Source organism: Macaca nemestrina, chromosome 6 (assembly GCF_043159975.1).
Source record: "Macaca nemestrina isolate mMacNem1 chromosome 6, mMacNem.hap1, whole genome shotgun sequence".
NCBI classification, from domain to species: domain Eukaryota; kingdom Metazoa; phylum Chordata; class Mammalia; order Primates; family Cercopithecidae; genus Macaca; species Macaca nemestrina.
Genome location: NC_092130.1, coordinates 7,726,457 through 7,797,279, shown reverse-complemented (window position 1 = coordinate 7,797,279; position 70,823 = coordinate 7,726,457). Strand labels below are relative to the sequence as shown.

Genomic DNA, 70,823 nt, shown 5'->3' with positions numbered 1-70,823 from the left:
AATTTTTTTGTATTTTTAGTAGCGACGGGGTTTCACCAAGTTGGCCAGGCTGGTCTCGAACTCCTGAACTCAGGTGATCCACCCTCCTCAGCCTCCCAAAGTGCTGAGATTACAGGCATGAGCCACTGCGCCCGGCCACAAACTTCGACTCTAAGGCTTAGAGCAGCACTTTGCAGCATTCCCGACAACGGAATCACAGGATGGGGTTGTCAAAATGCAGATTCCAGGGCCTTGCCCACACCTACAGAATCAGGATCTCTAGGGCAGGGCCAGGGAGTCTGCATTTCAAATGCACGGCCTCTCGTGACTCTTATGCCCACTGGGGCCTGAGAGGCCCTGACACAGGAAGAAACCCTCAGGGTGATTCTATCTGTAACACCACAGACAGACAGGGGGATTCTATCTATGTTGCTGCAGACGGACTCATTTGCTCTCCTTGGAGAACTTATTAACCCCTTTCTGGGTCACGCTGCAAACAAGAGTTCCTCCTACTGAGAACTGAAGCTGGGAGAGCCACAGAGGCGGCTGTGTCTGGGCTGGGTCGGGGAAGGCGGACTGTGATTCACCAGGCTGAAGTGGAGCGGATGACCAGAAAGGGCACTCCGGGCAGAAGAACAGCCTGCACAGAGGCTGGAGGCTGAAAGCACCACGGAGAGGAGACGGAGCTATATATACTAAGCGGTCTGGAGGACCGCTGTTGGGGGTCATCACTGGTCCACTCTAAGCAGGATCATCTTTGTGAGATGAGAACACACTTTTGTTTTGTCAATTCTACAAGACACATGGGTTTGCATTTCGACCTGTGTGAGATCAGAATGCCCTTTACAACAAAGAGCATCTTGGGTTGTGCAGTGCCGTGACCATACCTGCCTCCCATGGCCACTGGGAGGATCTGAGGGGAATGGAAGGAAAGCACCTCAGTGGCGTTTGGCAGCGCAGGAGCCCCATCAGTGGAGCTCCACTCTCTCTGAGCTGGTGAGAGCCTTTGGGAGTTGGCTTAGAAATTTCTTAAAGGGCTCCTCTCCTCCCACTTTCATTCCAATGCCCTTTATGGCCCCAGCGGTGCCCTGTAATAACTTGACTTTATGACAACAAGCTCAGGTGAGCTGCTAGTCACAGCTGCTGGCCTGAATGGCACAATCATCTGTGTGGGTGGAGTTCTTGTCCCATCACCCGTGGGCTGGGATCAAAGTCCTGTCCTTGCTGCCTGGCAACCCCCGCACTAGTTAATTAGGAGAACATTCAGCCTTTCCTTCCCTGTCCCACCAGGGTTTATTACTGAGGAGCAAAGGAGGGTGTGGGCTCAGTGCGGGGTTCTCAGCCCCAGCCCCACGCTGGGGCCTCATGGGACCAGGCAGGATGCCTAAGACTGGGCTGTTGTGACCTTGGGCAAGTCACTGAACCTCTGAGCCTGTTTCTTCTCTCTAAAATCGGAGAAAGAGCAAAGCTTTGGTGAGAGTTGCTGTGAGGAACCATTCATTTGTATATTGAACAGATATTTATTGAGCGCCCACTGTGTGCACTTAGGCTCCAAAGATACATCTGTGAACAAGGCAGATGAGATGCCTGTCATGTTGCTGACTTTCCAGTGGGAAGGAAGACAATACATGGGTAACCCTATCAATATAGTTTCAGAGTCTTTGAAGAAAATAAAGCAGAGGGCTGAGATAACCCCATGCTGGAGGGAGAAGGAGCAGGAAGCTTAAATCTATCTAGTCTGAGAGGCCCCTCGAAAAAGGTCACACTTGAGCTGAGCCCCTAGTGGTAAGATGAAGCTGCTTTGGAGATCTGAGGAAAACACTCAGGCAGGGGGACGGCAGGTGCAAAGGGCCTGAGGCTGGGTGAAGCTCGGTGTTGCTTAAAGAGCAGAAAAAGGCTGGTGTGGCAGGACCGAAGTGAACACAGGCCAGGGTGGTGGGAGACAGGCAAGAGGTCCGCAGGGGCCAGGTCACACGGGGCCTTGTGGGCAGGTCAGAAAGTGGACTTCTATCCACAGAGCAAGGGGACACCACTGGGGGGACTCGACCAGGGCCATGCCATGGAATGAGGACTCTGGCCCTGAGAGTATGGATCCAGGAAGCGCGGTCCGGTGGTGTAGATCTCACTATGACTGCTATCTCTTCCCTAGGGGATCAGGAGAGCTGGGATCCCTCACACAGACCACTAGGATTAAGCACAGTCCTCCCACACCCACTGAGCTCGCGGATCTGTTCCCCTTATCCTGACGCCCCAAATGGTGATTCACGTAATGCGACAGTCAATAGCTGATGCACTCAGGTTAAATTTATGCAGACCTTGTGTGATATTAAAAATCCAGGGAGCATATATTTTGAGCACAGGGGATGCCAAAATGTATCTGCTTTTATTTCAGGAATTTATTTAAGGAATTATTGGGCTGGTGTGAGCGGATGTTTATCTGAGCTTTTGCTCCCAGTCGGGAAGAAACAGGTATGCACAGCTTGTTTGCTAAAAATAGGGGGATCCTCAGTCTGCTTTCATGTAATGGGTCCTGAAATATCACCCCCCACGTTTCCCACCCCCACCTCGGGCTGAGCAGCAGAGCAGATCCACGGAGATCTGGCTGTGGAAGAGCTTTGCCTGGGAGAGGATTTGAGGCCACAGGGCCTCGCTTCAGGGTCAGCAGCTGCTGAATAAATTCACACACTCAGTGCACGCCTATAATCAGGTCCCTCTGCAAGGCAGGTCATTGGAGTCCCAATCCCCTGCTTGACTCTGACTCTGTTCCCCTGTGTAACCTTGTGCTAGGACGCTGGGTCCAGGTGGTTGCTTCTACTCCTAGAAGACAGGGACAGTGAGGCCCACCTTGCAGGCTGCTGAGAGGCTGGAAGTGGTGATGCTCAGAAGTGAGATCTGTGCTATTAGCAGATCCGCTCATCCCAGGGTCTTCCCTGGTTCTAGTGGGGGCAGGGCCTTCAGAGCCTGACTGCCTTTGGCCAGTGGCCAGAAGAGAGCCAGAAGGAGGGTGAGGTGCTCACTGCTCGGAGAGTCCCAGATGAGTCCATTTTACAGATGGCACAGAGGCCTGGGAGGTGAGGCTGAAGGTGGCCTAGCTGAGCCTGGCCCCGGCCTTCGTCCCCCTCTGACCTTCTCCCCTGAGCCTCCTGCCAGCCTGCACTCTCCACGCTAGCTGTCTGCCTGGGCATTCCTTGCATTCATTCAGTTACTCCATCATTCATTCATTCATTCATTCAGTTACTCCTTCTTTCTTGCATTCATTCACTCACTAATATGCAGCAACTGTTCTTGGGCCATTTCACAGCCCTGGTTCAAGGCCTTAACTGGGGCATCTGAGGCCAGGAAATTTAGACTTCGGAGGGCTTTGCCCCCCAGCTGGGCTGGGCAGGAGCTCCACTCTCTGACAGCGGCTCAGAGTGGCCAGGGTGGGCCAGAGGAGCATTCGTTCTAGAGCCCCTTCCCCAGGGGCCAGCTCAGGGGAGGCTGGGGGACTGGACAGATAGGGAAACGGAGGGAGCTGGGGAGGCCCCCAGGACGGGGCTGGGCAAGACTCCTTCTGAGCTCACTTTTCCCTCTTTCCCACAGTCTTCCAGGGAGGGAGGAGCGCTTCGGCCTCTAGTTATGGTGAGGCTGGCAGTCAGCTTCAGCTGGGGACACTTCCGGGTCAAGGCCTTTGGGTGCAGAAAGATCTGGGTGAAATGTCTCAGCTTGGCCACCACCCTTCCCTCAGGTAATACCAAGGTCACTTGAGAAGACACCTCGCAGCTCATACAGTCCCCTCTGCCTGGTGTACCCTTCCTCACACACCCACCCGGCTCTGCCTGGTGTACCCTTCGTCACACACCCACCCGGCTTCCTTCCCGCCCCCTCACGGATCCCCTCACAGGTCCCCTTTGCAAAGAGGCCTTCTCTGACCACCCTGGCTGGAGGGGCCGCCCCCACCCACACATCATGCTGAGTCGTTTGTCTCACTCCACGTAGCACCCTTACTTAGGGCAGGGACCCCAGCTCCCCTCTGAGTGGGGGAGGACAGTGGTCAGTGGTCAACTTTTCTCCCTGTGGGACACACCCACTGGCTTCCACTTTGGTGAGGGAGGAGTGGGGAAAGGGGATTCACAGTGTGGAATGTTCTGAGATCGGTGCTATTCCTAGCCCCATTTAGCAGGTGAGGAAATGAGGCTCAGAGAGGTAAAGCACTTGCCTGAGGTCACACAGCAGGAGGACAGAAGGGTAGACACCCAGGTTGGTTGACTGAAGCCCTGGCTATTTTCTCCTGGGGAGGTTTGTGAAGAGGTAAGGGGATGACTAGAACCCACAGCAAACTGGCTGCCGTAGAGACTGACTGAGCGCGCAACATCACTTCAATCTGTCTTCCACCTGGGCATTATTAGAATTTTTTAAAAATTTAACTATTATCTTTTGTATTGGCAGTTTGCTGAAAAGAGATATAAAGGACGGAGTGGCCCAGGGCCTGCTGTGTGAAGTCTCCTACTCGGTCTCTGTCCCCAGGCTGGGTGGCACGGTGGCTTTCCCCTCCCCAACCCCCATCTGGCGAGGACAGGGCTTGTGTTGCTGGGAGACCCTGGCGGTCACAGGGGATGGGGTGGAGGATGGTGGCAGATGGGTGGGCACAAGGCCCTTTCAAGGCAGCTGCTAGGATAGGAGCCTGCTTTGTGGGGTCTTTTCAAGAGCTGCAGCCACACACAACAGGGGACCAGAGAAGGCCCTTTCTTTGCTTTCTTCTTCCACACCTGCTCAGCCACCTGTTCCTCCAAAGGCTCCGGCCTCTCTCCTTCTCCTCTTGCTGACTCCACTGCGCTCGTCCTCCCTCTCCTGAGCCTCTTCCTGCTCCCCCACTGAGGCCCTCAGGGCTCCCTGCACACCGGACACCTGCTCTTCTTCCTCCCCAAATCCTCAGCACAGTGCACAGCTTGGCTCCCAGGCCTTTGCCTGTGCTGTTCCTCCCCCATGAGTGCCCGTCCTGCTTGTCTTCGCTTGTCAGAGTCTACTCACACCCCCGTTAAGAAAGAGCTCTTCTGGCCTGGCGCGGTGGCTCACACCTGTAATCCCAGCACTTTGGGAGGCCGAGGAGGGTGGGTCACCTGAGGTCAGGAGTTTGAGACCAGCCTGGGCAAAATGGCAAAAACCTTGTCTCTGTTAATAATACAAAAATTAGCTGTGCATAGTGATGAGCGCCTGTAGTCCCAGCTACTCAGGAGGCTGAGGCAAGAGAATCTCTGGAACCTGGGAGGCGGAGGTTGCAGTGAGCCAAGAGCGTGCCACTGCACTCCAGCCTGGTTGACAGTGTAAGACTCTGTCTCAAACAAATGGACAAACAAACAAAAAGAAAGCGCTCTTCGTATTTGGGGTTCACATAGACCCTAAGAGAATTTTGAAAACCACGTCCCCCACACAAACGCTTTTAGTTGGCATCTGAATGTTTTATCCTAAGTGTAAATAGTTGCAAAGGTAATTTCTAGCATGCTGTATGCTTACCATGTGCTTTAAATAAAATCTCATCAAAACTTTGGAGCGTAGGTTCTGCTCACTTCTTTGCCTGAAAACTCTTCCATGCACACTGAGTGGCAAAGCCACACCATGCAGCCAGGTCAGGCTGACTTTCAGGCAGAAAACTATATGAGTTCATTTTCTAATCTACAAACATGCTAATGTGTGTGTCTGCATCAACCCTGTCTTCTGAATTTTATTTCTAAGTCTAAGATGTACAGGGCGTTTGGCACCTGGATGGAATGAGGCTTCATCCTTCTGGCTTTCTTATGATGCTATCTCACTCTCCTGCCTGGGGATGCTTCCTTAGCACCTGGATGCAAATTTCCTTCCATTTAGTGCCCTGCAAGATGTTCTTTTAAACTTCCTATTGTGAAATTCCACACACAGAGAGGGCCCATTGCGTATGGATAAAATTCACATGAAAACTAAAATGCGCAGTTCAATAATTTATCAAAAAGCAATCATCAAGTGAAGAAATAGAACATTTCTAGCTCCCCAGAACCCCGCCTTGGGCCACTGCTAATCACTACTCCTCCCTCCTGTTCAAAGGCAATCACTGTCCTGCATTTTATGATAGCCATTTCTTGCTTTTCTTTTGAGTTTTATCACCTACACATGCTGGGCTTTGAACATCATATAAATGGAGTCACGTAATATGCATTCTTCTGTGTCTGGCTTCTTTCACAGAACATTATGTGTGTGAATTACTCAGGTCGCTGTGTGTAGCTGTATTTGTTTTTTTCTCATTATGGCATAGTATTCCACTTTGTAAGTATCTCCTAACTTATCGATCCATTCTACAGTGGATGGACATTTGGGTTGTTCTCAGTTTGGGGCCGTTTTGAATAGCATTTGATGAATGCTATGATGCATTCATCAGCAGGTCTTTAGGTTCATATAAGTAAGTATTTATGTTGGGCATACGCCTAGGAGAGGAATTGCTGGATCATGGGGGTAGAAGTATGTTTAACTATGATAGACACTGCCAAATACTTTTCTAAAGTGGTTGTACCATTTTATACTCCTATCAGCCAGGTAGAAGAATTCCTGTCAACTCTTGGTATTGTCAAAATTTCTTCACATTTCTGTCAACTCTTGGTATTGTCAAAATTTTAAACTTCAGCCAGTCTAGTTGGGGTGCTGTGGTTATTTCATTGTAACTTTAATTTTTATTTTCCTGATTATTGATAAGATTCAGCATCTTTTATATATTTATTGGCTGTTGGAACATTGTTGTTGTGAAGTACCTGGCTTTGCTCATTTTATATTGAGTTGTTAGTTTTTATCATATTTTTAGTTGTGTTTATTCTGGGGGGAAAAAGTAGGCTCTCTTGTAGTTGTATGTGGGCAAAGTATCTTTCCCCACTCTATAACCTGCCTTTTCACTCTCCTATGAATGTCTTTTGACAGAAAGAATTTAAATTTCAATGGAGTTTATTTCATCAATCCTTTTGGTATGGCCACCACTTCCTGTGCCATGTTGAAGAATCTGTCTACTGCTCTGAAGGCATGAAGCTATTCTCTACTTTCTAGAAGTTTTACATTTTGTCTTTAACATGTATGTCTTCAACTCCCCTGAAATTGATGTTGTGAATGGTGTGAGGTTGGGATCAAGCTTCATTTTTTTTTCCATATGGATGGCCAATTGACCCAGCACCAGTCACTGAAAAGCTTGGCCTCTCTCCCACTACTTGGCAGTGTCACATTTGTCATAAAACATGCATCCATTTATGTCTGACTTTTTCATCTATCCCATAAATAGATCTATTTATCTATCCTTGTGCCAACACTGCACTTATTTACCATTGCTTTATAATAGATGTTGATAGCCAGAAAAGCTATCAACTCTTCTGGCTAAAAGTTCTTCCTTTTCAAAAATTGGCTATCCTTTACCGTTTGTGTTTCTACATACATTTTTTTTGAAAACTAGAATTTGTTTTCCAAGTCACACACACAGAGATGCACACACACAGACACAGACACACACACACACACACCTGTTAGGATTTTGATTAGAGGTGTGTGTGTTGAATCTATAAATCAGTTTGCAGAGAATTGACTTATTTAAAATATTGAGTGGTCCCACCATGAAAATTATATATCTATTCATTTATTTTAGCATTTTTTGCTTCCTCTTAATAATATTCTATAGTTTTCTGAGTATTTTTTAGGTGAACCAATTTTTTAAAACCTATTAAGTGAGTGATAGTACTGGCAACATTTGGGTATAGCAAAATCATGAAGACAGCTTCTATCCAGCAATGTTTCCAGAATATTTTCTCTGTACCTCCAGCTGGCCTGGTATCATAGGGACTTCAAACTGTACCCATGTCTGGGCCCTGTCACTGGCCCCTCTTCCCCGGCCCACTCAAAGGCTAGCCTAGAGTTGGGGCCCTAATAAACACGTACTGAAGTGAACACTGCCTGTCGCAGGCTCAGCCCCCAGTGTTCAACTCATTACTAGAAAACTGACAATCCAATCCATGCCAACATGCTAAGGACAGGTCTGTTTCAGCTCACTGTATAAAACTGTATCATTTCAAAAGTAGTCTATTGAGTTCTCTCCCATTAGAAAAGTTTTGGTCAGGTGTTGTGGCTCACACCTGTAATCCCAGGACTGTGGGAGGATCACTTGAGCTCAGGAGTTTGAGACCAGCCAAGGTAACATAGTGAGACTTCGTCTCTTAAAAAAAAAAAAAAAATTTAGCTGGGCATGGTGATGCATGCCTGTGGTCCCAGCTACTTGGGAGGCTGAGATAGGAGGATTGCTTGAGCCTGAGAGCTCAAGGCTGCTGTAAGCCATGATTGCACCACTGCACCCCAGCTTAGGTGACACAGTGAGACTCTGCCTATCTCCAAAAAGAAAAAAAAAGTTTTATACATACTCATTACAGAATATTTAGAAATTGGCCAATAGGTAGACAAAGGTGGAAAAAAATCACCCATATTCCTGTTCCTCAGATATCATCACTGGCCAAGTTTTGCTGTATTGCCTTTCATCTGGTTTCTATACACATTTTGTGTTTGCTTATTTTCTTTTTACAAGCTTGAAATCACCCTGAGTTTAGAGTTCTGTGTTCAGCCTTTCTCACTTAACATTAAAACCCAAGCCTTCTCCCCGTGACTCTAAACGCTTTGGGAATATCACAGCCAGGAGCTTTGTGATTGTATTGAGTGGCTAGCCTGTTTACTAAGCCACTGCGGTAGGAGGTGTTTGTGACTTTATGTGGGTGTACGTGGTGTACAGTGAGCGTCTCTGGCCGTCAATTAGCTTTGTCCCTATCTATCTGGGATTACATCCTCAGGACAGGTTCCTAGAAGTGGATTCCAGACTTGAAGAATGTGAACCAAAGCCTGTGAGGAGTTTAATAGCAGGAGTTCGAACCTGCAACCGTGGCTGTCATGGGGCACGTGTTCCTTGAGGATTTACTATTGCCAGACACTTGTGTAAATCCTGAAGCCTTATTAACTCATCTAATGCTCATGGCCCCCTCAGCTAGTTTCTGTTATTTGACTCATTCTACAGATACAGAACCTGTGGCACGGACAGGTCACGTGACCAGCCCAAGGTCACACCCAGTAAGTGCCCAAGCTGGGACTTAACCCTGGACCCTCAGGCTTCAGGACCCTGCCCTGACACCCCAAGCAAATGGAGGATCCCGCTGGCTCTTGAGACACTCGCACCTCCTCCCGTGGGCTTCTTCCTCTTGGCCTAAGGAATCTCCTCCTTCTGCAGGCGAGGAGTCAGTGAGGTGGAGGACAGGCCTGAGTCCCGTGTCCCAGCTGTGTAGCCAAAGGGCAAATCCTTCACCTCTCTGAGCTGCGGTTTCTTCATCAGTGAAACGGGCAAAGAGGGTCCCATAAGGATGAAAAGAGGCCACGAAAGGGAAACGGCTCTGTGAACTTGAAAGTGCTCCCACAGATGGGCTGTCAGCATGAACGTGCTTGGGGGAGGAAGAAGTTTCTGTCCCTGTCACCCACTCCCAGCTGGCCCAGGCCTGCAGCTCTTTCCACTTCACCTTAACTGACTGGTTCTCTCAGAGCAGCATCCTGACACCAGCTGGGCTGTGATGGGCAGTCCTTGCTGGTGGCTGAGCGGGAGTGGCTACTCATCCCGTGGTCCCCAGGGTCTGAAGCTAGGTGCTGCACAGAACAGGTGCTCCAGCAGCAGTCATGGGATGGAGTTTCAGAGAGCCCCCCTGGGATGTCACCCAGTTAAGGGACCAGTGGTAGCAAACAGGAGTGGCAGGGGGCCAGAGATTATCTTTTTACACCTCTGATGACATTAATGACTCTCCTTTATACAGTGTCCTTGTGTCCCAAGAGTTTGGCCTGTCACTGAGACCCCATTGCTCTGAGCAAGCTAAGGTCACTTGCCCAGGTCACACGGCAAGTAAGAAGGAGAGTTGGGATTTAAATCAGGGTCTGTGTGACCAAATGCTGGATTCCCTTATATAGGTGGGCCCTATATATCCCACCTCAGGACTGTGATGCCCACAGCCTCAATGTCACAGTCTCATTAGAATCCCATCTGATCCCCACAACAACCTTGCAGCCCTGATCTTTTCATGGCCATTTTACAGATGAGGACACTGAGGCCTGCCTGAGGTCCCCCTAGATGGGTAAACGCTGCAGCCTCAGCTGGTCCTGGGCTTTCTGAGTCCCAGCCAATGCCCGAACTCCTCCAGCCTCCCAAGACAGATATGTCCTCTTGAGAAGAGCAGACAAAGTGATGAAGAACAGGCCTGACACAGTGGCTCACGCCTGTAATCTCAGCACTGTGGGAGGCTGAGGCGGGCGGATCACCTGAGGTCAGGAGTTCGAGACCAACCTGGCCAACATGGCGAAACCCCATCTCTTCTAAAAATACAAAAATTAGCCAGGTGTGGTGGCATGCACCTGTAGTCTCAGCTACTCAGGAGGCTGAGGCAGGAGAATCAGGTTGAAACCAGGAGGCAGAGGTTGCAGTGAGCTGAGATTGTGCCACTACACTCCAGCCTGGGTGACTGGGTGAGACCCTGTCTCAAAAAAAAAAGATGAAGAACAAAGACTTGGAGCCTGAGCCAGATTGTGGTAGGAAGGCTCCAGTATGGGCCAGGGTGGCTCCTTGGGTCCCTTAATAATGACTCCTTGGGTCCCTTGTCACAGAGCGCAGTCAGGGTTCCACCGTCTCTCCTGAGATAGTAATGGTGGTTCCCAGAGATGAAGAGTGTGGTCTCTACGCTGGGCCATGGGGCAACAGAAGGGACACACACCTGGTTTCATTTATTCTCCCAGTGACCTGCGAGACAAAACCTGCCACCCTCTTCATTCTTCAGAGGAAGAAACTGAGGCTCCGTGAAGGAGGCTGCTTGCCAGAGGCCACGTGGCTGGGAAATACAGAACAGTGCTTTTGAGCCCACGCCAGCCTGGCCCCAGAGTCCAAGCTGTGCCCTGCTGCACTTTCCTTTCTTTTTTGAGACAAAATCTCGCTCCATCGTCCAGGCTGGAGTGCAATGGTGCGATCTCAGCTCACTGCAACCTCTGCCTCCTCCCAGATTCAAGCAATGCTCTTGCCTCAGCCTCCCGTGTAGCTGGGATTACAGGTGCCCGCCACCATGCCCAGCTAATTTTTTGTATTTTTAGTAGAGACGGGATTTCACCAGTTGGCCAGGATGGTCTTGAACTCCTGACCTCAGGTGGTCCACCCACCTCAGCCTCCCAGAGTGCTGGGATTACAGTCGTGAACCCCGTGCCTGGCCCCTTGTGCACTTTCTGAGGCCTGCTGGGTTGCACCCTCCTGATCGTCCACTTGTCCCACCAAGGTCTGCCTTTGCTCTCCTGCCTTTTCCAACCCCACCAGCCTCCTAGCAATACCTCACAAGATGCAGCTGAATCTCGCTTTACACGACAGATGTGCTTTAGAGAAAAAGTGTGCACTACGCTGGATCCTATTGTAAACATGACGGAATTTTAACCTCAGTCTTGACACAGCCTTCACTCTGCACCAGCTCCTTCCCAGGCTTCTTCTCATTTCATTCCCACTCTAGGTGTTTCTGTTCTCACTCTACAGATGAGGAGCCCGAGGCTCAGAGCAGGAACATGACATGGTCAATATCCTCCCAGCTGGGTAGAAGGGGGCTGGTTGCATACCCAAGCCAGGGGCCCAGAGCTGGCCTCTGGCCTCTGTGGCATCTGTGCCAGAGCCAGAGGAAGGCCTGCATCTACTTCCCAGGGAGCCCAACTGAGTCCATGGGTGGCACACGAGGGTTGGTCTCCTGGACAAACAGGGCCCAGCACACCAAGGTTTGGTTCAGGAGGACACACATGTCCTTGCTGTCCAGGACCCCGGTTCTGCCCTAAATCCCTCCCAACTTGGGATCCCCCTACTCAGGTTCCTGCTGCAGCTTATGTCACCCTGGGTGCTTCTGTGACTCCCCTGATGCTCTGAGCCCAAATGACCCCAGCTCAAGGCAGCTGAGAAGGCCCGAAAGACCACAGAGCAACAGAGGCACCCAAGGGTTCAAGGCCCATCAGTCATGATTCACTTGCACAGTTCAGTGTGGCATCATCAAGCCCCTGGCTGGCCAACCCCTCTGGTTCCCTGCTTGGGTTCCCAATCACTTGGCTGCTCCTGACCCCGCCCAGCACCAAGACATGAAGACACCATAGTGGTCAGGGCCAAGAGAGGCAACTTCACCTACTGGGCCCGCCCTGTGTCCCCACTCTGTTCTTTTCCTCTAGGAGAAATGTGCCTCCACCCAAGCAACTGACCCCAGGAATAATAATAATTAATAATAGTGGTGACTTCCTTTTATTAAACACTTGCCATGTGCCAAGCACTATTCTAAATACTTGATACATATTATCTAATTTAATCCTCAGAACAATCCTATAGGGCTAGTACAGTTATTAGCTGATTTTACATACGAGAGAAGTAAGCACAGAGAAGTTGAATAACAAGCTCAAGGTCACACAGCTAGATAGGCGGGAAGCCAGATTATGAGCCCAGATGGTCTGGTTCCAGAATCTGACCCCTTAATGAATACCCCATAACATGTGAATGAACCCAGCCCCTGCCACTGGGTTCATCCATCCACTCATTCATTCAGTAAACATTTATTGAGCACCTACTCTGCTCTGTGCTGAGGACTTTCCATGCTTTGCCTCATTGCAAGTTTGCATCACCTATGAGGTAGATACTACTGTCATTCCCACTTTACAGATGAGGCAACTGATGTTCAGAGAGGTTAAATACATGCACAAAGATACACAGCCAGCAAATTGTTCAGCAGAGCAGGAGGATGCAAGTGCTCAGCCTTCAGAAGGTGACATGAGCCAGAATATAGTAGACCTGGTGTGCCCAGCCAGGAGGCTTGGGTTCTGCCCTGCTCACGGATGATCTCTCTATGTGGCAGAGGAGGCGGAGTGGCCGCAGAGGACTGAAATAACTTGCCCAGAGTCACCCAGCCAGAGAGTGGCAGAACCAGGACTCAGACCCAGGCTGCTGGGCCCCATCTAAGCCCTCTCTGCAGGGGAAGGGAGTTTTAGCAGAGAAGGGCTGCAGTCAGCTTATGGGCATGTAGGGGTGGGTTCGGGGGGGAGATCCTGAGAAGGATAAGGCCTTCCCAAGCTCACATCTACTGACTGTTCACTGTGTGCCAGCCCCTTTTGATCCCTGCATCTATTTCTCCAAATGCCATATGACATAGACTCTCAGCAGCTCCATTTTACAAGTGTAGACACTGAGGCACAGAGAGGACATGTAACCCTTAAGGTCACTCAGTGAGTAGCCAAGCCAGGATTTTAGCCTGGGTTCGTAAGAGTCACACAATCCAATATTCCAGTTTTTCTTCGAAAGTCCACGTCCCCCTGGGTGGGTTCTCTGCTGCTCCAGGAAGTCAGGAGGGGACAGCGGTTTACCCCAGGGCCAGGCCAGGGCTGGGTACAGGACTCAGATGAATTAGCACAGCCCTGCCCTCAAGTTGCTGCAGGTAGGATGAGCCAGGCCCTCTGCAAACTCTCAGCCATCTGAAGGGCCAAGAGGAGGAAAGCACAGACTCTGGGGTCAGAGTGGACTGGGTTCTAGTCCCGATCCTGTCGCTTTTGGCTGTGTGGCCTTGGACAAGTTGCTTCACCTCTCTGAGCCTCCCAGCATGCACTGTAGAATGGAGATGATAACAGCCCCTACCTTGCAGGAGGAGGTGAGGATTAAATGAGGAGACAAATACAAAAGTCTGAGAAGCAGCTCCTTAACCCTTAACTTCCTTTCCTGCTAATAGGGTTATTATGAGGATGAAAGAAATCAGAACCTAAGATGTTCAGCTAAACTGTTCTCTGCCTACGTGACTGTGGCCAAGCTATGTACACTCTCTGGGCTTCAGTTTCCCCATCTGTAAAATGGGCATGTTGACAGTACTATCTCATAGGGTAACTGTGAGGTTGATACATCTATTGTGAGGCTTAGAACATACCTGGCACTCAATAAATGTTAGCTATGAGGTATAGTCATTATCATTGTAATCATACAGTGGATGCTAATTATTGGGATGATAGATTGATTTCAGTTCAATTCAGCCCCTGCTGCAGGCTTCTATCCCATGCCCATGACACGCATTTCAGAGCATCTAAGCTCTGTCCCTGTGTTGTGAGAAAGTTCACTGTGGAGCACCCATGACCCCAGCTCCCAGCAGGGCTGGCTGCCTCCCTTGGGTTTCAGGAAAATGTCAGTCCTTGGCCTTTTTAGATGTCTAGCATGGGACTATCCATCTAAATGCTGTTGATGTGTCTTTGGCTAGACTCAGGAAGAAGTTCTGTCTACTACTGTGTACCACAGATGAGCTTCCTTTGGAGCTGGCCCCAGGACCAAGCCTGTGTCTGCATGCACAGGACAAGGAAAACCAAAGGATGAGCCTTCTTTCCTTTTTTACCTTGGCTGCTAGGTACATGCTGCCAGACTCTACTACATAAAAGTGACTTGCTCAGCCTGTAATCCCAGGTGAGCAGTGGCTCACGCCTGTAATCCCAGCACTTTGGGAGGCCGAGGCAGGCGGATCACGAGGTCAGGAGATTGAGACCCTCCTGGCTAACACGGTGAAACCCCGTCTCTACTAAAAACACAAAAAAATTAGCCCGGTGTGATGGTGGGCACCTATAGTCCCAGTTACTCAGGAGGCTGAGGTAGGAGAATGGCGTGAACCCCGGAGGCAGAGCTTGCAGTGAGCCGAGATTGCGCCACTGCACTCGAGCCTGGGCGACAGAGCGAGACTATGTCTCAAAAAAAAAAAAGTGACTTGCTCATTGGGGATAGTGCAGTGAGAGTACCAGGGTTTTTTGGTTTGTTTTTACTTTTTCTTTTTAAATTTAAGATTCATGTACAGGGGGTACGTATGCAGGTCTGTTACATGGTTATATTAAGATTCGGGGGTTTAAGATTCGGGGGTACATGTGCAGGTCTGTTACATGGTTATATTGTGTTTAAGATTCGGGGGTACATGTGCAGGTCTGTTACATGGTTATATTGTGTTTAAGATTCGGGGGTACATGTGCAGGTCTGTTACATGGTTATATTGTGTAATGGGGAGGTTTGCGCTTCTAGTGCACCTGTCACCCAAATTGTGACCATTGTGCTCAATAGGTAATTTTCAGCCCTCACTCCCCTCTCATTATAAAGTAAGAACATGCAGTGTTTGATTTTCTCGTTTGTGTTTGTTTGACCTGGAGTCTCGTTCTGTCTCCCAGGTTGGAGTGCAATGGCACGATCTCTGCTTACTGCAACCTCCACCCCCTGTACTCAAGTGATTCTCCTGCCTCGGCCTCCCGAGTAGCTGGGATTACAGGCAACCGCCACCATGCCTGGCAATTTTTGTATTTTTGTATTTTTTTTTTTTTTTTGTAAAGATGGGGATTCACCATGTTGGCCAGGTTGATCTCCAACTTCTGACCTCAAATGATACGCCCACCTTGGCCTCCAAAAGTGCTGGAATTACAGGCATAAGCCACTGCGTCTGGCCAGTGTTTGATTTTCTGTTTCTTAGTTATTTCACTTAGGATAATGGCCTCCAGCCCCATCCATGTTGCTGCAAAAGACATGATTTCATCCTTTTACATGGCTGCATGGTATTCCATAGTGTATATGTACCACATTTTCCTTATCAAATCATCGGTTGATAGACACTTAGTTTGGTTCAATGACTTTGCTATTGGAGCGCTGGTATTGAAGCCCGAGGGATGCGGGCTCCTGGCTCCTCTGCTCACTGCTGTGCCACGTCAAGCATGTGGCCTCATCACCTGAGCTTGTTTCCTTTGTAGAGAGGACTAAGAACCCTCTGAGTTCTGCCTCCTTCTAGCTGTGTGACCTGAGCAGCTCTTTTCCATCTCTGAGCTTCAGCTTCCTCTCCTGCAAAATGGGAATCGACTTGTGTTAATGACCATGCTGCCAGGCTGTGACAAGGATCACTTGGAGGGTGCAACGTGGGGCCCACTATGCGGTTGGCACTTCGTAACCAGCAACTGAAAAATGATGCTTTTTCAGGTAAAGGCCTGTTGGAAATGGAAGGTTTCATAGTCAGGGTTTGCAGAAAAGCAGAGCCCTCCTGCAGCCATTTTAAAACCGAGCTTTGCAGTGTGACTCCAGATACTCGGCTCTTGAGTTGTGAGGAGGAGGCTGGGCAAACAGCCTGAAGGCAGGGGTCATTTCACGCAGGTGTCCACAGTGGGCATACCCCCAGCCTGGCCCGGCAGCTCAGTGTGCACCCTTTTTACAACATGCACCTGATGGCCTGTTATTGCATGGGGCAGAGCCTGCCAGGGCATGCCCCCAGGGAACAATGCCAGGGAGCCTGGCCAGGGCGCTCCCACTACCTAACACCCTGGGAGGCTCTGCTGACGCTGCATAATCAAGAGAGACAGCCCCACCCAGAGGCCCCTGCAACCCATGTATGGGTACTGGTGCTCAAGGAGGGTGGCACAGTCTGTGCAACTCTGGATGTGATTGGTGGAGATGTGTATGTGTGTGAAAGTCAAATCCAGGAGCGGCTGTGACTGGAGGCTGCTGCCCGGGCCCGAGGATGTCCCCACCCCATGCTCTGTCCCACAGGCTCTATGGAAGCCGTTAGTGTCTGCGGGTTCTGGTTCTGAGACCCCACCCATTCCTCTCCAGCGCCGGGGGCCTGCTGCCTTGGCGCCTGGGCAGAGCTGTCCTCTCTAACTTTAAAGGACACTGCTAAGAAGATGAGGCTTGGATATGGGCACACATAGGTTCACATCCCAACTCCTCTTAGCAGCTGCAGAGCCTTAGGCACGTGACTTTACCTCTCTGAGGCTTGGTGTCCTCGTTTGGAAAAATGGGGATGCTAGAGCCTATCTCCTTGGATGTGGTATGACTATAATATTTGGAGAAGGAAGAGATTCAGATTCCATTCCTGTGGTTATAAAGGCTCCCGTGCAGCAGGCACTCAGGGTCCAACAGTCCCTTCCCTTCCCTTGTTGCTATTAGACATAGTGCCTGGATCCCAGGCCCCTAACACATACAGACAGCAGTTCCACCGTGTCCCGGCCAGCCCTGCTTGGGAGCTAGTGGGAAAAGGTGAGATTGGAAGAGGCGACAAAAATGGGAGGCCCGCATCCCAGGAGATCAGCTTGGTACACAAGCTGCAAAGACAGGGGAGCACCTCTGCATCCTCTCAGTGTCAGTAGAGGCAGGGCCAATCAGACTTGTAAACCTCAAACCATAAATCACCCCCATGGCTTCATGTGGGTTGTAGGGGCTCAATAGATGATTGTACTGGAAGGTATACTTTAGAAGACACGTGACTCAAGAAGCCCCTCCTCAACTGGCTGGCAGGGAATATATGGTTTCTATTTGCACACCTCCTGGAACAGGGATCTCCCTCTCTCCCAAAGCCACCCTTCCACCTTTGTGGACCAGCTTTGTCTTCCTTCTCTAGTGTGGTGCCCAGAGCCAAAGCGACTTCTGGAATGGTTTAACCAACATGCACTGGAGCAACAAGCCCCTCCTTTGTCCTAAAGACTATATTTCTGTTAATGCATCCCCATTTTGTTCATTTGCTTACTTTCCCTACACATATCACTATTCATCAAACCAGGGTGTAGGGCTACTAACAGCTAAAACTCATTCCCTCACAGCCCTTTCTCTCCTCTCCCTTCTTCTCTCCCTCTCTTATTCCCCTTCTCCCTTTCTCCATTCCTTCTTTCTTCCCTCTCTTCTTCTTTCCTGTTTTTCTCTCAGCTCAGGGCAATGCATCTCTGCAGTCAATTTATACAAATGTGTATTGAGCACCTGTGTCTGCCAGCACTGTTCTGAGCACTGGGGTTTCATAGACGATTACAGCTTGCTTCCTGCCCACAGGAGCCTCCTGTCTGGCAGTGGAGGGGATAGAAAGTAACAGCTACAACACCTGTCTTGAGGGTGTAATTGAGGGACAGCACAAAGTGCAGAGGGACCTCAGAGGGGTAAGCAACTACTGTATGTGCCCAAATATAAGGCAATCCAAATAAAGGTTACAGGCACTCCCCCTTCTCCCTGTGAGAAGATGCACTTTATTGCTGAATAATATAAACTTAATGGGGTGAAGATGAAATAGACATCTACTTATAATATTTCATTTATTACTTTAGTTATATAAACATATTTACAATTATTCCCATATAAAATACTAATATGGAAAGATCGCTTTTGTCAGTTTCAAATTTCAGGAAACAATTTGATTCCAATTCATTTCTGTATGGCTTTGACACTAGTGTCACCATCGTGTGGGGTGGGGGGCAGGCAGCTTTTTACTAAAGCACGTCCTACTCTCAGAGATCCAGATGCTAACACACAGCGCTTTCGAATCCATGTGTCACGCAACCGCTGGGCACTGTGTCTCCACATCACAGGTCCAATCCGCATCACATTTTGACAGTGGGGATTCATTTGCTGCAGGTGAGCATATGTGATCTGTACAACCCGGCCACTTACTAAGGTATCTGAAAGTGGCCTTTAAAAGGCCTATTCACAACAACCTCTAACCTTTGCCGTCACAAAGTCATGTTTGTTTGGATTGCCTTATCTGACAAAAATTCCCTCGATTCCCTTTATAAAATTGCAACCTCCATATGCAACCCAATCTCACATAGATTAAAGGAGGATCAGCCGGGTGAGGTGGCTCAGGCCTGTAATTCCAGCACTTTGGGAGGCTGAGGCAGAGGAACTGCTTAAGGTCAGAAGTTTGAGACCAGCCTGGCCAACATGGTGAAACCTCATCTCTACTAAAAATACAAAAATTAGCGGGGCGTGGTAGTGGGTGCCTGCAATCCCAGCTACTCGAGATGCTGAGGCAGGAGAATTGCTTGAACTCAGGAGGCAGAAGTTGCAGTGAGCCAAGATTGTGCCATTGCACTCCAGCCTGAGTGACAGAGCGAGACTGTCTCAAAAAAAAAAAAAAAAAAAAAAAAAAAAAAAAAAAAAAAAGGAGGATCATGCTAACGGACCTTTCTCAAACAGAACTTTGGGGTTAAAAATTAAGTCACTGAGCGAGCACCTGTAATATGAGAAATTTGTAACTCAAATACAAGGCAATCTTATGTTCAGACATATGACGTCAGGGTGGGGTGGGGAATCAGGTTTCCCGGAAGTGGAAGCTTGGAGCTGACTTTAAAGACCCGAGAACCCTCTGGGATGGGTCATGTACGGTAAACAGAAGGCACCGGAGATCCAGAAGGCTGTCTCCTGAATATCCCGCTTTTATTCGCATAGCTTTCAGGCCAGTTTTGCCCTGTATCATTGGAAGGTCTTGGGCACCTCTCTTCCACTCTCAGAGCCTCAATTTCCCTATCTGTGAAATGTAAGTAATAATACATATTTCATAAGGTCTCAAGGGATACAAAAGCATGGAAAATAGAATTGAAAAAAACAACTCATTTGGAATCGGGTCTTCTTGGGGAAGTCATTGCCCTTCCTGGGCCTCAGTGTTCCAACCTGTGAAATGGAGCTGGAGAAGGGCACAGCTGCACTTCCCACTGAGTGTGGTCCAGGTGCCTGAATGAAGAATGCCTGTTACTGCCTCTGCCAGGAACACTCTACCTATCTCTTCCCATGGCCAATGCCTTCTAGTCCATCAGATGGAGCTTATGTGCCCCCACCCCAGATTCTCCCTAAGCCCCCAAATAATGTCATCTCATCACTCTACTGGGATCTGTTTTATTTTCTTCCTGGCTTTGATTATTATATAATGTGATCGTAATTGCTTGTTATTTCTATCTTCAGCATGCCATCTCCAGGGCAGTGGGGACCTTGTCTGTATCTACCCGGCCCAGCACAGTGCCTGGCGCATAGAATGTGCTCAATAAATATTTTAACGAATGAGCGAATAAATTAATGAATATGGGTTCCCTCCTCCCAATCTTTGGACACTAGGTTTCTTCTATTCCTCGGCACGTGGCCTAAGGGATGGAAAAGACTCCACCCAAACCCGGGAACCCTGGGTGTACTGTCTCCAAGCCCTTTACGCGGTCCCAGGCGCCCTTCTGCCTCTGTGCAAGTTCCCCCGCGGCCAAAGCACTCTCCAAAGAGGTCTGCCGGGGCTAGGACTTGGCCGGCTGGGGTCCCGCGCCTGGAAGAGGGCCTGGCACACAGTGGGCCTTCTCAAAGTGTTAGAACAAACGGGTGACAGGCCAGCAGACTGCCGATCCTGGCACCCGAGGGCACCCAGCTGCCCTGCGCGCCTTCCCGGCCCGGGCGCGGGAGCGGCGAGGGCGGGAGGCTTGGCTGTGCTTCTCCCGCCGCCTGGTGCAAACTTTCAAAAGATGCGGCGGCCGCGGCCCCGCCCCTGCACTGTTGCAGGCGGTGGGAGGCGGGGGCGGAGCCGGCGCGCCCGGGCCGGTGGCTCCGCCTCCTCCTCCCGCAGGCGCCGCCGCCGCCTCCTTCCCGGCTCCCGCCCCAGCTGCCGCCCGCCGGCTCGCCCGTGCAGCGGCGATGCCCCGGAGCGTCGACCCCGGTCCTGGTCTCTGGCCCGCCGCGTAATTAGCCTCCGCGCGCCCAGAGCGCGCCGCCGCCGCCGCCAACGCCGCGCCCGACGCAGCGATGGGCAACACGGTGCACCGGACCCTGCCAGGTACGCCGGGGAGCCCTGCCTGGGAGGCGGGCGCCGGGCTTCTCTCCTCTGGGGGACCCGCTGGGTGACTCCTGGAGAGCCACCCCACGCCACTTGGAGCCCTCGGCGCGCAGCGGGCTGGAGTCTCCGGTACCTCCAGGACCCCAGCTCGGCGCGCGCCCCGCGGCTGGGCTTTGCGCTCCGGGAGGGCGGGTGCCGCGTCCTGGTTACCTTGGGGACCCCAGTCCTCATTCTCCCGGCTTTGGCCAGATGCGCAAAAAAGGCCGCTGGGGCGATGCCGCGCGCCCCCTCTCCTTTGTTCCAGCCCGAGGGCGCTGATGAGCAAACTCAAGGCGACCTGGGTGGGGGTGACTGGAGCCGGGCTCGCCAGGGCTTCCGACGGCCAGAAGTCACCCGTGGTGCCGAGACTGCAGCTGCCGAGAGTGAGGGGTGCTCGCAGGGGCACCCCAGTTTCCAGCCTCCCAGCGCCCCCGCGGCACATGCTGCCTCGCTTTGGCCACGTTCCCACGCGCACCCCGGTTGCGCCCCCCTCTGGTGTCCGCTCCACTGGGGACTCCTTCGCCCCCTCGGAGTCACTGCTGCAGATCGCTTCGCCCCCTAGTTAAAATCGCCCCAGAATTTCGGGGACAGGAGTGAGGGTTATCCGGAGCAGGGTAACGGGGTAGAAGGAGGCCTTACTGGAAAATACATGGTAACTGTGGGAACAGAGCAGCGGTCCCGCGCCCGCGCGCGCCCGTGGAGGCTCAGTGCCCAGCACTTTGCATACCCCAGCTCAGTATGCAAAGAAGCTTCGCGATAAAGATGTGTATCCCAGTTTTACAAATAAAGAAATTGAGTGTCAGAAGAGGTGAAATGACTCACCCAAGGTTACACAGCTAGTAGTGGGAGAATCTGGAGTGGGACCTGTGTCTGCCCTCCCTCCCCTCACACGCCCAAGTCTTTAGAAGTATTTTGTCTTAAGGCTGAGCCTTTGTAGCATCCTTTGAGCAAAAGGTGAGAGGAGTGTGTGTGTGTTTAAAGCACAAAGGCTCGGCTCGGTGGGGAAGCAAGTCAGCTGTGAGGTTAATTGAGTGTGAGGTTCTGGAAGAGGGACATATCACCCCATCTCTGCTATAACACTCCCATATAGCTCTCCCTTCTAGGCATTACATGCAGTTAAAGAATAACTTCCCCTGGAGCGGGTTGGAATGGACAGTGCTGAGCCCAGGATTCCCAGGGTCAGCTTAAGGAAGAGGAGCCAACTCCTACTTTACAAGCCTCTGAGCTACTGCACTCAAACGTTCAAGTTCCCAGAGAGCTGAAGTCATAAGCAGAGTCACCAGCTAGTCAGTGGCAGAGGTGGAATTAGAACACAGGTCTGCTTACTGGAGGGTGGCCTCTACCTCCTGTGGACAGGGCTATTGCCAGGTTGGGGGAGAACCCACCCGCGAGTCAGGAGATAGCTGGGGATGTTGGCAAATAGGGCAGCAGATATTCTCGCCATAAAGACCCTGGGATGAGGCACCTCAGCACAGGCCCGTTTGCTTGGTTTCTTAATTTAAAAATGTTTATACTATTCTAGTAAAAAGCCATTCTGCCACCTGTGGGTCAGCCTTGGGGTGCGTAAAGGGACAGACACACGCCAGGCAGGCTAAATATAGCTGGAGATTTATGTATTCTCCATCCCTCTCAACCCTCTTTCTGTGGGCTGGGCCACCCTAGGCTGGGAGCCTGCAGTTAAGGTTGGTTACCCACTGCAGTGTCTAAGTATGGGGAAGTCAGACTCTCCTCTGGGGCTTGAAGCTTGCACTGAGTTTGAGGAAGGGGTCAGAACTGGAATTCCTGAGTCACATCGGGTGGCTGGTGCCAAGAATATGAAGAGCCGTTAATTGTTTTCCGACCTACCAGTAATGAGTTTCTTTCACACCCTGTGCTGTTTTTTATACCTCTGTGCTTGGCATGTGATGGTCCTCACGCATGGACTGTCCTTTCTTGTCTAGTCTGCCTTTCAAAATCCAGTTGTCGTTACCTCCTCCAGGAAGCCTTCCCTGACCACCCACAGTCTCATCCTTTGCTCTGCTACCTGGATACCTGAAGTCCCTTCCTGCTCATTGTTGCAATGACTGCATTGTCATTGCCTGTCTCTGTGACTCTTTGGGGTTCCCTGAGGACAGAGCCCTTGTCTTGATCATCTTGTATCCCTGGTTGCCTATCCCAGAGACTGGTGCCTGGCAAGGGCTCAAAAACTGGTGCTGGAGCTCAAATGTTGCCTGAATCTTAGGCTGAAGGAACACTTGGCACAGTCTTGCCCTGTAGAATCCTTGTGCTTTCGTTCTCAGGAAAAGGACACATGCGTGGGGTTCTTTCTGCGGGACTTGAAATAGAGAGCTGGCATTTGCTGAGCACCTGGATTCCATGCCAGGCTTCCTGCATATGTGGCTTCATTTACACGCCAAGCATGCTTCTCCTCAAGGCTTCTGCACTTCCTGATCCCTCTCCCCGGCACATTGTTCTCCCCTCCTCCCCATGGCTCCCACCAGGCTTCCTTGGGGTCTCTGCTTGAATGAGGGGCCTGCTGTTGCCCCAACCCCACTCACTCCTTTGACCCAGCTTTAAGTTTCTCCTTAGCATGTGTCACTATGCGACACGCTGTATGTGTAGTTAGCAGTTTCTTATCTGTCTCCCCAGGGAGATTTTGTCCATTTTATTCACTGCTATATGTTTAGCACCTGGAGCAGTGGCTAGTGCAGAGTAAATGTTCAGTAAGTATGCGTTGGATGGGATGAATGGATGAATTTAATTCTTCTGACATCCCTGGAGTGTAGGCATTATCATCTCCATATTACAGTTGAGAAGCCAAGGCTCAGAGAGGTAAAGTGGCTTGTCCCAGCTCACACAGTTCATCTAGTTCGCAGAACAGGGATTGAAATCTAGGTTAACTTGGCTCCAAAGTCCTGCATTCTTATTCTGACATGCTGTGGCCTCCCAGCCCGTGATTTAGATAACATTTATTGGGTTCCCCACCATGCACGTGGCATACTACACAACACAATAAGGAAATGCCAAAGAAAGGGAAGATTCTTTATGATCGATTGCGGAAGCCTCTTAGCAGCTCTTGCAAAGTGCATCAGCATAATCCGAGAAATGCCCTTTAAACAGAACTGTGCAGCACAGGACCTCATATCTACTAAGCTCCTACTGTGTGCTCTACATTCTCTTTCCAGTTGCAACTCAACCCTGCAAAGTAAGGTGCCATTCTCCTCCATTTTAAAGAGATTAAGACACTTTGCATACAGTTAAACAGCGGCAAAGCTGGGCTTAGAAGACTGGGACCTGTCTGACTCTTAATGCCGTGTAGTCCTTCTCTCTCGAATCCGTTAGCCTTCATCTGGGTTTTTGAAGGGAGAAAAAAAGCATAAGCAGGTAGGGATAGGGGAGGGCAGCATTCCAGGATGAGAGTGAGGGGAGGTGGAGGGAGGGACTCATCCCCTTCTTCTCCTAACAGTACATTCCAATCCCTTCCCTCTGGCCTCTGGGGCTTGCCCGCAGCTCTGGTTGGAGAATACACTAAATTCAAACTACAGGTTGGCTTTAATCATTAAGTTGGCCCACCCTTGGCCAAACCAACAGCTTTTTCGTATTAGCTCAATAATCGGGCATTCCAGAACTTTGGAGTGAGGAAAGTGTGTTGATCCCGCTCTATACCACGCCCTTGGTCAAGGGCTTTACCCACAGTATCTATTTGAAATCCTCATTACAACCCTTTAGAGGAACTATATTTATCCCCATTTTACAGGGCAGCAAGTGGAGGCTCAGAGAGGTCAAGGACACAGAGTAAGGGGAGAAGCAGCCTCCCCTAACTTATGTGGACAGTCTGCAAGTGCTGCATCCAGACAAAGAAGCACTCGCCTACCCCAGACACTCTGACATTCTCACTTGCAGAGCCCCTTTCTCTTTTTGGCCCAGATAAGGGGCCATGCGGATGCTGAGCCTACCCGGGACACATCTGCTGCTCCCTGCCTTCCTATCTGAGCCATGGGTGGTGTTGCTCCTAGGGCCTGGCAGCCACTGTTTTCCCTGGATCTGGACTTTCTCAGCTCTTGGGAGGACAGCGACCCTTGTCACCCTCCTTCCAGCCACGGCAATACTGCATGGATGGCCCACAGAGTGATATTGCCTTTCCTCTTTCTACCTCTCCTCCTCCTTCCCCAGTCACCACTTCACATTCAGTTGGTCTTTACCTTGCTTGTCTTGTCCCATCTTGCTCCCTTCTACCAGGTCATTAAGAACCACCTCTATCAGTGATTCTGTAGAATCAGAATCACTTGTTACCCTCATGAGCTGGCCCTAGTAGAAGGGGCCAACATGCTCTAACAGAACGGGACACCCAGTTGGTTACATCACTAGAGAGCACAAGGTCCTGCTACCCTGTGACTCAGAGAGGGACAGTCAGCACCCAGTGCTCCAAGCAAGGCCTGGCCACCAGACCATGTGGTCTCTCCACCGTGGGTTGTGACCAGCTGTAAAAAAATCTTTAATGACATAGAATTTAAAAAATCTTGTGCATTTATGTAGTAAGAGTATTTTTGCTTCATAAACTTTTCAGTTGCGCATGCGGGTGTGTGTGAGATGTATGTGTGTTTTGTGTGTTGCCATGTAAAATGCATTTCTTTCCCTGGGTCACAGCGGGAGCTGTTGGGAACTGGAAGGCCCCTGGCCTACAGCAGTGCAAGGCTGGTGTTATGGTGTTAGACTCACATCTTACAGTCAAGCTGCCTGGGTTCAAATTTCAGCTCAGCCAATTCCCAATGGCATGACCTCTCTGTGCCTCAGTTTCCTCACAGGGAGACTAGGGGTAGCTCCTTCATGGTTGGTAGGGGTGGGAATTATGTGGAATAGAGAAAGTGAGTGTTCAGCACATGCCCAGGATGGTAGCCATCGTGGTTCTGGGAAGAGAGGCCTCGGGCCTGCTCCTGGAGTCCCTGGACTCCAGCGGGTGGCTGACAGGTGCCCTTCACTCCTTGCCTTGAAAACCCTGCCCCAGGTGACCGCAAGCCTCAAACCAAGGGGCTGAAGATGGGGAGGCACCCCTTTCCTGTCTACTGACAGCAGTTCCCAAGGGTTCCTTGGGCTGTTTCCTGAACACCTGATTTCTGCTAAGAAGGATCTACCTGGTGGGTTGCATTTACAGTTCTCCTGTGTTCACCAAACGTCTAGGCCAGGCTCCATGCTGGGCAGGGGAACACAGCCTGGGTTTAGGGACTCTAGTTCTAGCAGGAGAGACCAACAAGGGCACAGCAGTTAAAGTACATGGTGTCGGGGGAGCTCAGGGAGTTGAGAGCCCAGAAGATGATGCAGGGGAGGCTTCCGGGAGGAGGCGCACTCTGTCTAGCTCACACCGGAAAGAAGAGACATCAGCTAGGAGAAGGGAGTGAGAAAGGCTGTTCAGGGCACCATGTGCAAAGGCCTGAGGGAGGGGGAGCAGCACAGGTTGGGGGAGCTGTGGAGTTCTGAGGACTCTAGTGTAAATGGGGATGGGATGTGAGGTCACAGCAGTGGGAAAGGCTGGAGGCAGGGGCGGGGGGGGGGGTAGGCGGAGGCTTCTTATAGGCCGGGCTGCAGTCAGGAGGCTTGGATTTCTCAGCTGGCACACTCCCAACCGGGATAATGTGCTGTGTTTGCCAGCAGGGGCGTAGCATTTTCCCTGGGCTGGACCTCAAGGGCCGCTCAGCACAGGCTGTTTAATCTCCCCCATGGAGAAGAGTCAGCTCTGCCTCTCTTTTGGACCAAAGGGCTTTCTGTACTTATGGTGCTCTCTGAGGGCTTAAAATAGAAGCCCAGAAGCCAGGTGTGTGGTTAGAGCTTAAAGCAGAGAGGGAAGAGGGAGGGCACCAGGTCGCAGCCTGGCAGGTAGCACACGCTCACCTGGGCAGCGTTGTGGGGTGGTCCAAGCTCGTGCACACCTGCCCCGCACTGGGGCCTTTATCCCATCCCATTGAAACCATCATGAGGGCCTTGCGAGGCAGTCTTCTCATGTCACAGAAGGGGAAACTGAGGCTCAGAGGGGTAGTGAGACCTGCCCAGCCCAGGTGGCCAGGAAGTGGCAGAGCGAACTGGATCGCAGGCATGCTGGGCTCCACACCCCTTCCCCCCATCCCACGGGGCACTGCACCCTGGGGTCCCTTGGGGCTCCTCTTGCTGACTTGCTGCTGCCCCTTGTCCTCATCCTGAGCACCTGAGCCCCACCCTTCTTGCAGGTGCACCCCCTTTGCCCTCTGAAGATGAATTGCTTCTGTCCCCAGCAGCCAAAATGAAGCTGCACCTAGAAAAGCCGCCTGCCCCCACCCACCTCAGCCCAGGCCTACAGACTCTGGAAATCTTGCCCGAGAGGAGAAGGGGTGAGCTGAGTTCTGTGCTCCTTCTTCCTGCCCAACTAGGACTCAGGCTCCTGACTCATCTGCCTGGTAAAAACTGTCCCATGCTGCCAGCCCCAGCCCCCAGTGGCAAGCATCACAGTGCTCCCAATACCTTCCCTGGGCCCAGGGTGCTCGCAGGCCCTTCCCCCAGCCCGGACCTCCAGGCAGCCCCCAGCAGTCAGTGAGCAAGGGCCCAGGTGAGGGTGAGAGCCCTTTGTCATCCAGGCCCGCATCTGTCCTGCAGGTGAGAAGCATCCTGTCCCCATGCTGTGCCCCCAGCAGCAGCAGAGTAACTACACGGGCTGGGGTCCTTCCTTCTCGCATCTGAGTCTGGGCCTCGCCCCTTTTTAGCCAGACAAGTGACTTAACCTCTCTAAGCCTCGGTTTCCTCTTCTACGGAAAGGGGAGAATGATGTTACCTCTCAGGCATGCCAAGTGTCCAGCAGATACTAAGTGCTCACACGTAGCACCTGCTAGGATTATGTATTCACTGGGAGAGGAGCCGCTGCTCTACACTGAGCTTAGGATTGGGTGCTCTTAAGGGAGACAGACACAAAAGAATAACCACTAACTTGTATCACGTAGCCCGTCTGTGCCAGACAGTGTTCTCAGCAGGCACATCCATGCCTATCAGGACAAGCCCTGTAAGATGGCTCCTATTATTATTGCCCCAACTCTTGGGAGAACATAGGCACAGAGAGGGAAGGTAACTTTCCCAGGGAGCACAGCTCAAGCAGTCCCACATGATTCCAGCTACAGGGAAGGAACGTCAGTGTGGACGGGAGTGTTGGGTCAGGGTGGAGGGTTCCCGTAGGGGCCATTTCCCATTTGCACTGGAAGCCCTCATCGTATTTGGCAGAAATCTGTAAGCATTTCGAAATCTTGGCAGGTTCATTTTTAATTGCTCACCTAGTTCTTTTAGTTTTGTCTCACGTCGTACCTCTAGGCATGGGTGGGGGCCCTCTCCAGGCAGCCTGTGGGTTCACCGTGGAGATTCCCAGCAGGTAGCCCCCAAGGTCTGGTGTGCGGATCTCCAATTCCCTGCCAAGGCAGGTCAGGGGAGAGTGATGCCCTGAGGGCTTTCTGGGCAGCAAAGGCCATGCCATCCCCAGGGAAGAAAAGACTCTCCAGCAGCGTAGTCTGGGAGGGCCGTGGTGACCTGAGAGCTGCAGACCTGAAGGGGAAGGGCACGGTGGAACCAATGCAGACATGACCAGTGTGTAGACATCACAGGAGAGCAGATTCTGGTTCAGCCAGAGGAGGAACTGTCTAACTGTGGGAACTGTCTGGAACTGGAAAGCGGGGAGAGCATGCCTGTCACTGGAGTACACAGGTAATTAGCCCAGCTGGGACTTGACATGGTTCTTGCAAAAGCCCTGGAGTATCCAGTGCATTTCAGATGAATTGTCCACGAAGATGCCTTTTGACCCTGGGGTCTTCCGGGCAATGCCTTCCAGTGCCCATCTGCTGAACTCCTGCAGAACCCTTCACTTTTTTTTTTTTTTTTTAGACAGTCTTGCTCTGTTGCCCAGGCTGGAGTGCAGTGGCGCAACCTTGGCTCACTGCAACCTTTGCCTACCGGATTCAAGCAATTCTTCTGCCTCAGCCTCCCAAGTAGCTGAGACTGCAGGCACCCGCCACCACACCCGGCTAAATTTTGTATTTTTAATAGAGATGGGGTTTCACCATGTTGGTCAGACTGGCCTCAAACTCCTGACCTCAGGTGATCCACCCGCCTCGGCCTCCTGAAGTGCTGGGATTACAGGTGTGAGCCACCACTCCTGCTTGGCACCCTTCACATCTCACTTAGACAGTCCCCCTTTCAGTTCTGTATGGTGGAGGGTTTAGCACCACTTTATAGATCAGGACATATAAGGCACAGGACAGTGACGCCACCTGCCTCAGCTCAGTTCTCATACCTCCCTGTGTCCACCCAGCCTCAGAACTTTCAGACAGCAGCAGGTGTTTCTGAGCAGAGTTTGGGACAGCCATCCCAGGACCACAGACCCAGCCCACTCATCCCTTCTTCTTTCATTTTCTTATTACCAGGACTCAGGGCCACCCAGAGCTGGCCTCTTGCCTCACTTCTAGGCAGAGGGGAAAGTTCTTTAATGAATAAGCCATTTGGGGAAATTGGTGGGGTGGAGGTGTCTTGGGCAGTATTGGCACTTGGCAGAATGCCCACAGCTATTAAACAGTGTACTTTGTTTACAACCTCAACATTACACATTGTTTATATCACAATTGCATCCCTCAGGCATGTGTTTTCTTTCCTTCTGCTACAAGGATGATGGATTTATGAGATGGGTCAGCACTGTACTCATGTCTCCATGGCCAGGTCTGCCTGATAACTTTCCAGTCCAAACAAGCAGATCTCCACGTCTCAGAAAAGCTTCACTTCCCTTAAAGTTTGGGCCATTCAAGAGCGGGAGATGGCAGAGTGGAATTTCCATGTCTCTGCAAGAACTTCAGCCCTGCAGATAGGTCACTCAGGGGCTCTGTTCCCAGGACCAGAGGGCACTCCAAATCCCCATTCCAGCTCCCATGTGGCATATGGGGATACTGAGGACCAGAACCTGGCACAAGGTCACCAGGTGATTACAAATGGGGTCTTTTGCTGGAATCTCAAGAAAGGTGGTAGAAAGGGCGTTGGTTTGGAGGCAGTCCCAAGTTTGAATCTCAGTTCCACTGTCTCTAAGCTGTATGATCGTGGGTAGGTCTGTTCCTCCCTGAGCTGTTACATATAAAGTTTCAGTGCTGCAAAAGGAATAGCACTCAAATATAAAATTTTCTTTTTAATTCTCAGCAAGGCAAGTTACTTCTATAGAAGGGTGTGCCCTTACAGATGGAGCAATGGTGAGTGCACACTTGGACAAGGGAAGGGAAGGGGTTTTTATCCCTGATGCACGTGGCCCCTGCTGCTCTGTCGTTCCCCTATTGGCTAGGGTTCGACCGCACAGGCCAAACTAATTCTGATTGGCTAATTTAAAGAGAATGACAGGGTGAGTGCTTTGGCGGGAGTCAGGGCAGAGCAGGTAGCAGGTGATCGGAATGAGTCAGGGTGGAGTAGGTAATCGAAAAAGTTTGCTTTACGAGGAAGTTTAAAAGTAGGAGGCAAAGAATTGAACATACTGACATATTAATTATTTGAAAAGAAATTTAGAACACATATCTGACAACCCCTCCCCTTGTATGTCCTTACAGCTTTCTTTGCAAACTATTTTAAACATGTCTTGGCTTAGTTGTTTTGCTTGATTTTCCAAAAGCAGCAGCTTCTCTGGATAAGGTGGAGGATAGTTAAGTGAGGTTTTCGTAAGTGCCGTTTTTATGAGCCTCTGTATCAACTTACGGATGCATGGTATGACATAGCACCTGACAAAAATAAGTACACCTATTATGGCTGTGAGGGAAATAAGCATTGAGGGTATTATTCCTTTCCATTTACCGAATTACTTTTTTAGCCATCCTATAAAGAGGTCATTTACCCGAGTTGCTGGCTAACTCATTGGATAGAGCAGTCAGACCTTGCAATGCCTTTGTTATACTTCCATCGGGGCGGTGTTATTTGGGATGAAGGTGCAACATTGAGTTCTAATCATGACGCAGACTCTTCCTCTTGCTGCTAATATCATGTCTAAGGCTATCCTATTTTCCTAAGCCATCTGGCTAGTAGTCCCTAATTGTTCAGCTATTCCTTTAACAGCATCTTTAGTGTAGTTAATACATCGCTGTTGGTTGTAATATATGTAGTTTATCCAATCTACATTTTTATTAACTGTCACCTACCAAAATATTGACTCAAATCCTGCAGCTATTTTATTTCGGGCTTTAAATTGATCTGGTATTTCCCATGGGACTCCAGTTGCTTTTAAATAGATGTGAGTGTCAAAAGACCCATAAGGGCTTCTCTTGCTTTATGATGTCTTGTTTTTCCTCCCACTGGTTGATGAAATACCAGGGTGAAAGGGATAGCCAATTGGACTAAAGCACAAGTGCCACTCCAGTTATTCGGCAGAGTGTCCAGTAAAGGTCCACCACAATACCACCATACATCCGCTCAGGGATGAACAAGAAAGGCTGACTTATTGGTAAGCTCTTGAAAGTTCTTAAGCTCACTGCATCCCTTCAGGTCTCCAAGGAAGGCTAAGTTTCCTCTCTGTCATGACAGACAGGAAGTGAACTTATTGGGAGACGGAAGCTGGATGGCCCTCGGGGGCTGACCTGCAGGGTGCCGAACTTTGGGATATAGCAGAAAGAGCTTGGCACAACTTATTACTCCAGGCTGTAGAATCCTGGAAAAGAGCTACCATGCAGTCTATGCCTGGTCGACTGGAGGACCACCTTGGTGGAAAGGGGACAATTTGGGCCTCTGGCCTGCCATGTACACAAGCATAACAATTGCTTTTGTTTAACGTGTGGATAGAATATTTGATCCATTCCAACCAGGCATTTGCATCTTGGTATTCTGTCTTAATTGCCAAAGTTTAAGTCTTTAACTTCTATGGTCCTCTAGTAAAATGAATGTATGGTTTTTAGGAAATTACAAAAACCGTTGGGGCAGTCCATCCTTGTTCTTTAGTGGTCCACAGAACATTAGACCAACTGTGGCATAAAAGCTCTACATCAGGTGGCAAGCCTCCTGGTTGACACTGGGGTCTTTATCGAAATCTCCCCAGATTAAATGGTCCCAATTTACTAATGCCTAGTCTGAAGAAAGTCAGGAGGGACAGCGGCACTTTTCTGAAGTAGAGAGCTGTCTTTGACTTGGCAAGTCCCCACAGGGTATAACAAGGCAAGCATTAAATGCAATAGTTTGAGGCAAAATTGACTCGGTTATGTTAATAACTAGATGGTCAGCAATAGAGTGAGGAAGAAGGAAGTGATAGATGAAAGAGTTTAGCTTTCGTTTGGTAGGGTTTTCTCCTGGGACTATGGTCCACGACTCTGGAGGGGGTGGTGCTTTCTTGACTCAGCGGTGATGAGTCCATCCCTTTTTCACTGTACGAACAGCAGTCTTGGTGGCAAGCAGCACAAGGTAGGGTCCTTCCCAGGCTGGCTTGAGTTTTCCTTCTTTCCACCCTTTGAGGAGAACGTGATCTTCAGGTTGGTGCTGGTTTACCGGAAATTCTAGGGGTGGTACAAGTGCTAAAAGACTTAGTTTTAAGGGAAAGGAGAGTGGAAGATAAACCAAGTATATCATTTCTAAGAAATTGACCTTTTGTTTTAAATTTGGAGACAGCAGTGGACTTTATAGTGCCTGGTGCCTTCTGAGAAATTTCCTTCGGCACCTATTTTTATTAGTTTTTATACTGAAGAAATCCAAACACCATTTTATATTTGACAATGCTTCCTATGATTTTTATACCAGATAAGCTAAATTTCATCTTTATATTAGTATATCAATGTTAAACTTAGTTTTAATAAAACTTTGTAGACATATTTAATTTTTAATGTCTGACCATGAGGCAAGATTTTTATAGACTCTTAACCTTTTACAATTCTTGTTAAAGAGCAGGTTCGTGCTTTAAGAAAAACCCATTGTGTTATTTTAATGTCCAGTTCACAGAAAAACTGGATACCCTTTTAACTTTAGCCAGTATGTTTACACACAGAATTTCCTTTATAATTAACATTTTAAAACTTGCTTAAACCTTCAAAATAAAAAAAATTTTTAACCTTTTAATGTAGGTAAAAATCCATTCTTAGGCCTCTTTATACTCCTTTTACTAAAAGTCTATTTTACTTTCCTTATACACCTTGCACATAAACTTTTTTCAATAGTTTTACATTCAGGAGGCTTAATTACTTTTAAATTATACAACATTTCTTGCATAAATTCCTTTTTATAATACACTTTTTCTTTCACGACTTTCATAGACAATTCTTCAACATGCCTCAACTTTCTGACTTATTGCAAACATCTCTTTCTTTAAACAACCAGTTATTTTAGGATAAGAATTTACCATATAACATTCTTTTTATATAAATTCTCCCCGACTTTTTTTTTTTTTCCCTAAAGATGATAACCATTCTTTTCCAAAGCGAACTTCCTTCATGTCTGTGGACTAGACTACCTAAAGCCATAAGATTAGAAGTTAGGATGATACATGTTGCACTGTCAACTTTTGGCAAACTTTACTTTTGTTGAAAACTGTGTAAGTTTGGGATCTCAACTATCCTTTGCTGTTAATAAGACCTCGTTTAGTCCAAATTAACTTAGAATTGGTATAGAGGGTTCCTTCCTGGTTCTGTAAGTACTTTAAGACTTGGCTGAGTGGAAACAGCTCACACTTTGAGCAGACCAATTATCAGGCAATTTTCCTAACTCTGCTTTTACAACAGTTTCCTTATCAATTACTGAATACCTATTGTGTCTTTTTCCCTCATCACCTGGGAGGAGCCATCTATGTCCAGTCCTGAAGGGAGCTCCTCCTAGGTCTGGTCAGACCTTTGTATGGTAATTAAGATTTAGATCCCCTGTTAGGAAACCTGCTGGGTTAAGGGAATTATCAGTGGTTAATGTTAAATCATCTAACAGAATAGCCCCATACTTTAAGATTTTTGAGTTAGTAAACTATTTTTTTTTTTTGACTTAGGATAGTTCTGAACTGGTGAGGTGTGCTCACAATGAGGTTTCCTCTAAAAGTTATTTTTCTACTTTTTTCTGTTAGCAAAGCTGTTGCCACTACAGATTGAATGTATTTGGGCCATCCGCAGGGTACTGGGTTAAGGATTTTTGATAGAAGGCTACGGGTTGTCAGTGGCCTCAGTGCTTTTGGGCTATGCTCTTGTTTACACCGACAACAAAGTGGTACCGTGGATTGTTATAGGGTCACGGAGAAGACCTTTAATGATCAATTATAGGTTCTAAATGTACCTTGGCTTTTAAAGGACTAGGGTACATTATTTTTTTTCTTGACTACTTGTATATCTCTTCCTTTCTCTTTGTGTCTCTCTGACTCCCTTTTTGTCTGTCTCTTCCTCTCTCTCTTTCCCTCTCCTCTCTCTCTGCTGGTCTTTCCTTGCCTCTGCCAGCCGCTTAGGCTGCTGTTCTCCCCTCTCCCTCTTCACCTAGGGGAGGGACCGGCGGGAGTGGAGCTACTCTTTCTTCCCCCAAGAAGAAAGTGGGGGTTTGTGTGAGGTTCAACCCTTGAAATTAGCAGAAGGCTCAACCCCTCAAACCAGGGATGTCTCACCTTGCCTGTCCCAGAAGGCTCAGTCCCTCAAACCAGGGGCTGTCTTGCCTTGCTTGTCCTGGAAGGTTGACCTGTTTCCCCTCTTTCCCCTTCTGAAGGTCCTTTGCACACTTCCCACTCGTGCTGTCCTCTCTGGCTGCTCCCCAAGGGAGAATTAAGCTCCTCTTTGTGTTGGTGTGCTGGTATAAATCCTATGGCAGGATCCGCCCCAAGCCATATGAGGTAGCTATGGAACCGCGAAGAGGACCCACTCTCTCCGTCCAGCAGTAGGACTTGTCACCATCCACACGAATGACACCACAAGCAACGTGGTTGGTGATCACTCACGCACACACACATTTCGCCCTCTAGAATGTGACCACCAAGGAAGTACTTTACCAGCTTCCACCGCTTCTCCTTCCTTGGTCTATGCACAGAGTCATCACCGCAGTATGTGAGGATCCTTTAAGCTAGGTTGCTGGCCAATTTTTTGGCTTTTTTTTTTTTTCCCACCTACTGAGAGCTCGGGTTATTCCTCACACTGGGTGGGTCTTGATTTCTCACCCTTGAGGCTGCCACAATAGGACGGGGTGCACCTCCTCACAAGAACCAAAGATCACCCCTGGAGGGAAATGTAATCACGGGTGAGCCCCCAAATTGTTGTATATAAAGTTTCGGTGCCACAAAAGGAATAGCACTCAAATATAAAATTTTCTTTTTAATTCTCAGCAAGGCAAGTTACTTCATAGAAGGATATGCCCTTACAGATGGAGCAATGATGAGCGCACACTTGGACAAGGGGAAGGGGTTCTTATCCCTGACGCACGTGGCCTCTGCTGCTGTGTCTTTCCCCTATTGGCTAGGATTAGACCCTGCAGGTTAAACTAATTCCGATTGGCTAATTTAAAGAGAATGAAGGGGTGAGTGTTTTGGCAGGAGTCAGGGCAGAGCAGGTAGCAGGTAATCTGAATGAGTTAGGGTGGAGCAGGTGATCAGAATGAGTTAGGGGGAGCAGGTGATCGGAATGAGTTAGGGTGGAGTAGATAATCTAAAAAGGTTGCTTTACGAGGAAGTTTAAAAGTAGAAGGCAAAGAATTGAACATACTGACATATTAATTCTTTGAAAAGAAATTTAAAACTCATATCTAACAACCGCCATGTCCTCATCTTTAGGATGGGGATAATGACAGTCCCTCCCTCCCTAATGGGGCTGCGATGAGGAATAAATAGGAGATTCTAGGAGAAGTCCAAACCCAGCACAAGCTGGGAACTCTGTAAGTGGCCATTACCTTTTTTCCTTGGAGGCAAGGGATCTGTGCTCCCAGAATTGATCTGAGCGGTAGGACCAAATAATCCTGCTATAGACTATTTGAGTCAGCACCTCACATCCCCACGACAGATGACTGGTTGGCTGGGGAAGCAATTCTGCACGATGACCGACAGCATGCATGGGCTTTGGATCCAGACCTGAGTCGAATCCTCACCCTGCTGCTTATCTGCCTCATGAACTTGTGCCAGCCCCTTACCTTCTCTGGGCCTAAAGTCCCTGTTGTGAAATGGGCTCATAGGGCTATAGAGAGGCCCAGTGAACCAAGGACTGTCAGATCACCAGAACTTAGGACACATGGGATGGAGATTCTAATCAGGGCTCCTGTGGGCCCAGGTGCTGAGGCAAGAGACTGAAGGCACGAACTGTTTCAGTACAATAAAGAAACTAGTTAGAATAAGAATAGCCATAATACAAATTAGATATAGAGATGATCATGGACAATTATCAATCATTATAAACATTATTAATCATTAGCTTTTAATATTACTCTTTGTTGCATTACTAATATAACCTAGGAATAACCAGTGGGCATAGGGTCAGATATTGAAGGGACATTGTGAGAAGTGACCTAGAAGGCAAGAGGTGAGCCTTCTGTCACACCCACATTAGGGCCGCTTGAGGGCTCCTCGGTCAAGCAGTAATGCCAGTGTCTGGGAAGGCACCCGTTACCTAGGAGACTGCGAAAGGGAGTCTCCTTTCCTTGGAGGAGTCCAGGAACACTCTGCTCCACCAGCTTCTTGTGGAAGGCTGGATATTATCCAGGCCTGCCCGCAGTCATCCGGCGGCCTAAACCCCTCCCTGTGGTGCTGTGCTTCAATGGTCACGCTCCTCTTCCACTTTCATGTTCCTCCCATAGTCCTGGTTCCTCTTTGAAGTCCGTAGTAGAGAGTGGTAGAAGGAATAGTGAAAGTCTTGAAGTCTTTGATCTTTCTTATAAGTGCATAGAAGAAAACACTGAGGTCTGCTGCCTTCTCTCTCTGCTTCAGCTACCTAAGAAGGAAGGGTCACCTGTCCAGTGATCACATGACTTGCTTCACCTTGTCAATCACTTAGAAGATTCACCCTCCTTACCCTGCCCCCTGGTCTCGTATGCAATCAATAAATATCAGCGCGCCCAGCCGTTCGGGGCCACTACCGGTCTCCCAGGCCCAGCTGTTTTCTCTTTATATCTTTGTCTTGTGTCTTTATTTATTACAGTCTCTCGTCTCCGCACACGGGGAGAGCACCCACTAAGCCCCGTAGGGCTGGACCCTACAGGCTGCAGAGCATGCCTTCCAAGCACGTAGCCCTTTACCTCTTGGGGAAGGGACAGAAGGCCATGCGGGCTACCTGCAGGCATCCCCAGTCCACGCTCACCTGCTCTCAAGAGCCCTTCAGGCATCTGGGGGAAGCCCTGCGTGGTGGGTGAGCAGGAGAGAGAAGAGAAGGCTGCATCTTCAGAGAAGGACGAGACACACATCAGAGTCACTCCCTGGGGGGCCTCAGAGCCGAGCATGGCTGGGAAGATGCCATTAGCTGACATACCTTGTGTCAAGCACTATGCTGTCCTCCTCCCCTGCCGGGATGACCTCTGCACTTTGCCGGCAGGAGCCACAGCATCTTTGTCATAGCCTTGGGAGCCAGGCTGGTATGAGTTCAAACACCCATGCCACAATTCCTGGTCATGGGCAGCTCACCCAGCCTCTCTGAGCCGCCCTCCTCCCTGGGAGGGGGTCTGGTAGCCATCACCTCCTTCAGCACTGTCAGGAGGTTCCTGCAAGGTCCTATGGGTGGGGGGCCATTGTCCCCTGGGAGGTCTGCCTCTCCCATCAGGCCCTACCCCCAATTCTTTTTCCGGCCTCAGGGACACTCAGCCCTGGGGCTCCATCCCCCTGCTGTAATCAGTCACTTTCTTCCTTTTTTAGATACTTTGCTTATTGTTCGTCCCAAGTTCCGCCAAACTGTGGTCTTTGAGCAGCTCAAAACAAGCTGATTGATGACATCCACCACCATCCCTGCCCCACCCCCAGCCACAGCTTCCTGCCTGAGACGAAGCCAGGGCATTGCTCACCCTCTGTGCCAGAAGGTGGATTAAGCTACTTGTACGTAGTCTAGCGTTCTTCTTGCAGGTCAGGATGTGAGAGACCTTGGGGCCAGCAAGCATTTTGCCCAGCTGTTGGGTTGTAAAGAACATTTCCTCAGTCCAGGAGCAAGAACAACATTGCTCCAGGGGAACTTGGGCCCATGGGTCTATTGCTCCAAAAATGCTGCCTTTCAGGCCTTGCAGGTGCTCTCCGGGGGCTGAAGCTGGGAGCAGTCAGGCTTCTGGGCACCACCCAGGCTGGGGGAGTGGCTGTCCTCAAGGCAAAGAGAAGGAGAAACGGCAGGCCTGGCAACCTCAGCCAGCTTATCACTGGGCAGCTGCCAGGGGCTGCCAGGAGGAGAAGCAGGCGCTGAGGGGCAGGACCGCGTCAACCGTTGGAAGAGACGTTCAAAACCTGGACTGTTTTCTCACGCCTGCCATGCTGGGTCACTTTGACTGGCAGGGAAGAAAGGAAGGCCCAGGGTTTCAATCTCATTTTTCAGAGAGGTGGATCCACAGGGGTTGCTTCCCTGATCCAAACCCTTCAGCAGCCCCCAGAACCTTCTGGAGGACTTCAACCTCCCTGCATGGCCTTTAAGACCCTTTGTGATACTGCCCCTGACTCCCACTCCTCTCCCCTCTCCCTTCTGGCCCGTACTTCTTGCAGTTCCCCAGTGCTCTCAGCTGATTCTCATCTCCAGGCCTTTGCGGGTGCTGTTCTCACTGCCTGAAACACACTTCCCCATCCTTTATCATCCTCCCAGCCCTGCTTCCTCATTCTGCAGCTTCTCAGTTCCCCTGAGAAGCTGTCGCCACTGCCCCAGCTCTCCCTGGCCACCACCCTGTGCAGCCATGGGGTCTGCTTATGTCCATCCTTGCGGCTGGTCTCAGCTCGAGGGGGCAGGGACAGTATGTGACTTGTCAGTGCATGTACCCAGCAGCCAGCGCGGGCCCTGGCCCAGAGCAGATGCTCTGTAAATGTCAGATGAAGGAGGAAGTGATGTACTCGAGAAGGAATGAGGGCACATTCCCCCCACCTCTCACTGTAGTGGGGCCCTAGCCCTGGGAGCTAGCGCCTCTGAAGTTGGAGTTTCCTGGGTCCCTTTATCAAGAAGAGGCCTCAATCAAGGGGCCCGGCAGAGGGTCGGAGTCAGCTTGGGAATCCCAGCCCCTGCTAAGCATGCTTTGAGGGGGCGTCGGGATGACCTCACCCCCTGGGAACTCTCGCATCAGAGCCCACTCAAGCTGAGAGGTCTGCCACTTAGGCCTGGATGGAGTGGGCTTTTCTCCCCACAAGCAGCATCACGACCTCTGGCCTCTCTCTGGGATGTCCTTGCAGCTGTTGACGGGGTTTTGTTTGCAAAGCAAAGAGAGCAGAGTGGCAGTTTCCAGCGCGGGCTGGCCCTTTTCCCTTGGGGATGCTGGCCAACCAGGCCTCTGAAAAAGGGAACAAAGTCCCAGTAAGCTAGTGTCTGTCTCCTGAGTGCCTGTCACTGCCCCATTTGGCAGAGGTGAGGAAGGGTTAGTTATGTTTTTTTCTTTTCTTTTTATTTATTTATTTATTTTTTTTGAGATGGAGTCTCCCTCTGTCACCCAGGCTAGAGTGCAGTGGCATGATCTCAGCTCACTGCAACCTCCGCCTCCTGGGTTCAAGTGATTCTCCTGCCTCAGCCCCCCTAGTAGCTGGGATTATAGGTGCCCGCCACTACGCCTGGCTAATGTTTGTATCTTTAGCAGAGGCAGGGTTTCACCATGTTGGCCAGGCTGGTCTCGAACTCCTGACCTCAGGTGATCTGTTCACCTCGGCCTTCCAAAGTGCTAAGATTACAGACATGAGCCTCCGTACCCAGCCTGGTTATGTTTTTTTTCTAGCCCACTTTTAAACCCATCAATGGAAAATGGAACTTTGTTGGCAAAGGTGACTGATATCTTGGCCCCTCTGGATATGGCAGGAAGCCTTGCTAACTACCAGCCTTGCCTTTTCTTCTCTCTAGAGCACAGCCTGCCCCCTTCACCCCAGCACACATGAGCGCCATGTTGCTTCCTACTGCCAACAACGCTGGTTTACATTTTGGACTTGGGCAAATGTCATTTGAACTAGAGATTTCTCACTCAAGATCTATAGTCCAAGGACACATGTTGTGAAGGTCCAGGTCCAGGAAGCCCCTGAAGTTGAATATCAGATTGTGCATGGTGTCTGGGTGTGTTTCTGGGGGGAAAGCCTCTATACATTTTATTGCTTCTAACAAGATCCATGAACCATTCCCCACACCCCGCCAACACAAAGGTTATGGCAGTTGCCTTGAAGAAGGGGTGGGGTGGAAGAAAGCGCATGAGCCTGCTCCTCTCAGACCCTCAGTTTCCTCATCTGGGAAATCAAGGTGGTAAAGCTCACTCTGGAGAGTTTTACTAAAGATTAAATCCAATCAACCAAGACATGTACCTAGTACATAGCAGAGGCTCAGTGAAACTCCAGTGTAATCCTCACGTTCAAAGGAAGAGGCAGAATAGACCATTCTTCCATTTGGCAATTCCCTTTCCTGGTGGAGAGGAATCTGCCTAAAACCTCAGCCAGCATGCCATCTGCGGAACGCCGGCAGGCTGGAAGCCGGCGTCTCGGGGCCAGAGTATCGGGAGCTGTTGCTTCCTGCCATCCTCCTGACGGTGACTGCCATTTCCTTGGGCTCTTTTTAGATCAAAGGAAGGGCTAGGCTGGGGAGATGAGTGGGGATCATTCAGGGGGTGGCACAAGGCGCATTTAGGACACCTGCTGGGATGGCTTAAAAATAGGCCTCTGTCCTTGGACACCAAGTGGAAGCGACCGCAGGGTTTTCAAGAGGCCTCTGCTGGCCAAGGTTATGAGCCCTCCACGGGAGAAATGTTTCCGAACGTATTTTCCCAGCTGCCACAGGTAGGCACCTCTGACCCAGGAACAAACCTTTCCTAGTCAAAGGAACTAAATAAGGTGGTTAGAGGAGGAGATCAAGCGTTTAATGAGCACCTACTACATGCCACACACTGTGTGTCTGATGGGTTTGCTCTGTGCCATCCTCACAACAACCTTGCAGTGTAGAGATGACTTTTCCTACTTTTCTAGGTTGTTGGGGGCTGGGGGGGGAAAGAGAAGTTAAGTATGGACCTCAAGATCACACAGCTAATAAATAAGCAAAACCAGAATTTAAACCCAAGTCTGACTCCAAGCCTGTGCTCTTTTTCACCACCTCTCAAACTGTGATGTAGAAATAAAAAGCAAGAAAGAGATGGAGGTGAGAGGGCAGGGCTTATCCAGCGGTTGGACGTGTTATTTCCCATGGGGAAGGGAAGGGAATGTTGTTTATTCAGCATCTACTATGTGCCAGGACTTCTGCTGGGATTTTTCTAGGCTCTCATTGCCCCTGCCAGCAGCCTGAGACAGGGGTCTAAGGTCACGTGCCATTTACAGATGACAAAACTGCAGCTCTGGGAGGTACAGTGACTTGCTCAAGGCTTTCAGACAAATCAGTAGCAAAGCACAGGCTTTCATCCAGAGCCCATGAAGAAAACCTCCCAGCCACTCAGGGAGCAGTTCTTATGTTGACCTGCCTTCCAGAAAGACTTGCAAGGCTGGGCAGTGGTGACCCTCACAGCCAGAGCAGAGTTCCCCCTCCCTAACCACAGGCAGACACTCATCACCCACCCTCCAAATCTCTGCCATGCATTTCGTGTCCGGGCACTGTTTCCTTGACTAACTCCTGGAAAGACGCTGCCCTCTAGACTTGGCGGGGCTGGAGCAGCCTGTGATTAACCATGGAGGTTGGGCTGGGCATGGTGGCTCATGCCTGTAATCCCAGCACTTTGGGAAGCTGAGGTGGGTGGATTGCTTGAGCCCAGGAGTTCAAGACCAGCCCCAGCAACCCTGACTCTACAAAAAAAAAAAAAAAAAAAAAAAGAGCCAGGTGTGGTGGCACACACCTGTAGTCCTAGCTACTTGGGAGGCTGAGGTGGGAGAATCACTTGAGCCCCGGAGTTTGAGGCTGCAGTGAGCTGTGATCATGCCACTGTACTCAGCCTGGGAGACAGAGCAAGACCCTAACTCAAGAAAAAATTTAAAAAGCCATGGGATTGACCAGGTGTGGTGGCTCACGCCTATAATCCCAGCACTTCAGGAGGCTAAGGCGGGTGGATCACAAGGTCAGGAGTTCAAAACCAACCTGGCCAATATGGTGAAACCCTGTCTCTACTAAAAATACAAAAATTAGCCAGGTGTGATGGCGGGCGCCTATAGTCCCAGCTACACGGGAGGCTGAGGCAGGAGAATCGCTTGAACCCAGGAGGCGGATGTTGCAGTGAGCCGAGATCACGCCACTGCACTCCAGCCTGGGTGACAGAGCAAGACTCCATCTCAAAAAAACAAAAACAAAAAAGCCATGGGATTTGGGCCAGGGCTGTCCCTTCTCCCTTCTATGAACCAGAAGGGCAACTGCAAAGGTCTCCACTGAGTTCCCACCTCACAGAAATCGTACCTCCCCGACTTCTTCTTAGAGTCCCTGGACTCAATTCTTGGCCACAAGTAGGGGATGCAGCTCATTGGCTGGGGGCCAGCACCCACCCAAGGCCAGCAGGGCCTCGGTCTTTCATGCGAGTGTGGCCAGTGGGATTTCGTCGCTGGTGTGGTTTGGGGGCCTCTTCCTGGCAGATGAGGTTTTATTTTATTATTATTATTATTATTTTACCAGCGACAGGGTGTCTGTTTGAGTCTAGTCCTGGCGCCAGAAGCTAAGAATCTGCACCCACAGACTTGACCATTTGGGGGAACAGTTGTAGTGACTGCCAGGAGGCAAACGGTGGGGGACATTTGGCCCTCGATGGAATATTCCACAGCCTTGAAACAAGCAGAGAAGGCTTGGGAGCGATGCGGGGAAATGCTTTTGATGTAATGTTGAGTTAGAAAAGAAAAAGCAGGATACAAAATTGGCTATGCATTCTGATGGTAAGAAAGTCAGGAAACTGGCAGGGCGCGGTGGCTCAAGCCTGTAATCCCAGCACTTTGGGAGGCCGAGACAGGCGGATCACTAGGTCAGGAGATCGAGACCATCCTGGCTAACACGGCGAAACCCCATCTCTACTAAAAACACAAAAAATTAGCCGGGCGAGGTGGCGGCGCCTGTAGTCCCAGCTACTCGGGAGGCTGAGGCAGGAGAATGGCGGGAACCCGGGAGGCGGAGCTTGCAGTGAGCTGAGATCTGGCCACTGCACTCCAGCCTGGGTGACAGAGCGAGACTCCGTCTCAAAAAAAAAAAAAAAAAAAAAAAGAAAGTCAGGAAACTACTTACATTACTGAGTACTTCAGTGGTACTTATGGAAAAGAGTTAGGATGGGGAAAAGCATGGGCTGGGGATCAGACAGGCTGGGTCACATCTCAGTGCTGCCGCCTTGCAGCTGCGGGGAAATGTCTTTGCTCCCTGGAGCCTTGTTTTCTGCTGGATAAATGGAGACCCCAATCCTGTAGGTGAAGGTTTGTTTTAAGAATTAGCTGATATCATGTGTCAAAAAAAAATCCAGCACAGCCATGGTACATGGTGAGGGCATAGCCCACGGTTCTCATGTGAGATCGATCAGGACTGGGACAATGCAAAATGCAGAGACAGGGTGCAAAAGTGGGGAGAGGCAGCAGGCGGTGGGGTAGATCTTTCTCCTCCTTTCTGAACTTTCTATGATGTGGCTGTTGTGTTTGTTTTAGCAATTTAAATGAGAAAGTTCAGGTTTGCCATTGACATCTCCAAACTAGGATGATCCACAGGGCCCCTGGAGTCCAACCTCCACATTTTTCTGTTTCTTATAGGAACCGCTTTCCCTGAACCCAGCTAAAAGCAGATGCTGGTGTACTATTTGAGATTGCTTGTTGTTTTTCTTTTATTTTAAGCATTTTCAATTTGTGTAAATAACACATCCTCTTAGAAACTTTTTAACTCTAGTTTTCTTTATCTCACGTCAGAGCTCTGGTCTCGGGGGGCGGCGGTGGGGGGCTGGAAATAAGAGTGTTTATCTCTTATTCCCTGAAGGAAGTCAGATCATATAATCAAGATTAAACAAATATGTAAACTTCGCTGGTTTCTTGGCCGCATTTTATCCTAACATATAGTTGGTTTTGCAGGAAACTTCCCCTATAGTAACAAGGCAGTACTTCTCTCCACCCCAGTATTCATTTAAATTGCAGGCCGCTCTTAAAGAACATCTCTTGGGATTCCCAAGCCCTTCTGTAAAGAAACTCTCCGACGGAGAGATGAGGTCAGAAAACAACAGTGAAGGGGAGGGGAGATAAAAATCATCAAATAAGGCTGGCCATGGCCGCTGGTGCTCAGAAGGGCTTTTGATGTGTGGTCATATTTAATGTTTCCTGGAGGATTTGGCAGCTGGAGGGGGCCTTGGCCTGCTGGGCACTGGGCGAAGCTGCACCAGGAGCTGAGTGCCTTGTACAAGGCCACCGTGAGCATGGACAGCACAGGCCTCTGCTGTCCCTGAGCTACCTCCGCCGATGGTCTACACCCGGTGCTGCTTCCCCTGCTCATTTGGGATTTGTCCCTTCCTCTTAACCTCGTGGTTCTAGAGATGGCCCACAGCCTGACTCTGTCCACCCTCCTTGCTGCCCTGGAGGCCCCTCCCTGATAGGCAGTGTGGGCGTGGCCGTGGCCCTGCTTTGCCAAAAGCCCTGTAGTAGCTCCCTCTTGCCCGTGCAGTGCAGTCTGAGTCTCTTGGGCTGGCATTTAGGGCCTTCCCATCTGGTTCCTGTGATGTCTGCAGCACCCTCGCCCTCACCTCTGCAAGGCAGTGACTGCCCAACCTGGCACACCCTCTGCCACACCTACCATATCACTTTACCCTCCCTCCAAATTCCAGCCTCTCCCTGCTTCTGCCCCTACCGTTCCCCTTGGCTCCCTCTCCTCCCTCGAGACCTGGCTCAACGGGCATCCCACTATTCCCAGCCCCTAGCTGAGTCCAGGGCCTCCTGCAGGTCCCTAGTCCCCCCAGTGCCATCGCCTGAGATGGTCTTTATCATGCCTGTTGTCATTGGGCATTCAGCTGTGTGTCTGCTTGACCTGGAGAGACTCAGATCTCCACGAAGGCAGGATGTGTGTGATCTGCAGGAAGGAGTACTGGATGAAGAAATGAATGAGCACTGGAATGAACATTTTGTCTGCTACCTGTGCCAGTCCAGTGCCTGGCAATTCTGCCCAGGGATGAAGGAAGTCAATAGGCAGCCTCTAGTCTCCCTCTCCTGCCTTAGGGGTCTATGGCCCAGCCCTTCTGTCAATCTTGTGTTGGTTTCTAAAAGGCAGAGAGACTATGGTAAAATGGTAAAAAACAAACAAACAACAACAACAACAAACAGAGCTGGGATCACACACACCTGGTTTCAATCCCTGGTTTCATCTCTGCCCTTAACTAAACCAGCTGTATGACTTTAGGCAAGTGACTCGACCTCTCTGAAACTCCATTTGTTCATCCATGCTGGGGATGGATAACAGTAGTCCTTACCACATAGAGACACTACTAGGATTAAATGATGAAATGCATGACACATGACCAGCCCAGAGGAAGTGTCTGAATGCACCGTGATTCTATCAGTCAGGACATTGTTGGTTGCTAGTATCAGAAACCCAGCTCAACCTGGCTTAGAGCAGAAGAGGGCGCCCCTAGCCAAAAAGTCTGCCATCATCTGATTGGCTACCCTAGTCTCTAGAGTTGGAGTGAGGTCAATCCACTAGCTGGCGGAAAGCAAGATCTCCCAAGGAAAACTGGAGCATAGTAGCCAGAAAAAGAGGGATGGATACTGGGCAGGCAGAAACAGCAGGTGCCCCCACGACTAACTGTGGTGGGAGGTGTAGAAAGGCGGAGGCCTTCACCACAGCCCAACGCTGAGGGAGGTGGTGCTCAGCCACCCATCCTGGGCCTTACCCTTCTTGCATGAAAATGACCTCCATATTCTGCCTCCCTGCATCAGGGGTGGCCTGGCCAGAAGAGCCCAAGAAAGGGCTTTCTGCCCTGACCCTGACTGACCTTGAACTTGGGCAGACCCCTCTCCCTCTGATGGCCCATTTTCCCATCTGTAAAATGGGCTTGTTGGAGAAGACGATCCCTGAGGTCTGCTCAAGCTCTCACTGTAACACAGGCAGCAACTGGTGTTTATCAAGCCTGGTGTGTGCTGAGCCCAGAGAAACCAAAGATGGCATGGACAAGCCCCTGCCCTCCGGGATCTACTACTGGTATCTCCCTACCGTGTCCTTACCACCATTCTGCTTCCCATTCAAGTGTCTGTTATAGAACCAAAAGGTCAGCTGGGTGCGGTGGCTCACGCCTGTAATCCCAGCACTTTGGGAGGCTGAGGTGGGTGGGTCACTTGAGGTCAGGAGTTCAAGACCAGCCTGGGCAACATGGCGAAACCCTGTCTCTACTAAAAAAAAAAAAATTAAAAATAAAATTAAAATTAGCCGAGCATGGTGGTGCACACCTGTAATCCCAGCTACTCAGGAAGCTGAGGCAGAAGAAGTGCTTAAACCCAAGAGGTGGAGGTTGCAGTGAGCTGAGATCATGCCATTGCACTCCAGCCTGGACAACAGAGAAAGATTCCATTTCAAAAAAAAAAAAAAAAAAAAAGAACCAAAAGGCCTTTTTCAATTTGTTTTATCTATTGAATATAGTTGAAATGTCCAAAGCAAGTAGACTGAATGTTTTCTATTTTCCTATATAAAAATGAATGAAAACCTTCAAAGCTGTACTACCTTCAAGACATATCCAGAATCTAACCCCTTCCCACCAGCTTTACTGGTGCCCACCCCTGATAGGAGCCATCATGATCTCTGCCATGGAATAATCCAGGAGCTTTGCTGGCCTGAGCATCCTTGCCCCCGCCTCCCAGCAGTCCACTCTGCACACCGTGGCCTGGGCACTCCTATCATGTCTGTCCTCTAAACCTTCAGTAAGGTCTCATCGCATTCAAAGTAAAATGGTTAAAGAAAAATCAAACAACAGGCTCTTCCCACTCCCCACCCCAGCTCTGATCTCATTTCTACCCGCTTCCCTCCTTGCTCCCACCATTCTGGCTACACTGGCTTCCTTGTCATTTCTCAGCCACACCTCAGGGCCTTTGCACTTGCTGTACCTCCTACCTGGAATGATCTTCCCCCAACCACCCTCCCAGCTCATTTGCTTCCCTCCTTCAGGCTTCGGCTCCGAAGTTACTCATCAGGGAGGCCCTTCCGCAAAGTCCTAAGAAAACACCTGTCTCTGCCCCGCCTCGTTGACTGAGTTTTACTCTGTGACGCTTCCCACCAGGGAGAGCATGTTTTCTATCGTCTGACTTTGCCCACTGGAATGTCAGCTCCATCAGAGCAACAACCTTGTCTGTCTTGGTGATTGCTGTATTCCCAGTGCCTGGCATGGTGCCTGGTGCATACTACGCACTCGCTTCATATGTGTGAAGTGAATGAATGACTGAAGCCCCTTATGTTCCTTTCTAATGTGGAACCTTGGCTTTTTTATTCCTTATATTTTGTCTTCTGTGGGCCAGCAGCTTCTGTTTGGAGAGCGGCCTCCCAGCTTCCAGGCATGATTTCCTCTCCCCGTGACTGGGCCTTCCTTCTTCCAGGGCCTGGGGAGGGGCTGCATGTCTTGTTTGCCTCGTCATTGCCTCTCCCTCTTCATTTTCCCCTGCCCTAGCTCCCATCAGGCTCAGCACTCCTCGAACCACCCCGCCCCCGCCTGCACTCTGTGGTGCACCCAGAGCACAGTGCGCCCCGTGGCTGGGCGTGGGAGGAGTGGTCTTTCATTCCTGGGGTCGCCGTTCTTCTCATTGTGTGCCTTGGGCGGCCTGTGGTTTGTGAGAATTTGCCATGTAAATTGTAGTCAGCTGCTGGGTGAAGAGCAGCAGAGATTCATGTAGTAATCACCCGCCCTGCCACCCCCCAGGATCCCAGAGCCCCCCAGGAACCGCCCCTAGGATGGGAGGAGGAAAGGTAGGGAGAGAGGAAGAATCCCACTTGACATTGAGCCACCTGGCTTTGTGACCAGGTCCTTTGAAAGACCACCCCGGGATTCCCCAGGTCCTTCAAAGCAGAATGTCTTTAGAAATGAACCCCAAAGGTGTCCGTTCCGGAAAAGCCAACGTTGCTCATAAGCAATGCCTTCATTTTCTGTGGCTGAGGGGAGGGGAAGTCCCTGAATCCTGGCTTGGATGTGCTTTGGAACCTCAGTAATATATATCATCAGTAATAACATCATGATTAGTGACTTTTGTCACACACACACACTGTGCCAGGTAGTGCTCCAGGGACTTCATCCACATTCTCTTTCAGCAGTGAGTGGAGTCATGTCCCCGTTTTCCAGGCAAAAAGACAAGCTAGAGAAGTGACAGCTCTGCCCCATACCTCCCACCTAGGAAGTGCCAGAGCTGGGAATCAGGCTGCCATGGCCGTTTCTATTGACTGACCTGTCTTAGCTTTTGAATAAAAGCAGGGGAGGTATTTGGATGCTCTGCACAGAGAAAAGCAGCCAAATACCTCCACTACTAACCCCAAGAATCCAGGACTTTTGGAGGCGCTCTGTGGCCCAGAGGTGGCTCCGGAAGGTCCTTGTAGATTTGGAGGGATTTGATGGGGATAGAGAAGTGATTTGGCCCCTGGCTGGCTGTCGTGACAAGCTCTTGGTGTTGGCCCCTCTGACAGTGAAACAGCTCTAGTGCTTCACCACACACGCACTAAACCTTGGTTTGCTTATTTGTGGAATGGGTATGGTGACTGCTGTGGCAAAGAGATTAGGGCCGGTTAGGGCCGGTCGCCGTTTGGTGTAGCCTGGAACCTTCTTATCAATAACCAGTCCAATTAAGATGGAATTTCAAATGAAATTAAATAAAGACCAATCGGGGCCCGCAGGAGTTCGAAGGAGGCCTAACCGTGCTGCCTGTCTCTTTCCGCAGACCCGAGCCCACCGGCGCGCCTCCTGGCCACCCGGCCGTGCTGTGGCCCCGGTCCCGAGCGGCGCCCGGTCCTGGGCGAGGCGCCGCGCTTCCACGCGCAGGCTAAAGGCAAGAACGTGCGGCTGGACGGCCACTCGCGCCGGGCCACGCGGCGCAACAGCTTCTGCAACGGCGTCACGTTCACGCAGAGGCCCATCCGGCTGTACGAGCAGGTGCGGCTGCGCCTGGTGGCAGTGCGCCCGGGCTGGAGCGGCGCGCTGCGCTTCGGCTTCACTGCGCACGATCCGTCGCTCATGAGCGCCCAGGACATCCCCAAGTACGCCTGCCCCGACCTGGTCACGCGGCCCGGCTACTGGGCCAAGGCACTGCCCGAGAACCTGGCGCTGCGCGATACGGTGCTGGCCTACTGGGCGGACCGCCACGGCCGCGTGTTCTACAGCGTGAACGACGGCGAGCCAGTGCTCTTCCATTGCGGCGTGGCCGTGGGCGGCCCGCTCTGGGCGCTCATTGACGTCTACGGCATCACCGACGAGGTGCAGCTTCTGGGTAGGTCGCGGGCGCGGCGCCCCCTGGGGACCTGGCAGCGGTACCCTTGCGCGTGGGTGTATGTTTCATTAGTAGCCACAGTCACTTACGGAGGGCTCCTTTTGCCAGGCGTGGCACTAAGCGCTTTACGCCTTTTAACTCATTTATTTCTCACAACCTACCCTCCCGTTTTACAGATGCGAAAACTGAGGCATGAAGAGGTTAAATTATTTGTGCTGCAAAGCCAGGATTGGGACCCACATGGCTTGAACCCATGCTCTGGCCCAGGTTCATTCACTAACTCATTCCTTCATTTCCTAGTTTATTTGTTCATTCATTCACTCACTCTTTCATTTACTCATTCGCACATGTATTCATTTGCTCGCTCCTTCGCGCATTCATTCACACACTTCCATTTGCTCATTTAGTCGTTCATTCACCCACTCAGCGTCAAACTTAGGCTCTGATCATAAACACCCGTGGAGTACCTCCACGGCACGTGCAGAGAGGAGTTAGGTGTGGCAAACCCTGGCCCACATTAAGGGGCTTGGGGTGCTGGGGAGGCTGACAGGTGTGAGCCCGGTTCTCACGGAGGAGGCAGCCGCTAATGCCCAAATCCTGATGGTGAGAATTCATGGAAGTAGAAGTTTGCTGCCTGTATCTCAAGAGCTTTTTTAAAAAATTGTAAAATTCACATAATAGAACAGCAACCATTTTTAAGTGTACAACTGAGTGGCATATAGTTGGCAACCATCACCTCTATCCAGCTCTAAAACATGTCATCACCCCAAAGGGAAACCCTACCCATTAAGCAGCCACTCCCTATTGTCCCCTCGTTCCAGCCCGGGCAACCACTCATCTGCTTTCTGTTTGAGACCTTAGCGCTTAAACCTACAGATTGCACCGGAACCAGCCCAGCCTCGACCTCTTGGGGAGTAAAGGGAGAGCAGGTTTGTCAGGGAATCTGGACACAGCTCTTGGTGTGGCTTACATGCATTGCTGAAATGCATGGATCTAAAGGTTTGCAGATGTTGACAGACTGATACACCTGTCCATAACCCCAGAGTTGATCCTTCTGAGTCAAGCCTTCTCTTCTCCAGAGGTAGCCACTCTTCTGATTTTTCACCATAGGTTAGTTTTGCCTGTTTTTGAACTTCATGTGAATGGAATCACACAGTATTCACCCATCGGTATCTGGCTTCTTTATCTCAGCATCGTATTTTTCAGATTCATCCACACTGTTGCTGTAGCAGTAGTTTGTTCATTCTTATTGCTAAGTGTGCTAAGCAGTATCCCATGAGCTGGATGACCAGAGTTGGTATATCTGAATGTTTGAGCTATTTCTGGCTTTTCAGCTGCATCTTGTGGGAGAACCCTGGCCTGGGCTTCTTGCTCCTCTACCTCATCCCCTTCATTAGCCCACCATTAGGCAAGGAGGAAAGATTCATGCATCCAAGCTATGCCCCAACCCACAGAAGTAGGGAGACAGTAGAATATCGGAGTGGTCAAGAACAGGGTGTTGGATCACACAGACCTCTGTTCTGGAAGTGACTCTCCATTTGCCAGCTGTGTGGCCTTGGCCAGGTGACTGAACCTCTCTGTGCCTCAGTTTTTTTTTTTTTTCATCTGCAAAATGGACTCATGATAGCACCCACGCCATGGGATTATTGATAAGGTTACATGAGATGATGTCTAAAAGGGATGCAGCACAGTTCCTGGCACAGAGAAGGCACTCAAGAAGTAACAGCTAAGAAATAAGAAGCTCTGCCCATTTGCAAGTGAGCCGGAGCATGTGTCCAAATTCCAGGCTTAGACCAGATTGTGAAGAACTACCCACCCTCCAAGCTGGAGCCTTACTTGGGCATTTTAACTGTGTCCCCTCATGCTCTTCTCCATGAAAGTCTTTGTTATTTCACCTCCAGGAGATACAGGTTTCTGAAACCTAGATTTCCCATCATCTTTTTTGGAGCTCTTTGTTCCTATCCAGCAGGGAAGCAATCCCACCTCATTCACCTGCTCATTCGCAGCCCATGTCTCTGAGTAACAGCCAAGAAATCACAGCCACTCCATAATCAGCTCAAGTGGATTCGGATTTTTTTTAAAAAATACAAATTGGAAGCAGCCTCTGATGACTTAATGAGGCTGCATAAATCTGTGAGGTGAACTCCCCCCCCCCACTCCATTTCCTTATTCAGCAAACCCTTATTGAACTGCTACAACATTCTAGGAAGGGAGAGGTAGAGTCTGCTGGAACGTCAGTGTGACATGGCAGACGTGAGCCTCAGCTTCCCTTATCTACAGGTCATCCCTGAGCTGTGCTCATTGATGGAAAGTACCTGGCACAGGTGCCACAGGACAATGATCACAGAATTATTCTGTTTTTTTTTTTTTCTCTCTGCGTCATATGATCTGCAGGAAACACAAACATAAAAGAGGAAAATGGGATTAGAAGGAATTTCATCCATGGGTGATAAGATCATGGGTGAATTTTACTTATATCTCTGAGTCACCTTTTAAAAATACATATATGTAAAGAGCTTGTATTGCTTTTACAGTCAGAAAGAGCAATAAGGTTTATTGTCCTTTCTGAAGGTTATATGAGATAACAGAGGGGAAGTTTCTGACACGTGATTGAGGCTCAATGAGTGTTTATTTTCTTCCCAGAGGAAAAGCAAGTTGTCATTGGTTACATCTGGGTAAAGGGATTATGAGTGACTTTTTTTTTCCAAGATAACAATGATTTATAATCAGGAAAAACGTTACAATAACATAAGAAGCTAAGCAGTCATGATTTTGTATGGTTTAAGTGCAGGAGACAAATACCCTGCTGTTTCCAGGACAGGATGAGGCACCATGAGAACATCAAAAATCCCACCCGCAATCTCCCAATACCTGGGAGGATTTGGCTTCCTGAAGGTGGTGTCCAAGGTACCCAATGGATACGTAAAGAGACAGCCAGTTTCTGTGCTGTCCTGAGCACTCTGAACTCCTTTCCATCGCAGGGAACAAGGGGCTGACATGGTTCCTTTAGAGCTTCCCAGTTGTAAATTCTAGAATTGAAAACCCCTGAGACCCCTTCATTCCTCCCTCACCACAATCAGGTCGCACCTGATAAAGCCTGAAAACCAACAAAGAAAAGTGGCATTTGGGTAAATAGGGTTGTCAAACTAAGCAAATACAAATATAGGACACCCAGTTACATTTGAATTTCAGATAAACAAGGAAAAAAATTTTTTTTGACACAGGGTTTCATTCTTGTCACTCAGGCTGGAGTGCGGTGGCATGAACACAGTTCACTGCAACCTCCACCTCCTGGGGCCAAAGAATCCTCTTGCCTCAGCCTCCCAAGTAGCCAGGACCACAGGCTCATGCCTGGCTAATTAGGAAAATTTTTTAGTACAAGCATATCCCATGCAATATTTGGGACGTACTTATGCAAAAAAAAAAAAAGTGTTTATCAGAAATTCAAATGTGGCTAGGCGCAGTGGCTCACGCCTGTAATCCCAGCACTTTGGGAGGCCGAGGCAGGTGGGTCACCTGAGGTCAGGAGTTCGAGACCAGCCTGGCCAACATGGTGAAACCCCGTCTCTACTAAAAATGCAAAAATTAGCCAGGCCTGGTGGCAGGCTCCTGTAATCCCAGCTACTTGGGAGGCTGAGGCAGAAGAATTGCTTGAACCTGGGAGGCGAGGTTGCAGTGAGCCGAGATGGCACCAATGCACTCCAGCCTGGGTGACAGAGCAAAACTCCATCGCAAAAAAATAAATTAAATAAAAACATGTAACTGAGCATCCTGCATTTCATCTGGCAATCCTTGTCTAAGAAGCATCCACCCCATCTGTGGGGCTGGGGTGTGTTTTATTTGCCCTCGCTCTTGAGCCAAAGTCTCAGAAATAAAAAAGGGCTCGTAGGCCTCACATATTTTTTTTTGCCTGGTGGAACTGTGGGCCCAACCCAGTATCTTCCTGCATGGAGTCCAGCTGCAGCAGAGAGTGCTGCATCTATGGGCCAGACCCTGGGGTGCCCTTTCTAGATAAAGAATCCAGAGTTCCGAGAAGGAAAGTGACGAGCCTAGAACCACCAAGACGGTCAGTGGCAGAGCCAGGACTGGAAGACTGCTGCAGCAGTATTTAGTTCGCATTGTGCTTACCTGGGGAGCTCTGACAATCCCATTTCCCAGGCTGCACCCAGACCAATTAAATCAGAACCTCTGGGGGTGGCACCCAGGAGTTAGGAGTTCTTAAGGGCCCCCAGGTGCTGCCACGGTTGTGCTCATGATCCCTTTTGCATCCCCTTTGCGTAGGTGTATATTCTCCCTTCCTTCCTCCCTCCTTGCTTGGGAACCTTGGGTGTCAAGTTCTTCGGACTCCTCTGTCCAGGGGCCATGTAGACCCTGTCTCTTGCTTTAACTGTTTTGCTTCATCCTCAATCCCCACTCCTTTTCATGCCTTCTCCTGACCAGATAGGCATCACTCTGATTCATAATCCCAAGAATGTATCTTTTGGAGTCTCGCTCTGTTGCCCAGGCTGGAGAGCAATGGTGCGATCTTGGCTCACTGCAACCTCTGCCTCCTGGGTTCAAGCTATTCTTCTGCCTCAGCCTCCCGAGTAGCTGGGATTATAGGCATCTGCCACCACGCCTGGCTAATTTTTGTATTTTTAGTAGAGACGGGGTTTCTACTGGGTACCTGTTGGTCAGGTTGGTCTCCAACTCCTGACCTCAGGTGATCCGCCTGCCTCGGCCTCCAAAAGTGCTGGGATTACAGGCATGAGCCACCGCGCCCGGCCAAATGTATCTTTTAAAAACAGGTAGATTTGTTTTATATGCATATATGGATGGTATTGTGCTAAGGATCTTATTCTGTTTTTCTTTTTCCACTCACCCTTTTTTGGGATGTATCTGTACTGTTGTATGCCTATCTGGTTCCTTTCTCCCTTGTGGCCCCTGCCCATTGATGGACACCTGGGTTACTACCAGTCCCCCAAGCCACACACACAGATAGTACTGTCGGGCGCATTGTCTCAGAGGGCTGCTCTATGCTTGTTTAATGTTCTCTGGGGTACAGATCAGGAGGGGCTTGTGGGTCCTGGAGTGAGTGGGTCCATCCTGAGAGGCTTAGATTTTTTGAGATGCTCCTCAGGGCCAAAGAGAAGGGACTGGGCACAGGAAAATTACTTTTCGCTGAATTTAGCAGTTCCTGGAGCCAGGAACGGAAGCTTCTGCCGGGCCATGCACTCCTTTCCCTCTCCTCTCCCTGGCTCCAGGAAGCATTTATTAGAGGTGGAGTATCCCTTATCAGAAATGCTTATGATCAGAAGCATTTCAGATTTTAGACGTGTTTGCATTTTGAAATATTTGTATTATAGTTAACATTTCAGCATCACTCATCTGATATCCGAAAATCACTGTTGATGATTCTAGATTAGTGTTTTTTCATGTTTTGTGCTCCAAAACTTCAGAGGTTGTAGCATTTCACATTTCAGATTTTCAGATCAGCGATACTCAACTTATGTCTCTTTTCTGTGGAAGCCCTTTCTGGAGGTCCTTGAGTTCAGGCCCCGTGCTTTTTTGAGGCAGCCCTGCCCCTCTTCCTAGGCAGCTCCAGGGTGGTCAGTGTCAGCCCTGCCGTCCTTCCTCTGCCCAGTGGTGGAAAGCTGGTCAGATTGAACAAGCAATGCCAGTCGAGGGTCGTGGCATATCAGACCATATTGTCAGAAATCTTTGGTTGCAAGGGACAGAAACTCAGTTCAGTCTCACTTAAGGAAAAAAAAAAAAAAGAAAAAGAAAGCATGTGGCTGAAAATTCCTGGGAATGGTTGCCTTTAAGCCTGGTTCAATGCAGGGACCCAAAGAACAGCACCTGGCATACTTGTCTGTCTTCATTTCTCATTTTGCCGTCTTCTCTGGTGGCCTCATCCTCAGCCGGACTGTCCCTTTGGGGTGGAGGAAAGGCCACCAGCATTTCCAGTCTTGCGTCCCACGAGCTTAACAAATCCAACAGAAGAGCTGCTTTCCTAGAAGGTGTGCCCATTGTCTCTAGATGTAGCCTCATGGATCCGGCCTGAGTCACACGCCTATCTCTGAACCCATCTCCATGGCCAGGGGGATGAGATGAAGTGATTGGCCAGGTGAAGGCCCCCCTCCCAACTCCTGAGGCAATGGGAGGTGGGGGTGGGGCAGTTCCCTCCAAAGAAAAGCTGGGTGCTATTACCAGAAGAAAGGGAGTGGATGCCAGGCAGCCAGAAGCAACAGCCCTGCATGGGCCTTGGAAAGGAGTCATTTGCCCAGCTTGGAAGCGCTGAGATCCCTTGTTAAAGATAGTTACTAGGCACTTACTCTGTGCCAGGCACAATGCTGAGAGCTTGACGTGGGTCACGTCTTCTGTTCCTTACAAGAATCCTGTGAGGCAGGAAACTCATTTGCAGACTCCACATGGATAGAGAACTTGACCAAGGTTACATAACTGTTGGTGGTCCTAAAGTCAGAGTTTGTTCATTATTGTTATAAACAAAGTGTTTGATAAAGACTTGAACTTATGGAGCTAAATGCAGGGTTCAGAGGTCTGGGCGCACCATTCCAGGCTGCAGGAGAGGACACTGAGGCCCAGAGAAGGGCAGAGACTTGCCCAAGGTCTCCCAGCTGGTCAGTGGCCATGGTGGGGGAGGGAGGTGTGGAGCCAGGAGCTGTCTCTGTGAGGGGCCTGTAAGCACACCTCAGGCCGGGAGGATCGCTGCTGTGCTGCTGGCTTTAGGCAGAGCCCCAGTGGGAGCCACACAGAGTCATTAGCTTTGCGGTTAGTGTTCTTTTTTTCCAAACAGACCAGGCCAGCACCCACCTCCTCACCCCAACATAAATCATTTGCATGGCAGGGTGTCCTGAAGGGTTGTCCTTTCCCAGTCTGGAGCGAGACTGCCACTGCATGGCCGCCAGCCTGTCCCACCAAGGGCTTCTGAAGGCCTGTTCTGTGCAGGCACGGAGCTGAGCGCATCGTGATCCCTGTGTTCTGCCCTCTTTAATCTTCCCCACAGGCCACTGAGATGGGATGAGGGTCCCCACTTTGCAGGTGGGCAAACTGAGGTCACATCCAGAATTGGCCAGGGTCCAAACGAGGCCTGTGTCTGCAGTCCAGCCTTCTCTGGTTGGCAGAAGGGCATCTGGAAAAGCACGAGGTCAGTGGCCCACAGACCTGGGTCCTGCCTCAGCACACCAAGGCCAATGTTTGCCATCTTCTTTTCTAGAACCCCTCTCCCTTGGTGCCCACCCATCGGCCTTCCCCCCATGGCCATGGACAAGGAGCTCTGCTCCTGTCTCCTCCTGCCTGCTCATGGCCATGGTTCCTGTCATTTGTCCACTTCCTCTGCCTCCCCTGAATCATCCCCGTGAGCACACGGAAGAGCCCCAGTGGCGTCCATCTTTTTAAACACCCTCCGCCAGCCCCTCACCAGCCACAGTCCTGTCTCTCTGCCCTCCCTCCCTCAGAGCAGGTCTTTCTTAAGTGCTGGTTATGCCACCCTCTCCTTTTCCCTCTTAAGCTGTGCCCTGAGGTGTGCGTCCCCGCCCATCACTGACCTTCAGCCTGTCAGACCCGGAGCCTGCATCCTGGGCCTACTACCGGCCCCTCACTTTCAGCCCAGGTGACCTCTCCCGGCTGCTTGAATGTTGCTGCTTGTGGCTCCTGGGCCTTCCCGAGCCCCTGCCGTTCCTCCTGCTTTCCTGGCCACCCCTCGCCCTGCCTGTCCTCGCTATGTTGAAAGCCCCAGGGTTCTATCCTGGGCTCACTCTTTCCTTTTTACATTCTTAAATTGTGTAATACAATATGCATATTGGAAGGCATCTAAGAACAACTGTAGCATTCAACAGATTGTCATAAAGCCAGCCTGTTTCTATCTGCCCTCTTTCTCCAAGTCATCTGAGCCAATCATTGGACTTCACATCTAGGCTGTTGGCTCCCAAACCCATCTCCCTTGAACCCCAGGCCTCCCACTCCTATCCAGCCTCTCCTCCTGCATCCGAGGGGCATCCCACACTGAACATGCTCAGACACAACTCTTGAATCCCCCACCTCCTGCTTCGCAGCCAGCCCCATTGGCAATACGTAGCACCACCCACTTGGTTGGCCATTGGCAGTAAGTGGCAGCACCCACTTGGTTGGTTGGCCAGTAACCCAGGTGTCATTCTTGATTCCTCTTTTCCTTGCCTTGGATCCACTGTGTCAGTGAGTCCTGTCATTTGTGTCTTTAGTACATGGCCCAAGTCAGTCCCGCAGAGACAGAGTGGTGATTGATGGATGGGTTCCTCTGTCTCCAGTTGTCCTTGCCTTTACTTTCATGTCTACACAAAGATGGTTTCTCTTGAGACATACATTCTGCTTTACTTCCAGCCCAGATATATTGGACCTACGAGAGAAAGGGGAGGGGAAAAAAGGGAAGAGCTGGGCCCTGGAAGTGGCTTGGGAAAGTGGGAGGTCAGGGGCCTCCTTGTACCCAGCCTCCTTGCACCTGCCTGGAGATTGCTGCTGTGTGTTGGTGCTCAGTGGGTATTCATGGCAGGGAGGTGGGGACATTAGGCCCAGGGAGACTGAAACTCCGACTTTGGCCCAGTGCTGGGCAGCTCTCAGAGCTGAACGAGAACAGCAGCATTGGGAGGCAGTATTGCTAGCCAGGGGCCTTGCTCTGGACTCAAAGCCTGGGCTGGAATCCCATCTGTCACCCCCAGGCTAAGTGGCCTTCAGTAACTCACTCCACCTCTCAGAGCCTCAGTGTTCTCCCACTGTGAAATGTGCCCATTTTACAGAGTCATATAGGATACTGGTGAGGACTGAAGGGGACAATCGGTGTATGGAGCTGCGTCTAGTAGATGCTTGAGAATATGGTTATGTGTGTACTTGTTTCAGCCACAGGCAGAAGCTGGGCAGTCTCGACATGCTTCCTCGGTGCCTCTTGATGTTGCTGGATTTCTGCCTATGGCCGACTGGTTCTCTTTAGAAGAAATGCCCCTTTTAGCAATGGATTCTGAAGTGTCTGGCCTAGGCCGACGCTGTGCTGTCTTGGGCCTCTCTCAATCAGGGCCCATGCCCAAGAGGAACAAAGCTCCTTCCACAGAGAATAAGTGAGGCCATGCAACCTTTTCTGAGGGGCTGCCATGTGCCAGGTACCCAGCACAATGTCACATTCATTGTAACCCAGCCTTGTAGACACACCATGCTTCCGGCACCTCAGAGTCTTCACATGTGCTGTTCTCTGTGCCTGGAGAACCTGCCCAGCCACCACTCTCTTATCTCCAGGTCGCAGCCCGTTGATCAGTCAGGGAGGCCTTTTCTGGCCTGCTTAGTCCCCGTTTTTACACCCTCAGAGAATCCCGGTTCTGTCACTCTCCAGCTCTGTGACCTCTTGGAGCCTCAGAGTTCCCCCACTGACACTTCCCCACATAGGACAGAGGCTCTTGGTGGCACTTGGCAGAGTTTTCTGTAAGATAGCTTCATAGAGCCTTACTCTCCCGCTTGAAAGGGAGCTCCATGAGCACAGGAGCCACGCCTGTGTATTCACCTCTGTTCACCCAGCACACAGCAGCGCTGGGCCCACAATAAGTGCTCTATTACATTTTTATGATCATAATTAATGTTTTGAGCACTTAGTGCCATGCTCTGTATTACTCTTCATGAAAGTAATTTCCATAACATGGGGGTGTTTACCATTATCGCTCTATGTTATGCTGAGGGAGCTGAGGCTCTGGGAGGTGAAATGGCATACCTAAGGTCACATAGCCAGGAAGAGCTAAAGCCAGGACTTGAACTTAAGTCTGCTGGTCACCATAGGCCACGCTCTTAATAAGGATGCTGCACTGATGGGCTCTGGCGTGGAGCCGCTGGGGGACAGGAGGAGGAGTTAGGGGTGGGGGCAGAGGCAGAGTGTTAGCAGGAGCAGGGTAAGGCCAGCGCCTTTAGGAGCGGGCAACTGTGAGTGGGGCAGGGAGCCCGGGAAAAGTGCGTTGCACCGAGACTTCCAGAAACACGTACTGTCTAAAATGCTTTTTCAAAAAAACTGCCTGTTTTATTCTACCGTTATTTATACGCCTTTTTTCTGATTATAAGAATCAATTTACGTTCATTAGAGAAAAAGAGAAAACTAGAAAACTATAAGCAGCAAATTTCTACCCAGAGATAACCACTCACATTTTAATGTAGTTCTGTATTTTTCCTATGAATCCTATGTACACATTTTCTACAAAAGTAGAATCAAACCATGTGTTCAGTTTTGAATCTTTTGTTCATTTAATGTTATAGGTATTTTCCCATATTAAATATTAATTGAAAACTCGATTTTTAAAAATTTTCTTCTGCTAAAAATTTGTAGCTGTATTAGTCTGTTCTCGCACTGCTATAAAGAACCACCTGAGACTGGATAATTTGTAAAGAAAAGAAGTTTAATTAGCTCATGGTTCCCCAGGCTGTACAGGAAGCATGGCTGGGGAGGCCTTAGGAAACTTAAAATCATGGCAGAAGACAAAGGGGAAGCAGGCATAGCTTACCTGGCCAGAGAGGGAGGAGGAGGGAGGAAGAGTGTGAAGTGGGAGGCGCTACACTTTTCAACCACCAGATCTTGTGAGAACTCACTGTCACAAGAACAGCAAGGGGAAAGTCCACCCCTGAGCCAATCACCTCCAACACTAGGGATTATAATTTGACATGAGATTTGGGCGGGGACACAAATCCAAACCACATCGGTAGCGTACAAGTTTATTGTAGGAAAACTAAATAATACAGAAATATCTAAAGAAAAGGCTTTCATAATCTCACCCCGAGATAATTACTATTAATATTTTCTTATGTCTGTCTCCAGCACTTGATTTCCTATGCACATAAATAAAATGACACAGACAGACAGATGTAGACAAACGCACACATATATACGTTTTTAAAGAAACAAATTGAAACCCCACTTCTTCCCTCGAGCTATGGGAAGCACCCTCGCTAAGGCAAAGCATACACACTCAGATGCCCACAGAGCCCAAACAAGTAGCTGACACCTTTTGGTGAGACCTTGAAGAGGGCCACCTCAGGGGCATCAAGAGAGATCAAACCACCTCAACACAAGGGCAAGCTTTAGCCCATTGTGGCCAGGCCAGAATTCAGCTCCTACTGCCAGATTTACCGGTTTTCCAAGTGCTGTAAACCCAGTTTAAGTGAAAGGTGTCTGAGGGGGTACATTTGGACCCACCGGGGCCTGGGTCATAGTTTGAAAAAGCATGTGCATTCTTATGATTTCATTTCATATTTGGAAAAGAGGAAATATTTTTCAAGATACTATAGAATGATAACATTTAACAAAATCTTGGCTCAAAGTGGTCTGTTTAAAAAGTCTAAGAAACACATTTTCCTATTAAACAAAAATGTTATCACTAAAAAAATCCTTCAAAATATTTTAATGACTCTTTCCTGATGTTGTTGTTATTTAGCATAGCAGTCTCTTCTAGACCTTATTCATTCATTCATCCAATAAACTATTAATAGTGAAGGCTATTTGCCAAGCCCTGAGAACATGGTGGTGACCAGACTGACACAGACCCTGGCCTCGAGAGATTCATATTCCAGCTAGGGAGGCAGAAAATAAACAGGTAATCTACTAAAGTACGAACACCTGTATTACCCAAATGATTAAGCACTATTTTTGCTTTTTTACCTATGTCATATGAAGAACATTTTTTCAAATCACTAAAAATTACTTAAAATGTTTTCATAACTCTAACTTTTAAAGAACTTTCCCTTTGGCCGGGCGTGGTGGCTCACGCCTATAATCCCAGCACTTTGGGAGGCCAAGGTGGGCAGATCACTTGCGGTCAGGAGTTCAAGACCAGCCTGGCCAACAGGGTGAAACTCCGTCTCTACTAAAAATACAGAAATTAGCAGTGCGTGGTGGCAGGCACCTGTAATCCCATCTACTCGGGAGGCTGAGGCAGGAGAATCGCTTGAACCCAGGAGGCAGAGGCTGCAGTGAGTTGAGATCATGCCATTGCACTCCAGCCTGGGTGACAAGAGCGAAACTCTGTTTCAAAAATAAAAAAAACTTTCCCTTCATTTTGTTTTACCAACTGAGTCAATCTCCTGTAGACTTTTCTGTCAATGCTTAAATACCTGTCCAGGGCCAGGCACTGTGCTCTGTGCTGTGAACACAGCAGTGAGGACAGACCCAGGTCCTCGCTTCTTTCAGAGGCAGCATGTGTTGAAGAGGCCAGACTCTAGAGCCAGACAGCCTGGGTTCAAGTCATGGGTTCAAGTCGTGGCTTTGCCACTGGGTAGCCGTGTGCCCTTGGTCATGTTCCCCAACCCCTCTGTGCCTCAGTTTCCCTGTGAGCTCAATGGCAGGGAACCGCACATGCCTCACAGGGTGGTTGTGTAAATTAAATGAGGTAGCGTGCGAAAGCTTAGAGGTGCCTGTTGCATAAGGCCACGAGCACAGGTTTGCTTTTTATTGGAGCTTATGTCCTAGCTGGGGAGATGGACAATAAACGATTTTTAGATGCCCTTTTAATAATCAAAGTATGGAAGCCTCGGAAAGAGGAAGAGAAGGGGAAAGGGTAGATAGAAAAGGAGGGATGGAAGAAGAGAAGGAGCCAGGTTAAAAAGGGCCTTATCTGCCCGTCCCAAAGGTAAGAGCATGTGAAGGAAACCGAGGATTGTGCTTAATGCAATTCTGTGCACCTGTGACTCCCTAAATAACACAGATGGGCAAAAGGAGAGTTGGAAGCCAGGGTGGGGTGGGGGCTGCTCGAGGCCCGGCTCAGTCGCGGAGGCCTGCAGGGAGCAGCGGTCGAGGAGCGGCTCGCGACCAGCCTCACGCGCCGCCTCTCCCCACCATGTCCCTCCCTTTGTCCGCACAGAGAGCGCCTTCGCCGACACGCTGACGCCCGCGCGCCTCAGCCAGGCCCGCTTCAGCGCCTGCCTGCCGCCCAGCAGCCACGACGCGGCCAACTTCGACAACAACGAGCTCGAGAACAACCAGGTGGTGGCCAAGCTGGGCCACCTGGCGCTGGGCCGCGCCCCGGGCCCGCCGCCCGCTGACGCCGCGGCCGCCGCCATCCCGTGCGGGCCCCGTGAGCGCCCGCGCCCCGCGTCGTCGCCGGCGCTGCTGGAGGCCGACCTGCGCTTCCACGCAACACGCGGGCCCGACGTGAGCCTGTCGGCCGACCGCAAAGTAGCCTGTGCGCCGCGGCCCGACGGCGGCCGCACGCTGGTCTTCTCCGAACGCCCGCTGCGGCCCGGCGAGAGCCTCTTCGTGGAGGTGGGCCGCCCGGGGCTGGCGGCGCCCGGCGCGCTGGCCTTCGGCATCACGTCGTGCGACCCGGGCGGGCTGCGGCCCAACGAGCTGCCCGCCGACCCAGACGCGCTGCTCGACCGCAAGGAGTACTGGGTGGTGGCGCGCGCCGGGCCCGTGCCGAGCGGCGGCGACGCGCTCAGCTTCACGCTGCGGCCCGGCGGCGACGTGCTCCTAGGCGTCAACGGGCGTCCGCGCGGCCGCCTGCTGTGCGTCGACACCACGCAGGCGCTCTGGGCCTTCTTCGCCGTGCGCGGCGGCGTCGCGGGCCAGCTGCGCCTCCTCGGTGAGTCCCCGGCCCCGCGTGCGTGAGGCCCCGCCCCTCTCCAGCCCCGCCCCTCTCCAGCCCCGCCCGTTCTCGCCCTGCGGCGCTCCTCCCCGGCCCCGCCCTGCTCGCTAGGCGCTGCACCGTCCAAGGCCAGCCCGCGCTTCCCAACTGAGCGCCCAGCACGATCCACCCCGTCCAAAATTGCCGGGCTCCACCCCGGAGTTCCCAATTCAGTGGGTCCACGGTGCGTTTCTGGCAAGTGCCCGGGGATGCTGACGTTGCGGCTCTCTGGACCACATTTTATAAACCACCGACCTAGATAGGTAACTGGCTGGTCTCCAGGTTTGGCGGGCTGTATCCCCGCAGTAAATGGTCAGTGCGATTTTTAGTTCCGTTGTTATGATTTGCTATATTAGGGTGTTTTTAACATGTAATGCACAGTAAGTGTAGGGAAAAAATAAATTCGACTGCACATGAAAGAGGAAATAAGAATAGTATCGTCCACAGAAAGTGGAATGGAGGCTTGAACCATCCTATTTTGAGATAATTTTTGCCTTTATTCATGCCACAAATAGGCAAAGAGCAGCCACCAGCTGTGGGCCCGGCCGTAGGCACCAGGATAGGGCCAGCAGAGAACAGGACACACTCCATGCCGGTTAGGAGCTCACAGACACCCTAATGGAGAGCTGCACGGTGTGACATTTGCTACAGCCAGGGGCTTTTCTCCCAGCTTGGTGGAGTGAAGGAGATGTTCAGAGAAGCCTTCCCGGAGAGCCTGGCTCCAAGTTCATGGCTCAAAAAGTAGAGTCCAAGCAATAAGAAGCAGACAACAGCTCATATGTTCCCTCATTGAATTTTATCCTCCCTTTGACCCTATGAAATCAGTATCATTATCCCCACCTACAGATAAGACAATGAAGCACAGAGAGATTAAATGACTGTCCCAGGGTCACATCGCTGGTCAGCTTTGAAGATGCTGGACAAATCACAGTCTCCTGAGCCTGTTTCCTTTGTGTAGAAAGAGAGGGATACCTGCTTCATGGGGTTGTCATGAGGGTGAAATCAGGTGCATATAATGCCTTGAGCGGGGCCTGACACAGCCCTGGGTTTAATCAGTGGTAACAGTAACAACAGCAGCTGTTGCTGTCTTCATGAGGGCAGAGGAGGAGCCGGGTGGCAGTGGTGGTTATTCAAGGTGTTTTTTGGGGAGGGGGAAGGTTTGTTTTGTTTTGTGTTTTTGAGGAACCATCAGACATAGTCATCATTTCAGCCCGAGATGAAGTGCCCATTATCTGTCCATTCATTCTCAGGTAGGGCAAGGGAAGGGGCATCTCTTCATCTTAAGAAATAACCTGTTATTGTCTGAACCAACAGCAGGCTTGGGGAAGAAAACTCAACCATGTTGAGCACTAGTAGTCAGGGATCTTCTTGCAAGGGGCAAAGCCCCACTCACAGTGCCCTAAGCAAAAAGGAAATGTCTGGGAGTATATTGGGTGAGTTCAGGAACAGCTGGATCTAGATACTGGAAGGATGTCAGCAGGATCCCACCTCTCTTTCCAACTCAAAGCTCTGCTTGCCTCTGTGTTGGCATCACTCTCAGGCAGGCCTTTGCCACAGGCTGGCTCTTCCAGCTCCAGGCTTCCCCCCCAATGAATGGAATGAGTTCCTTCTTTCCTAGTAGTTCCAGTAAAAGTTGCAGACTTGGGTCTCAGGGGCCTTACGTGGGTTAAGTGCCCTTTCCTGAATCACTACTACTGAGACCAGGGAGTGGAAATTCCTATAAGTTCCTGGCCCTTATCCTATGAGGGAGGGCACATTAGTATCCCAAAAGGACACCCCAGGGCTGTTTCTGAAAGAAATGAGAATGGAGGCTGGGTAGACAAAGAGCAGAGGCACCACACTTGGACATGCTCTTCAGTCCTCAGCAGAGCCCTGGGAGATAGCTCTGGTCCTCTGGTTAGACAGACGCGAAAGCTAAGGTGCAAAGCAGTGAAGAACTGTGGACTAGCAGGGCAGGTCCAACCTCCCACTGCCCCTGATGGAATCTCTTTGGGCCTCAGGTACCCTGCAGTCCAGCCCTGCGACCACGACTCCATCAGGGTCCCTCAGCGGCTCCCAGGACGATAGTGATTCAGATATGACCTTCAGTGTCAACCAGTCCTCCTCGGCATCTGAGTCATCCCTGGGTAAGGAAATGCAAACCCGGGCAGGGGCAGGGGCTGGCAGCTGGCCTGGCTCTTCTGGCTGTGCCAACGGCCTTCCAGGGGCTGAGCAGGGTGGCCGCCTTTCCCCCGCATCCTCTCCTTCCCTCAGCTGTATGCTCAGCGGAGGGAGAAGTAGTGTCTAAATAGGACATTCCAAAGGGTGACAGTGGTGGCATTTTATCTTGGTGTTTGGGAGTAGAAGGGTAGAGAAAGGTGCAAAACCCAGAGGTAAACTAAAATTAGTATCTCCCAAAAGTGTCCTCCCACTGGTCCCACCGAGAAGCACTGCATTCTTGGGGTTGCCCCAACAGAGCCCACCCGAGAGAGACATTATTAATGTATGTCCTCTTCTCCCTTTCGGCAGTGACGGCCCCCAGCTCCCCGCTGAGCCCCCCGGTGTCTCCCGTGTTCTCCCCACCGGAGCCGGCAGGCATCAAGAATGGCGAGTGCACGGTGTGCTTCGATGGCGAGGTGGACACGGTCATCTACACGTGTGGACACATGTGCCTGTGCCACAGCTGCGGCCTGCGGCTCAAGCGGCAGGCCCGGGCCTGCTGCCCCATCTGCCGGCGGCCCATCAAGGACGTCATTAAGATCTACAGGCCATAGCCTAACCTGCCCACGGGCCTTGGCCAGAGCAAGGTCACCTTTCTGAAGCCCCCCTGGGCTGGGCAACCACGAGGCTGCCAGGGAGTCCACGGGCAGCGGCCGTCTCTCCAGTGGTGGGCAAGGCGTGACAGTCGTGTCGCGAGGCCCCCAGGGCCTCAGCCCAGGCAGGGGTTGCTTCCGGCTCCAAAGTGCTTTGCCCCCAAAAGGCCGTCCGAGAGCAAGCTCAGGAACTGCCTGGCAGATCACCCTGTCCCTTGGTGACCTTTCAACTGGGAAACAGCGTCCTCTGTCTGTGCAATGCTTCTTGCTGGGGTTGGGTTGAGTGTGAGAGGGGGAGGGGAGGGAGGGAGAACAGAGAGAATGTGTGTGTGAGAGAGAGAATGAACGTGTAGCGATTTTACCAGGGGTCCCGGCTCTGGGAGGGAGCGTGCAATCCGGAGCCCCGATGTTGGCATGACTAGAAGTTGTTTGCTTTCTGGGGATGGGACATAGCTGGTTTTGAATGTACGAAGCCTGACCCTAACAGAACTCCCTGGGGTGGTGTAGAAAAGAGATGCTCAGATTCTCTAAGGGGAGGCAAAAATAACTCATTGTTTACAGCCCCAAAGCGTCAACTCCTTGAGGGGAAGGTGGGCAGAGAACAGAACAATTCACTTCTTCATTTCTTACTGGGTCTTAGAGCTAGGTGTGATGGGCACCGAGGCCAAGCCCTCTGGGTTGTGTCATCTTTTCACCCCTTCACCCCCAGACCGTCTAATAATATACACATCATACCTTGTCTCTGTCTGTAGAGGCAAGTCTCTGTAATGCTCCTCCCCGTCTCCAAGGAGAAGACCAGCGGAGGGTCTGTTTTTCTGTGGGGGAGAGAGAATCCTAGAGGCAGGTGATGCAGCTAGAGCTGGAAAGGCCACTCCACCACGCAGACAGCTCTCTACCTTCCTGCGGTGGCCCCTGGGCTTGGCATTCCCAGGGGACCTGCTGGCAGGAGGAGGAACGAGGGCTTTATAACTTTGGTTACAACTTTTGGTCCTTGTTCTGATTCTCAGTGTATCTTCCTCCGCTGGTTACGAAAGTGTTCACTGATAAGTACGTTAACTAGTGATCGAGACAATAACTACAAATGCTGGCATTGGGATTCTCTCCCTTCCCAGACCTACCTGCTGGGATTTCCTGGGACCCTGGCCCTGACCCACCCCTCACCCCTGCCCATCTCTGCAGACTCGCAGATCATACCTGGGCTGAGGGGCTGGCCCAGGCCTGTCCCTCCCTTCTTGCCCCCAGTTCTGGCCACCTCTGCCCTCTTCTGTGATGTCCCATTAGGGAAGTCCCTTGGCCTATTTTTCAGTCTCCAATTAGAAGTCTAGAACCTGACAACTCCAAGAGTTCTTGGGAGGACCAGCACAATGTTCTGAAAAGCCTGAGACGGCTTGCAAAAAGCAAGTACCATTTGTATTACAATTCCTCACCTGTTCATGTCCTGCTGAAGGAGGGAAGGAGGGACAGGGGAGTTGATGCATTCATATAATAAACACTTGCTGGGTGTCTGGGTGCCCAGAGCGAAGCTGGGCCCGGCCCTCACCAGATCCAGCCCCATAGACCAGCTGGTGCCCATGCGATGCTGGCGGGTTCAGGGCCTCCTGTTCCTCCTCTAGCTGGGAGTGGTCATGGTTGTCTGACCTGATTCTAACTTAAGGCCCCCACTCTCTTGCCCCCTCGAGAATCCCTGATTATTTACTTTTCCCTAGAAAATCTGGGGAAATTCCCACATTTTAATTTGGCAGCAGAATCTTTTGAGCAGCTTTTGGAACCGCAGTGTTTGCCAAAATAAGAGTTTGAGAATCCAGGCAGCCCTGGGTGCCTGGCTGAATTCAGTTTCCCGCATGTGCTGGGTGTGGGCGGGGCCATGCACAGGCCCTGCATGGGAGGACTCCTCACCCCAGGCCTGTGGTGCTCCAGGCAACCGTCTCCTGACTACTCTGAGACCCAGCCACAAGCTGTGGGGTCTCAGTGGCCTGGGGGAAAGCAGCTCCACTCTCCTGCCCTTCCTCGCTGCCCCTTTGGGTTCCAGCCAGGGTCACGTCCAGCCTCCACTGGGAAACCAGTGACTGAGGCCTGGACCCAGGGATGGACCAGGCATCTCCTGGCGACCTGTGACCTTGGGAAGAAGGGAGTAGTGGCCCATTCAACCTGCTCTGCAGCTGCTATAAATAGCCTCCCTGTTTCCAAGAGGAGGTAAGGGGGTGTTTATCTTCTAAAAACCAGACGTTTCCTGATGCTCTGAGCGTTAGTGTTACAGAGGAGACGCACACATCCCCACTATGTTCTGTCTTGAGAAGGAGACAAGAGAAAGAGGAAAAGGAGCCACTATATTTTATTTTGCACCTACAGTGTGCCTTGGCACTGGGCTAGAGAGGCGCCTTCCTGCGTGAATCCTGTGAGGCAGGTCTTATTGCCATAATAAGTCACATCTAAGACGCTGCCGGTCATAAAACACACTGTTTTACATACCATAAGGAAAAAACGCCGCCAATCTTAACTAAGATGCTAAAACTGTACAGCTCCTTCCAATCAGAGACGTTCACGTGTGAAGAAGAAAAAATTGTGCTACTTACGCTCTATGAAAGCTGGTATTATCCCACGTGGCAGGTAAGGAAACTGAGGTCCTGTGAGTGAAACAACCTCATGATCACACAACAGGAGATGGCAGGGCTGGGATTCAAACCCAGGAGTGTCTGGTGCCACATCCCACACTCCCACTGCCTGGCTCCAAGTCCCAGGAAGCTCGAGACTGAGTTTTCTCCCTTGAAACCCACCTGGAGAGAGTCCGGGCACCTGTGCCTATGTGGAGGTTCCAGCCCCAGCCAGGGCCCCTCCGCTGCCCACACCCTGGGAGGGGAAGCGGCCTCCCTTCCAGGCTCGTCTGCTCACTGCCCACCTTCTGGCAGAGCCGAGCTCTGTGAGATCTGGACTCCAACCCAAGGGCCCTCTCTCCTTATGCAGGGGTGTCCACAGTTGGGGAGGGACCTGGGGCCCTGTTCTACCACCTTCCTAGGCCCTGTGATCGCCACCCCCTCAAGCGGGGCCCCAGCCCCTTGAGCACCCCCTCACGTGACCCAGCCCTCGGCTGTTCCAGGCTCACTGCCCATCGTGTGCTCTTCTGGGCCACAGCAGCCGGGGCTCCAGGGCTAGGACAGGGGAGACCTGAAAACACCCCATTGTCAATGGTCTTGTGCCCATTCATTCGGAGCCTCCTGAAAAACTGGACTGTTTCCAAGGCAAATCTGGCTCCTTGTCCTAGCAGGTTCTCAGAACGGGGAGTCCCCTGGGATGGAGCTGGTCCCCTCACCACAGCACCACATTTCCAGTCCCTTGATGCCCACTAATCAGCATGGCCTGTGTTCAGGACACAGGGTGAACTTTTCTCTGACCCCCTGGTGCTGGTCCTGTCCTAACACATAGTAGGTACTCAGTAAAGGTTTGCTGAGTCAACCAGAAATCAGATTCTGAGTGCTCAGGGCTTTGGTAAAACAGCACCACATACACACACAAAGATACTCCGCAAACATTTGCTGAGCACCTAATATGTGTGAGGTGTGTGAGGATAGAGCAGAGAGGACTGTGCCCCAGCTGTGATGCCAGCAGGGGTGACACTAAGAGGGGAGTGGGGTATTTGGGGCAGAATCCACTGGGCTCTCTTGGCCATCTGCTGCCTTGGGTCCGTGGAGGTGGGTGTCCAAAGGCTGCCTTCTTGATCAGAACCTGCTGCACGCTTCACAGAACCTTCTCTGCATTGGAAATGCTGGGCACGTTGCAGTCAGTGAGCTGCTGCCCAAACGGCGTTAAGCAGAACCCCCGGAAGCCCCGCGGGTTGGTGACCACCCTCAGGTCCTGCCAGGGAGACGCAGGGGGGAAGTTGGCTAATTGCTGCTTTCAGGCCCTGGAAATCAGTCGCCAAGGCCCAGGAGAACCCCAGTGAGTCCGTCCAGTTGAGGCAGAGAGGCAATAACCTCCCACTGCTCGGCCCTGCCCCTGCCCCAGTCCTGGCACGGGGCACCGGCTCAGGAACACGCGGCCTCCTGGCATTTCTTGGTATTTAACTGTCTCGCTGTCTTATCCGAGTCCCTAATGAAACGACTTGTGCGACAATCTGTCTGTGCCTTACGAAAGTGTCTGTGCACTTTTTATCCTTTTTAAAAGCAACTTTTAAAAGTGGATGGGGATGGGGGGGCTGGCATACGTGGTAGGGTTCTAGAAATCTGTGATCATCGCTGAAATTCTTTTTGCATCCTGTTTTTGATGTTGGAGTGATGAAGTGTACATCCCCCCACCCCACACACCACTACCTGTGTACAGACCTTTTAAAACATGTCTTCTTTTCTGATTCAATACTGTGACCTCTCCAATACAGTCTAATCCTTGGGGATCTGTAATCAAAGTTTTAAAACCTGGGAAGTGGGTTGGGAAGGGTTTGCACTGGTCTTGCGTGTTGTGCTTTTCTGTGTTGTGTGTTTTGATTTTTGTCTGTTTTTATCTGTTTTATATTGACATAATTTTCCTGTTTAAAAAAAATACAACTTTGGCTTGTTAAAAAAAAAAAAACTCTTCAGAACTCAATTTTTAAAATCCCACTTACATACACTGATGGGGAGTGAAGGTGAGGATCCAAATCATTGCCAGCCTTGGGGAAATAAATTGCAAAATGTCTATAGAACACCGACAATGTTTGATGCCTTTGCCAAATAGCACACTTCTGTGAAAATCACAAGGAAATCATTCTAATCAAGGATGAAATCTACATGTAAAGATATTCACTGCAGCATCTTCTAGAGGAGTAAAAAGTTGTGAGCAACCCTAATGTCCAACAACCAGGGTGTATTCACCAAGACTGTTGGTTACAAGTGACAGAAACCCAACTCAGATAGGTTTTAGGGGGATAAAGAGCTAGGGAACTGAAAAGTCCAGTAGCAGAACCCACTCTGTGTGCAAGTGGAACCAGGGTCTGAAATGCTGCATCAGGACTAGCCTCTCCCCTCTCGCTCAGCCCTGTGATCTGGCCCCATTCCCAGGCAGGCTCTCAAGATGCCTCCTGCAGGGCCACCAGCATCCTGCCTTTGAGCAGTCCCTGCAGGGACCAGCTCAGATCACGTGTCCGCTCCGGAACTAGTCACAGGACAGGGAGATACGGGGTTCTGATTGGTCAGACCCAGGATGGGTGCTCACCTGCACCCAATAGCTGCCCTGTCTGAACTCTGTGGGCTGAAAGTGGGGAATCGCAATCTCCAGAGAAAATGAGTCCTGAAGAATGCATGCCAGAGGCGGGCAGATCATGAGGTCAAGAGTTCAAGACCATCCTGGCCAACACGATGAAACCCTGTCTACTCAAGATACAAAAACTCAGCCGGGCGTGGTGGTG

The 70,823-nt window shown here is 50.6% G+C and overlaps 1 protein-coding gene across 1 annotated transcript; it reads left to right on the top strand.

Annotated features, from left to right (window-relative positions):
• The first annotated feature begins 20,398 nt into the window (after positions 1 to 20,398).
• LOC105480877 (neuralized E3 ubiquitin protein ligase 1B) lies at positions 20,399 to 70,121 on the top strand. Its single transcript, XM_011740074.3, has 5 exons — positions 20,399 to 20,582; positions 48,496 to 49,041; positions 61,896 to 62,615; positions 64,658 to 64,783; positions 65,166 to 70,121. The coding sequence occupies exons 1-5, from the start codon at positions 20,552 to 20,554 to the stop codon at positions 65,408 to 65,410; spliced, it is 1,668 nt and encodes a 555-aa protein (XP_011738376.2). The 5' UTR covers positions 20,399 to 20,551; the 3' UTR covers positions 65,411 to 70,121.
• The last annotated feature ends 702 nt before the right edge of the window (positions 70,122 to 70,823 follow it).

Bases quoted from the DNA above. Each gene is read 5' to 3' on its own strand.
- LOC105480877 (XM_011740074.3), top strand. From the start codon at position 20,552: ATGGGCAACACGGTGCACCGGACCCTGCCAG. The intron at 49,042-61,895 runs GTAGGTCGCGGG...TTGTCCGCACAG, and splicing joins CGACGAGGTGCAGCTTCTGG to AGAGCGCCTTCGCCGACACG. The intron at 62,616-64,657 runs GTGAGTCCCCGG...TTTGGGCCTCAG, and splicing joins GGGCCAGCTGCGCCTCCTCG to GTACCCTGCAGTCCAGCCCT.